At 33.4% G+C, this 72089-nt stretch overlaps 2 pseudogenes; both read left to right on the forward strand.

The window, feature by feature from the left end:
* Positions 1 to 2317: 2317 nt before the first annotated feature.
* LOC149573544 (autophagy-related protein 2-like) lies at positions 2318 to 12214 on the forward strand (annotated as a pseudogene).
* A 220-nt stretch (positions 12215 to 12434) lies between these two features.
* Positions 12435 to 18785, forward strand: LOC149573545 (autophagy-related protein 2-like; annotated as a pseudogene).
* The last annotated feature ends 53304 nt before the right edge of the window (positions 18786 to 72089 follow it).

A 72089-nucleotide genomic window follows, 5' to 3' on the forward strand; every position in this document is an offset into this window, starting at 1 on the left:
AGACAATTGATAAAGGAGTTATCTAAAAAAATTCTTTATTCCTCCTATAGGTAGTAGTGTGTATCACATATATTAGATATTATTGTACTTACCATAGGCTAGAGCTATTGTATTCACTTTACACAACTAATGAATTAGTTCTGCACATATGAACCAATTATAGTGAAGCATTCGTATTTCATTTTAATATTTCTAAAGTTTCCATTTTTTTTATCAATTAAATATATTTAAAAAATAATTTATCTCAAATATAATTGGGTCAAATTATTTTGTCATATAGGACCCCTTTTTTTCAAACTTTGTCATGGTGCATTTTTAATGGTGACATTTTAGGAGATTATTTATAAATATAAATATGTGACATTGTAATTAAACATAATTGCATTCATTTATAAATATACATATATAGGTCCACTGTAATCAAACATAATTTCAATCATCTATAAATGTAAATATGTAAACATTGTAATTAAAATTAATTGCATCCATCTCTAAATATAAATATGTATCAAATATAATTTTATTCACATAAAAAAATTTAAAAGCATGATGTATTTGGTTTTTCCATAGATGTATTGAAAATTTGTGCTTCAAACATTTAAATTTATTAAAGAAAATATAAGTTAAAACTTTAAATTTAGGGCAACAAAAATTTCAAATTATTTATTTTAATAGTTATGATTCTAATTAATTATAAATTTGTCTTAAAATGTGCTCAATTCATTAAATCAATATAATTAACTTCTAAAACATATATTTTGATAGCTACAAAACCTATTTTAACATTTCTATACAACAACTACATAATTTCCAATAAAATATTCTATTTACACAAATTAATTGACATAATTTTTTTTTCTCAAAACACACACACTAATAAAGATGGTTGGGCGATCAAAAGGGTGACTGAAGAAATTAGGCATTTTTTAACTATCTTGAAAATATATAGCTTGCACCATATTTATGGGGAGGGCAACACAGTAGTAGATTTGATGGAAGCATTGGGTCTGAGCGTGTAAGGCTTATGTTGTTGGAGAGAAATTGGAGAGTTACCAAATTTGGTAAAAATTTTAGTGAATAAAGACAATACACATGATTGGGTCCACTTAGATAGATTTTATGGCTTTAAGTGACAACTCAATGCTGAGTCAATTGATGGGGCCGACTCACTATGGACAAGGCAAGGAATGAGGAAAAGGGTACTTCCAATAATAAATTTGTGTGGTTCGAAAGGGAAAGTAAATCAAAGTATGATTTGAGGGGTCTTTTAATGATTTTCTTTATTATAAATTTGTACTAGATGCCTAGTAATAATTCAAATTTCAAAAGGCTTCGACTTATTGGAGATGATGAAAAAGAGTGGTATTGGAGAAATGATAGATGTCACATGATAAAAAGTCAAAGAAGTGACATGGTATTCATTATAGTAAAGGATTGTATGAGTACTTTGTGCAACTTACATTTTCACATAAGTGTGACTATGTTTTTTAAATTTGCCTATAGTCTAGAGCTTGGAAAGGAGTGAGATTTTTGGTGAAAGTTTCTACAATGGGGGAAGATATTTTGTGTATTGAGTCTTCAATGATTGAGGATAGTTCTTGTAAACCCCTAACCTGTTACATTCTTGGGGAGGGGGACTAATCCCGTTTATGGAGGCATTGAATGGTTTTGATGAGAGTTGTTCTCAACTATTTGTGAATTCTTGAGATGATAGAAAGGTGACGGTTAATGGAATTACATTTCAGGTTTCTAAGGAAATTATTTCATTGGTGACGAGGCTTGTAATGAAAGGAAGAAAATAGTAGAAGGTGAATACGTATATGGATGAAGCTAGCCTGAACCACTTCTTCTAGGAGGGTGAAGAACCCATTCGCCATCATGGAGGGTTTTTTCATGAAAAGCTTCTAGAGCCATGTAATGAAGTTTTCTTGGTGTTGATGAAATATCTAACCCTAGAATGGAGGTATGGTGTTTGATATTACTACCATTCCCCCTCCTAAATAATTTCTTCCATCATGATAATACTTCTATTCCTTTCTTCCTATTGCATCAATTAGTTGATATTGAATATCATGTTAAGGAAAATATGAAAAAGGGGGTTAATTATACAATCCTCTACTAGGGGTTGATGTTCCATCTTTAGCAATTCAATTTGGCCTTATTACCCCCTAGAATTGTGGAGGTTGATATACCAACACTTCATAACCCCCACCCCCAAATATACCTCTAAGAATTACCAAGCCTAAAGGCACTACCCCTCAACCTTCACCTCATCCCTTGAGGAGAGGAAGATTTTCCCCCTAGTAAAAAGGTGAAAATGGAGAAAGGGAAAGAAAAGGAGTTGGAGGACTTGAAAGAAGAGGCTAAAGGTGGAAGGTGAAGGTCTAGAAGAATAGAAAAAACTAATGCCAAAAGGAAGATGAGGTTTTTTGCTTCATAGCAGGAGGATTCTGATTTTGAAGAGATGAACCACCCCAAACAAAGAGTGAAATAGATGAACTATGGCTTGGGGAATGAGAAGTAGAAGGATGTGAAAATTTTAGACTCTTCTATGTCAAGCTCAGATGGTGAGGCTAATGGGAGCAAAGAGATGACCCATGTCTCTACTTATATTACCATGGGTAGAGTGAACCATATGCAGGACCAGCTCCTAAAAATGATGGAAAGAGCCGCTTCCCCTATGACGATGTCCTCTCCAGATAGGGTGATACCTAAAGAAAAGATTATTTCTAACACCCTAGTTTTGTAGAATAATGACAAGGACATGGTGAAGGGTAGTTTGGGTGGTAAGCTGGAGGTTTCTAAGGAGACCCACAAGTTGGAGGCTAAAGAATTGAGAGAGAGGATGCAGGCTTTGGAGGAAAGGGTTAGAATTTTGTCTAAATTCACCATCAAGGTGACACATGTGATGGACACTACCCTACACCTGGTGAAGGACAACCAATAGGAGTACTTGACTCATGAGGATTCTAGAATGTTGTTTGATTTCCTGGTAGCATATTGGACCAACATCCTCCTTAAAGGGAAGGATGAGAAGAATCCAAATTACGACCTTCTCCTCTTTGTATTTGGTGTTTAATGGTTTGCTAGTTTAGGGACATAGTCACTTTAAAGGTTGTTCTGCCTTTGTTTAAAAATTATTTCCTTTGAAGTAGTACTATTTTAGGAAATCTTAGTAGGATGGCTAGTTGATTTATTATTATGCTCCTTTGAATGATGTTTTTGTTTTGATAAGTAGTAGTAGGGGGTAATTTTGTTTGGTTGGTAATATATTGGTTGGAGGCCAACTTGTCTTTGTAACACTAGTACATTTTGGCAAATATGTGACTATGTGACTAAAAATTTTAGTCACACTACTAAAACTCTTAGTCATGTTACTAAAATTGATCATTTTTCAGTATTTCTTTACAATTTACAAGTATAGGTGAATATTTTGGTCACCTTGTAATATCACAAGATCAACCAAATAGAAATGACAAATTAGACTACCAAATAAATGACTAAATAAGAGATTAGATAATTAGTCACTTACACTTAGTCACCTTAACACAAGTGATTAAATAAACTACCAAATAAATGATTAAATAAGTGATTGACAATTAGTCACCTAAACACAAGTGATTAAATAAACTAGCAAATAAATGACAAAATAAGTGATTGGGTAATTAGTCCCTAATAATTAGTCATGTGTACTTTATCTCTTCACTTTCTTTAGGGCTTATTTATTAATGAAGCTTGAGAGAACACATAATTTCATCATATGAAAGTTGTCAAGGGACAAAAAAAACATGAAAGAACCTAATTCAAACTATTAAAACTAAAGGCTAATTAATATTTCAAAGTGAGATTACTAAGCTTTAAGTATAGTTTTTCTTTCACTACACCTACAAATTTTGCCACTTATTTTTCTTATCTTGTTGGAGACTTTGGATGATTTCAAATTAAGATTATTTCTTGAATTATTGACAAAATAATAGTAATTTCTCTATTATTCTAAATTTTTTATTTAGATTTTAGGACTATGTAAGTATAAATTTAGTTCTATAATATTTTTATTTTATTATATGTATAGATAGATATATAAAATAAATAAAAATTTATAAATGATTTATCCTAAATTTTAAATCACTTGACTTCAAAAAACATAAATTACCAAAGATTCTTTTGCTATGGTTCTTGCCCACCAAAGTATTTACTTCCAGATTATTTTGGTGCACAAAATCTCTCCCGCCAAATGAATTAGAACACAAAATCTCACCTGCCAAACACATCAGGGCACATATTTGGTTATCAAATCCTGTAAGGACTCTCTAAAAGAGATAATACATGGAGAAGATGGGTATTGGAAAGGGTTTTCACAATCTACGAAGGAAGGTAATCATCTGAACCTAAATTGTTGTGCCTCCTCACCTCAGCATACATACAGTTATACATGACTCTCTTTTATAATGCTCCATTTATTTCCAGAATATCAAAGGCTTGCATAGACTTCAAATCTTGTATATGATCATCTTAGAGGGTTTCTCTCGATTATTTACAGGTGAATGTCTAATTCGACTTCAAAAGAGAGTACTAGGTTCTAAAGTTTTCCATGGAGATTGATTTTGTTGCTATGTCTGTTCCAGGTGAGTAACTTTTTGTACTTGAAATTCTCTCTTCTAATGTCTTTGTGATTCTTAGGTTTTACGAGATGAAGATTTTATTTTACAAAATTGAATCCCCATTTCTAACCATGTGTTCTTTTTTGGTTTACATCATTGAGAAGGATATAGTTTGGATGATTATGGAAAATTAGCTTTAAATAATGTTATTTTGTCTAGTTTAATGACTTCACCTCTTTTGAGGTAGCATCTTCTCTGGTAGAAAGCTTCATTTCATTTCCACTAAAATCCCTATGATAATTCAATTTGGACAACTTCATGGGTCTATGCTTTCTATCCTACATGGGCTTAATTTTTCTGATAAAACACCATGGCCTTTTTGAGGGCTTTGACTTGACTTTGTTACAAATTGAGGGGTTCATATCTCATGCAAGAATGATTTCTTTACTTGCCAAAAAAGGGTATTCTACAAATCTTCTCACCATGAGCATCAACATTATAAATTGATCTCATTCGTAGGGGATCTAGCCCAAAAAAATGACCAACCTGGCTTTGGTAATAAATGAATGAATATAAAAAAGAGTAGAGCTCTCACACTACTAAATGAATGTCAAAATTTTTTAAAGATAAATAAAACATGAATAGACAATATTCAATACTATGCATATAGTAGAGAATAATATTTGTATTGTTTCTTATCTGTATTGACTTCTTATAGTAGCATGCATATATAGAAAGTTAGATCTGGTCTTCACCAATTAAAATTAATTCAAACTAAAGAAGACTACAAAAAATATCTATCTAAGCAAACTAGACTCTAATACATAAAAAATGATGATAAAATTAGAAATGCACAGAATTACACCCGATAGCCAAAAGAGCATATACACAAGATGCATGTTATATCTCCGCATAATACATTTTGGATCCACTACTCTATGAATATTCCCACTCCATAACATACTCAACTTATAACATCATTCTTGACTCAAAACATGCTAACTTTAAATATCATGGCCTGAATCTCATGCTTATTCAACTTTGCAATCAAAACCAACCAAAAAAAAATGCTTGCCAAGAATAGCTAATTATTTCGAAAAGCACCATATTTTCATTAAAGGAGACAATAAAATTTCTCTTTTCAATGGCTTTGATTAATATCCTAAACATTGAATTTTCACATGACATTTTATCCTCTGATTATTCATAGGGATGTAAAGTCAGAAAACATTCTTTTGGATGACAGATTTGAAGCATAGGTATGTATTCTTTACGAATTCTAATCATAACATGTTTTATGTCTATATTTGGGAGGGTCACTTGCTATTTTATCTCTAATTTTTAAGTGATGATGGCATTTTCATGTTCTAGGTGTCCCATTTTGGAATCAAAAAATTAGCATTAGATGCTTATACTCATGTCAAAACACATGTCATAAGATGCAGATGTTGTCATTTTCATTATTTTCCTTGTATTGGTCTTTGCATTTCAATGGAAAACTAAGAATGCTTAGTTGCTGTCTTATGAAGTTTTAGTTTATGTGACATTTATTTGAATACTTTAGGTATATGGCCCCAAAATATGCAAGAAGGGGAAATCTTACTCAAAGATCAGATTTATTTTCATTTGGTGTCATGTTGATACATTATTACTAGAAGGAAACCTGTTGATGCATCACAACCTCTTAGGGATGAGAGCTTGGTTGACTGGGTACATTATTGATTTGATTTATATATTTCATTGTTGATAGTTGAATGTAGGATCACCAAAAAGCATTAATTTGTCTATGAAAGAGGCTACCATTACATATTTAGTTGCTCCCTCCTCTCATAAGATAAGGAGCTTGTAAGGAAGATCTCCTATTGTGGACAACTCACCACAAGCATGTTTGGTGGTGTCTAGTGGAAAGACCACAATGAGTGGAGGGTGGAGAAACTATGTTGTGGTTTGAAATCAGCAGAGCTAACATAGAAATTTTGGGAAAAACTCATGATTGTTTTGATATACTTAAAAATTCCTTGTTGTGTAGCCCATCTTAGAAAATGTAGGATGCAATTAACATCATAAATGAATGATAATTATTCTACTTCTGCCTTCTTTGGAACCTTTCTATGTTTCTTTTAGAAATTTCAAATCCATGTTTTTGGTATTTCAGGGAACACACAGTTGTGTTTTCACAATTCATATGGTTATAATATGAAGAAATTAGATAATGCTAGACCAATTAGAGATCTTTTAGAATGTTTACTTCTAAGGCATTCAAAGAGGCAAGAACTCTTTTGAAGAACCTTTTTGTGAAGGGTATTGTAATGGAAGAGTGATTCCTATAGTCTTATCTATTTCACTTATCAATTACATTTCACAGTTTTAAATGTTCTACCTATAGATTGCTCTTTCCTTGTTCAAGAAAAGGATAAAAAAGTCACATTATAATTGAGCACATTACTCGAAAAAAGGGGATTGTTTCTTTGTAGACTCTCCATACTCAACCACTAGGTATGCAAGGTCTACATTTACTTTGGAAGAGATAAATTTAAAGCCAACTATACAAATTCTAGTCATTGTGTTCTTGTCAGCACAAGGAAGATCTATCCTGCCAACCACTACTTTTAAGCTAGTCCTTCCCGAGTTCTTTTGTTAATGGCTCTGATTTTTCCAAGAACATGGATCTTCTTAGTATGTATTCTCAATCAAATTTTCCTTGTGTTTCACAAATTTATTTATTTCTTACATTGTTTTTAATAAATAGCTAATTTTTAATTTGAAACAATTAATTAAAAGTTAATTTCCATGTATTCATAACTACTCTATTCTAGTATCAGATACATCCTTGCTTATAGAACCATTTTCCATTTCACCTTATTAGATATTTTTTTGCATGAGGCAGAAAAGATAATGGCTTTAGCTTGACAAAGAATTTTGACTTTTACAAATAAGCTTAATGAAGCAGATAATGTTGTCATTCTATTCAACCACTATAAAGAAATGGTCACGACCAACTCTTTTGCCACCTACTTCTGTTCAACAAGAGTAGAGATAATAAGTATTCTAGACATAATATTGATAATTATAGCCATTGGTAGCTTGGAAAATTCATATTATTACATGCTATCTAAGTTAAAATGCAAAGCAATTGGTAGCTAAAAAAAAGCAATTTTAGCATTCTCACAAAGTTAAAAGCAATGGAAAACTGTCATGCATGCACTCTGACATTATGGTGCAACAAAGCACTAATTCACTTAAGTATTTGGAGTTATAGACTAAATCAAAACATGATATCAAGTGCAAAAGGAAGATAGTTCATAGCGAAATCCAAAATGGTGACCCTCTTTAAGAGATTTGTTCGGACACGTTAGGAAGAACACACAATGTAGGAAAATAGATAGATTTTATCGATTTGAGAAAAAATCTTACATCTTCTACCTTCCACCTACCTAATAGGTCTATTTGAAGGCCTTCCATAATGGTTACAATTGGTGATAGAATACTAACAAGGTGACTGGATAAGACTTTTCCCAAGCATAATTTAGTGGAAAGTGTTTGAAGTCTAAAGAAGGATGAGTGAAAGTGAATACATGTTGAGTGAGTTTTTTGGTGCTAACATAAGGTCTAATTTGATATTTTTGGTAGTAATGCACTAGACTATCATAACATATGGTAAGGTCTATATGGAATATTACCAAATTGGTAGAGCCAAGGCTAGCTGAATGTTAAGAGTTGGTTGTATGGGTAAAGTCTAGAGTACTTGGGTGTTATAAATGGAAGTGGTTAAAGGATTGATTGAGAGGAAGAGTCCTATTGTTGAAGTCATAGTGAAATATGATAGGGATTATATAGGTAGTAAGTGCTATAATCAGAGAATGAACATGCAATCAACATATTAAATTTGTGATCTGAGATTGAAAGGGTATTGACATGTGAAGAGTATTGTGGATCTTAGGTGAAGGATTTACCTTGAATAGATTTTTTTATTCTGAGAAGTAGTTGGTTAGATATAGGGTCTAACCTATAGAGGAATTTTGTGGTATAGTTACAAAAAAAAATATTGAAAACTAGAGTTCCCTACAAGTTTGTATCATGTTGACGATGTCTCTACATCATGCAAGATGAGAAGAAAATAAATGAACAATATAATACCTCATTATATTCAAGAAGATGTAATAATTGCAAAACATGATCCAACTTAAAGTTCAATAGTGAATTAAATAAATAGGAAGTTAGTGCATGCAGCCAACTATTAATAAAACAACAATCGGACCCATATCTAGTTCATCGATCTTTTAAGTTACTATTGAGATTTTTCTACTTGTAATTGGGAAGCATTTGATGATCCAAGAGTCCTTGATCAACTTTGAATGATATTGCATTAGTCACTATTTGTAGTGACATTTCTTGAAGACTGTAATACGATTGTTGTTACAGTAGTATTGGAATCTTATTTACTTGATAAGAAGAGTCATATGGTTACTAGATTCCTATATATTGAATGGGGTATTTGATTAGGGTATTTATTATTGAAATGTGACAATCAACTAAGTGTATTGACATATATAAGCTAAGATTTATATGCCTTACATAGAGCTAATACAAAGGCTTTAAAATGACATCCATGCTTCTTTGACTTGGAACAATAAAATTGATGCTGAGAAGGATGATAAAATTAATCATAAATTTAATGTAAAAATAATGATGGATCTCTAGAAAGAATTCCATTTGTAGACATATATGATAGAAAATGGAAGTAATTTCTAATATTTAACCATTGAAACTGAATCTTAATTACTGGTATCATTATTAATTGAAAATGAATCTAGTGCTTGGTCTGCATGTATATGTGTGTGGGCCACATTCTCCACAGAAGTGGAAAAATACACTACTCAGGACAAAAGTCATCAAATAGTTTGAAAGAATGGAACCAATAAGAATCATTCAACTAATACCATTATTTTGAGCATGTAATCAATTCCGCCATCAGTTTTCTTGAAGAAAACAATGTTGGTAATGCAACAATAGCTCTGATGGCAGGTCTTGCACCAAAGACTAAGGTATTCCTAATTTATTACATCACTTAATTACTCTGCAAAAGGTGTCAGCAAGGAAACATTATTTTTACTTGGAGCTAGAGCTTCAAGAGTCAAAAATCAAGATGTAATTGATGCTACTATTGTTGGAAATTTGGCAGATCCAAAATAGATATCACCCAAAAACTTGCCCTGTTTTAATTTTTAATTTTGTGTTGATTGTTAGTTGAGATTTTATTATATTTTGTAGATTATTTTTCTTGTGATGGGGAATGATCTAGGAATTGGAATTTATAACTTTGATGCAAAGTTCCACATTTTGCACAAATGTCTGCAAAATATTTCCAACTACACTATCCAAATAAACAATCCCCTCCATCATAAGATGGATTTCCATACCCTATTATGAAGCTCCCATTTTGGCATAGATTTGAAGGATTCTTGCAAAGGTTGTCCAATTTGGTTTAACACATGCTGATTGCAACAAGTAATTATTTTGAATATCCCGCAATCCTTGAAACCACAGTTCTTTGAGGCATTTTGTTAGCACACTGGCCTTGTTTATGCTTTTGACATTTTGGATAAGTGTCTAGTGAGGCAACTCAATTTTCTAAATTTTTTGTAAGTGTGGCATTCATTGAAACTGAATTCATTTGAGCCACTTTGTCACATAGTTCACTAGTCTTGTCTATGCCATTTTGGATAATTTTCTAATAATGCAGTTGTTATATATAATAGTATTCAGATTTTGCTCTCACAAAGCACCAAATCATCCTAATCATGCCCAAATAGTGTTTCCATTCACCATGGATTGTGGACTTGATTTTGCTAACTTAGCAATGAATATAATTTCTTTAGTTTATGATTTTCAAAAAGTTTATTATATATATGCTTCAGATTGCATTCTACCTGTTCTCCTGGAGAAAAAAAATGGTATTATTAAGATCAAGGAAGAAATAAATTTTTCAAATCTAGAACATTTCTAACTTAATTTTGCATTCTTACACATCAGTCTCTGTTTTATTTCACCTAATAATGAGGGTGATTGGATGCATGGTACTGCCAAAGAACTTTCTCTTCAGGCTTGGAAAGTTTTTAGTGTTTACAATGAAAAAGAAAAAAACTATTCAATTATTGCCATTCAGTAGCAGGAGGTTCCTGGATCAAGGAGTAGGATTGCAGAAAAGGCATGGGAATCAGCCAATAATTGGACAAGAGAAACTGAAAGTACTAAAGCCCTTCGAAACAACCAAGAATTTATTTGTGCAACTACTGTAGCTGCATTAGAAGATAATGATTCTCACATTCAAGAGAAGATGATCTAGAGTTTTAGCTTATTTATTTTCTTCTCTCTACCACATGCAAAGGTTGATCTCTATGGCTCTAAGCACATCATGATAGTCAATCTTCTTGGTGATCTCATTGATTTTGTTAGTTTTGATGATCACACAAGAATATCTTCAAACTTAGAAAATCATCATAGTGAAAGCTAGTCTTGCATGAGTGAAGTCCTTTGGTCAAAGTTATCACAGATATCATTTCTCTTGGAGTGTAAGGTTGTTGATATTGCAATGCATTTGAAAGAGTTGGTGGACATAAGGGTATCAATGAAGAGGGAACTTCCTAGTTTATGGGTTGACTTTATATTAACAGTTCAGGAATTTGCTACTTTGTCAGTGTCAAACCTAGAAGGTGTCTCTAGTGCCTCTTACTTTTGGTTGAGTCATGCTAAGGGATTTCTGCAAGGATCACTGAGGGATGGAATGGAAAAAAAAATGAAGAAGATAGACATTTTTGTCTATTACAATGCAAAAGGAATGTTTTAAGGTGTGGTGATGGAGGAGGGGTGAATATATTGTCCAGTGGTAATGCAAGAACAACAATTATACATGTTGGCCAACCATGACAATTGTAGAGTATTACAACTTTGCTCCTGGTGGTCGGCTTGACTAGTTGACTTCAAATATTTCATTCTTTAATTAATCTGCTAATAATAAGCATCAAAGTCCCAATATGGGTGCAAGAGAGAGCACTGATAATAATTCACAAGATAGTTCCTATGCCACTTCCTTTAGACTAGAATTAGTAGATGTTGCTGTGAGTTATGAACCTTATTTTAGAGTTCCAACCATAAGCAGTTCCAGGACAAGTGTGCACCCAAGTTCTAGCACCCACATTAATTGTATTGAAGAGGAATGTTTACCAGTGGCTTGTGTTCTAGCTCTATCTTTAGTTTTTATTTCAATTTAGACTAATTCAAACAATATTAACAAAGAGTGCACTGTCTTTCTCCAAGATGTAGGACTTTTGGTTATAGATATATCAAAATGAAGAAGTATCAAATGAGGTTATGATGCAAATGCATTACTTTCTCAAGGTTATGCGAAGATTGGTGAAGAGGTTTTAGTCAAAGTGGTGATGAGAATGTATAGCGAGGATGGCCTTCTTTGGGGAGTTACATGTAAAGAATTTTAGATTTTGTTGAAAACTTGTCATGACACAACTGCAGCTCTTATGCACTTGGGTGCACAGCTTCAGCAACTATTTGCACCTAATTTTGAAGATTCATTTGTGCATCTACAGACAAGGTGAAGCAATGACCTTGTATGTTTCAAATAAGGCCTTGGTGTTGTGTTTTCTTTCTATTTTCCAGCCTTCCTCAAAAAATTTAATAAAGGAAAGGACATACATGTGTTGTGTGAATTTTCCTAATATCCTATGAAAAGTTTTAAGTAAACATTTTGAAACTTACAGATATGATTTTTTTTATTAAACATGGAAAAATAGCTTTTTTGTTTTTTGGTTTTTAAGCATGTATTCTTATTGTTTGAAGTCATTGCTTGCCAGGTTATTTGTGAAGCTACACCCTTTACAGTCACATCTTGATCAAAGTTAGCTTGACTTCTTAATCAATTTTTTCCCCAATTAGTAGCTTCTGCTGCTGTACAAGGAGATTCATGTAGTCAAATATCAAGCAATATAAGTATTCCAATTCATGCTGACACTGCAATCATAGATAAGAATCTTCTCCCCTTCTTTCAGGTACTAGCAACACACCATCTAAAAACTTATTTGTCATCAATAGTACTTTTTCCCCTTGTAATCCACCTTCTTTGTTAATAAGATGACATAGGGTTGTGCTGTAATCTGATCCAGTGAAGAGGTAAGTTGAAGAGTTGTATAAAATTGTTACAGTTAAATATTGTCCAATATGTAATGATTGGCTAATCAATGAGGACATTTACAGACTTCCTTATTTAAATGTTTAGTATTTTTTATGTGTTCTTTGCATCAATGTAATTTTTTGCATACATGTAATAAATGCATGTCATAACAAGTAACTTGATAATCTATATTGAAAAGAAAATTCTATAAATACATCATTCCATAGTAAAAAATTTGATTCATTTCTCGCCAATTTCACATCACACCTAATCCTTAGTTGTAGCTATATCTTGTAAAGTAGTCATATAAATATAGACCCAAAAACTAGAGAATTGCAAATATTCCCATGATTATTTCAAATGTGTATTTAGTGGATATTCTTGTTGTTTGTTGTGCTTTAATTATCTAATTTTTTGCTGGATTATCGTATTTTGAAATTGTTCTTTATTCTTTGGACAGAAATGTGAAATACGACCATTGAGCATTCATGTTAACTACTTTCCTCATCGAGTTAATGTTTTTGCCTTACAAGGTGGCAATAATGTTGAGCTTCTTAATCTAATTTCATGGAAGGTATTCTATCATGCAAATTCAAATTTATTGTATCATTGTTATTATTTTTGTTCACTATCAGATTAATTAAACTTTTCACGATGGTTAATCAATCCATGTTAATTATTATTATATCTCTGCTTCAGATTGGTGTACAGGTGACTTTTAGATTATTTTACTCTATATGCTTTGTGATTAATATTTAAATTGAATAAATTTTCATTTATGAATTATTATAGTTTGAAATGGTATGTGCTTTTTTCTGTTGAATTTGCTCATATACATATATGGCTAGCCACGCTATAATAGAGTACCATATTATTTCATTCATGCATTTGAGTGATTTCTATTTTTGTAAAACTAGTAATTCTTTTAGTTTCATCTCAAATTTCATTTGTTAATCTTTCATTCCTTAAGCTTATTTGAGTTGAGCATATAATTAGGAATATGGAGACATTTGTATCCATACACAATGGTGAACATATAGTTTGCATCTCCATTCCATTTTGTAGCATTGGAGGCTCCTGAAAAAGAACCATTTTCTCTATTCATTTTGTTGTGGTTCCTTATTATCCAATGTCCCAGCTACATTATTCATGGTCATTCTCTATTTGGATCTTGATTGAGGATGTTCAATAGCTTCATTCAATATCATCAGCAAATGTGACATTTAGTAGCACCACTCATATAATCAGAAAATGTGCTACTCAAAGGTCATAATGCCTTTTACACAACTTCCTAACAATTCACATGCTGTAGTTTTAAGTGGAAATGAGCTACAAGTCTTTGTAAATTGGTTGGGTTTCTTACTAACTAAGCTTAGTTATTCTTTTTCCTGCAAAGTGCAATCCTATTTTATAGGTTCACTTGTAAATAATTGAATTATTATTTTCATCAACTTATTGTTTGGAGTTTGCAAGAAATATTTAGTATTTTAGAGATATTTGTATGTGATTGTGAAAATGTGAAATATGGCAGTGCATGTTATTGTTAAGCTAAGAATTTTCTCTGTAAATTTGTGAGGCCTCGCCTCGACCCATCGTAGCATAGTGATACATTACCCTTATTTTGTTATTCACGACTCGAGATGTCGAGACATTATCTGATGCTTATAACATATTTTATTATTTCATGTTGTGTGATGTTATTTCAGATATATTTGATTATTGTCATATAATGTTTCATGTATATGTATGTTGATGAAATCAGTAAAGGTAGGATTGAGGCTTTGATTTAAGATATTTTAAATGGTTAAGAATTAAGTAGGATAAAGAAACCCTTATTGATGTATGTTTTAATTTATGAGAATTTTTGAATACATATACATTTATGTACATATGATTTTACAGGACTATTGATGTGTGCAATGAGTGTGCAGATATTTAGCCAAGAAACCCTACAGAGGAACAGAACTGATCTTCATGTGCTAAATTTGAAAACCTTGTTGATTCGTAATTCACGTATTTTTTTTTTGTTGTGAGATGTATGTATGCATTTTCCTTGCTCGGTGAATGTTAAATGTTCATAACTATGTTCTCTCTATGTCACTTGACACTCGTAAAATGGTTATGTGCTTCAATGGCTATTTAGGGTTAATTGTTTAACCTTTGGACCAAGTTGGTTTAGTTTAGAATAGTAAGTTGGACCTATTTTATTCCTAGATTTTATTTGACTCTAAACCTCTTCTTAAGGCTTTAAAACTTGTTTTTTTTCTAACCATAGGGTATGGGTATGGGTTAGGGGTCTTTTCCAACCCCTAAGCCCCTTGCTTTGACTTTTGAGGTCACTCAAAAAGTCCCTTTTTGCCTTTGTGCGAAAATTGATCATGGGTGTCTTGAGTTACCTCACCTCATCTCCACTTGGGGTTTAACCATAGTGTAGGTTGAGTTGGGAGTTTCTAGGGTGACTAGTGGGTGAAAATAGTTATTGATCCCCTTTGGTGGTTGAGTTTGAGGCTTATTTAGAGGCCTTTGTTGGACTAGTTGAGGTTGTTACCCAGTCTCTACATTTAGAGAGGAATGCTTGAAGGTTGAAGGAAGAAAAGGGATAATCTACTCAAACTTGTTCATTGCCATTACCTCTTTGTGAAGGTAGGAAATTCTCATCTCCCCTATTCAGTTTTTATGTATTGTTTCATGTTCATGTTACCTTGTTGTTGTTTCACTGTTTGTATGGATGTGGGTATGTTGGAAAGATTTGATAACCATGTTACTTTGATTGTTTTTCCTTTCTTGTTTTATGTTTGAAATTTTTGAGTTTTCCTTGCATGGGAGTTTTTGTATTACCCACCCTTAGAGAGGGAAGAAGTGACCAATTTTGGGAAAGGTCTATTTAGTTGGACTCCAACTAGTGTAGAGTCTCTTCTCAGGATGAGAAGAGGGATAAAGGGTAGGGTGTTATGGGCTCCTACCCATCAGCACAAACCTGGTATGAGTATGGCATGTTTAAATGGAAGAACGGAAGTTCTTGGTTATTAGCCCTGATTGGGTATCTGAATTGGTGTTGTGCTTGACTTCTCCTATTGGAAGAATCCACCTTTCCCTAGTTTTGATTCATTGTGAATCCTATTGTGTAAACCATGTATGATTATGCATGTTTGATTTCTTCTGGGTTATGCTTGGTTGTCACCCGATCAGATAATTGCTTCCTCCATGGTTCTTGAAATGAGATTCAGAAAACATTACATACTCCTTGATTTTGATCATGAAGAAAATTTTATTTAATTTTTGAAATTTGGGATTGAGATCCTATTGTAAATTGTATTTTAAACCTTATTGTAAATGGCAACGAAGCTGGGTTTTCTTCCTGATTCTTTCTCGGCTGAGCCTTTGAATCAGGTTTGCCAATAAAATTGGTGTTGAGCATATTTGGTTATCATGTGATTTAATTGTGTATTAAATTTAATATGGATGCACACAAAAAAAAAAAAAAAAGAAATAAGAATAACGGATAATGTTATGAATTGTGATAGTTCAGTTTTTTTTAAAAATTCGTTAAGGAAGAACCATTTGATAGAATGAAATTCCAAGTTTTCATATATGTTGCAAATGGAAAACTATGATCATGCATGCAGATTTACTTGTTATGATTGTTAGATTCAAATGATAAAGTATTGCATTATTGAATGAAACAAATAGTTCAAATTCTTGATAGGTTATGTTTGTATCAAGTCATTATAGATTTGCCAAAAAAAAGAAAGAAATTAATGATGAATTTAGTCCCTGAATCAACGTATTTTAGATGTGATAGAAATTGTATTGAAACTTACCTTAATCATCTAATAGATTAAGAGATGCTCTATCAATTTTGTAAGCCATAAGAAATTTTAAGAATTAACTTAAGATTATATTAGCAATATTTTAGCTTTTCAATTTTTGATCCAATTTAAAGTGGATTAATTTAACTTTTCATACCACCCTAAGAGGTTATTCATATGCAAAAAATAAATATAGAGGGAACAAGAAAATTTCCAAACACCCACCTACAGGATGCTAGAAATTGTATGAGGAAATAGTCTATTCTCTTGTTGAATAGAGAATATTCCTTTGATTCTTTAAAAAATATATATATATATTTCTAAATTTAAATGATATCTAAATTAGTTTTGAGCAATTAAAAAGATATCCTAAAGACTATCTTCATAATTTAAAACATAACTTATACTCTTACCTAGAAAAATTTATGCACTAACTCCTATTCTACCTCCTTCACCCTAGGCGATTTGACAAGCCCTCTTGAGTTGACTTGGAGTGTAGCACTTACCCATGCAGACTGCCATGTCAATAAAGTGGGCAGATATATTTTTTTGGGTTCTTTGATTTGTTGGAAGGGATACATTAAAGTTTCCCCCTTCATATCTTATTTCACCTAGTTGTTTATTCCTTGTACCCCACCCCTTGTCTTGCTAGGTGTGCACCTTCTTGAAAGGAAGACAAGACAAGTACAGGCCTTGGATCACGTGCTCAGCTCCTTGGGGGTACGTGGGTCCTTGTGCAATTTAAAGGTTTGTATGCATGATGATGTTTTAAGATCTCAAACCTTTTTCTCCCCCTTGCCTTGTTTGTGTTGAGCGCATCTTACAAGGAGGAGCTACCTTGGGCAGTGTAGACTTTCCTTGGGACAGTGCACCAACCTATGGGAGGCTACCCATGATTGTGGATGTAGGGTCTATGTGGAGCTAGGTTAGTGGGTAGGGTTTTATAGAGTTAGGTTATTATTAGCATAGGTTGGTTAGATTTTTTTTATATGTTTGTTAGTTTATTAATAAATTTGATAAGTATGATGTAGTGTAGTATATGTTAGGATAGGTTATTATTCTTTTTCTTTAGTGTTTTAGTATTAGTATATTTTTAATCTATTTTAGTTTTAGTTTAAATTTAGCCTTTAGAGTGAAGTGTAAATATAGTTTAAATAATTATTTGACAAGTTATAATAATTGTTCTTTGCTTTTATACTATGAAATAGTTAGACTTATAATTCTTTTAGATCGTTATTCGAATAATCTAAATATATTTTTCATTAAAATATTTTGCTTTAATGACGCTATAATGGTTAATGTTAATAAGATTATACATTAGATGTAGATTGTGTTATTCTCATAGATCTAATAGATTTTTGGATTACATATGAGTTATTGAAAGCCAAATTAAAATTAATATAATGTTTAATATTGATGTAAAATGAAAAAAATGTCGAAATCAATTTAATAATGAATGTGCAAATTTAATGACCTATTTATACTCATTGACTTTAAACTTAAAAGGGATGTCAGGACATTGTTAGGAGACCTCATATTTGTTTTTCATTTGACCTATACTTTAACGGGTGCAAATTAACTTATCAACTTAGTGGTATTATTTGTCTTTTAAAAAAAAAAAAATTGTGTGTTTTTGCCCTCGTGGGTTTGGGCATGACAAAATTAAGGACTCCATAAAACATGGATTTTCCACAGGGTATCAATTTTAATTTGAAACATGTCGAGATTGCTGGGGTTTATTGCTGGGCATCAATTTTCCATAGGGTATCAATTTGGATTTGAAACATGTCGAGATTGCTAGGGTTTATGGCTAGGCTCACATTTCAAAAATTGTCATCATATTTCAAAAATTGTCATTAATGAATGGCTGGAAGATATTACCCAAAATTAGGTATCCTTGAATTTTTTGTATATATCATACCTCAAAATGTATTGATGCCTATTTAGAATGCTATTAATAAAATTGTTATAAACAATACATTATGCTAACTATATTTTCATAAATCTTACACTTTGTAGGTGCACAAGCTAGTTAAAGGGGTCAGTCTTATTTGATCCCTTGTCACAATTGGCACTACTGCTGCAAAATTGGCTTCTATTCCACTTTAGCATTATAGAAAAGATCGACATTTACTCAAAGGCATGCAAAAAGGTTTGACACAATGTATTGCAAGCATTATTTTCATTTGATTTTAACTGGCACAAATGCATGATTTTGTTTATTTTAAGCTTCCATACTTATAATTTCATCTCTGTAATGTGCTTTCTTGTGTCATTTTAGAAGTCTGGAAACTGATGTTAAACTATAGGGAAAATTGGAACCATGGTTATGGCCTCTGTGATATGTTAATGCTTTTACAAAATTATATATTATATGACTTGGCCCTTGATGTTGTTTAGCGACTATTCAATTGTATGCAGTTGGTCATATGTTGCACCCTTTTAAACCATATGCAAATGTTTGTGTCTAGTTAGGAGCAACACTCTTAAACTTGGTTGCATTCTCACCCTTGAAAAGATCCAAGTTTGCAAAAAGATTCTTATAGACTTTCTGATTGCTTTGCTATGAAGGCTTAAGTCATTCATGTGTTTGGATGGGCTTATTTTTGTAAAACATGGCTCTACTTTGGCATTTGAGGAAGTTTAAGACTACATATATCCTTTGTCCTTTGAATTGAATTTATTGATATCAAAATTTTAAAAGAAGATGATGAAGTCTGCAAACTCAAACAAAATTGGTTAGGCCCATACTCAGGAAAGGAGGATTATGGTATTGGTGCTTCTATCAATGTGCATTAAAGGTGAAATTTTTGAATGATTCTATAAACTCTTTGAAATTAAGAGTTGCTTCATATAGCTTGCTCAGCCTTGATTGAGGAAGAAAGTGTTTCTTATGAATGATTTATCAATATTCTTCTTCTAATTGATATGATAAAAATAAACATTGGTACATAAATCAAGTTTGATTGTGTTCTCACCTCTGAAGAGAATCTATTCAAGGACATTTTTATTGAATTTGTGACTACTTTTTGTGGGAAAACAATTTTTCACATCAATGTTGATTTAGGCCACCCTTTAATTGTGCTATTACTAGTAAAATTTATATGATCATCTAGTACTTATCTTTGTACAAGCTTAACAAGCATAGACTTGTCCAACTCATTGTTGACCAGTGAAACCTGAGGACTTGCACCCAACCCAAAACCTAATTGTACTTGGAACGGGGGCTACTTAGGATGGGTACTTGGAGCACCCAAGTACCCCCACCACCACTCTAGCTCCACTTATTCTTAGCTGCACCCCTGCTACATTGATTGGGTTAATGGGGCCCTTCTTTTCCCTTCCTGTAAACTTGTCCCGATGTCCCACTATGTTGTTGTTACATTGTTGTTCACTAGGTTAAAGGAATCATGATCAAGGAGAAACTAAGTAGGGTGCAACAAAAAGCTTAGGGGTAGAGCTAGGAAACTCAGATTTATTGAAAAATAGATTAGAGATTAGTGGTACCTTATTTAGGCACTTCAAAAAATTGCTAGAAAGCTTTTGGACTATCAATTAGAAATTTGGCCATGTTGAAGTTGATTAATGCTATTAACATTTTTATGTTATTTAGATTCAAATGATAATTTGTGTTGGGTCAAATGTGTAACTTGTGGATTAAGGGTTTACCCTACCGATAATGTTACTCGATAAGAAAGATTTTGAAATATTGTACCCGGTTTAACTAGCATTCATAAGGTATCCTAGAGAGTTATCCTAGTCTATTGTAGCATAATGTGACCCTACCTTCAAGGTGTATCAGTACTCTCCATTTTTATTATATGCATTTTTATCACTCGATTCTAGAAATATTCCATTACTAGATGTTTGTGAGTGATTTTGATCAATTGCAGACAAATGCCACCAGTCACAACTATCCAACCTTCCAAATAAGATATTGACAAGTGCTAATTCTCTGACAATGTGATGCTCTTAAGTTATGCTTCTTTTGTTATATTGTTGAAACTTATTTGATGTTGTGCACAGGTAATGCCAGTGCATCTTTAATTTTAGATATTAAGTATACTTGTAGCTATTGTTTCTTTGATTCTTCACACTATTCTTTTTATGGTTGTTGTCCCCATAGGAAGTTGACCCATACATGCACAATAGTCTAAATTTTGTAGATTCTTCAAACCCATCTTTCTAATTTTCTCAATTGAAGGAAGGGTTTGACCTTTGTATGCATCCTAATTAAGTCTTCATGCACTTCTTTGGATTCTTGTTCATGATCTTTTTAAGGTCCATTTTCTTTGTTTATCTTGGGATTGTGACTTGTGATTCTCTAGTTCTTCTTTATGGCCTTCTTTCAATTCTTGTTTGTTTGGGGCTTGTGTCACACTTACAACTATATTCTCATTGACACTATTTAGTTTCTCATGTTATATAGAGTAATTGTTATTAAGACTCTGGAAATCATTGCTAGAGTTGAGCAAAGAATTAAAGATCAAGGTTGAGTTATTGTTCTTGCACTTGAAATTATCTATTTGGAGTAGTTTATTCTAGCAATTTATATTTAGTACTATACGTATCATTCTTTTTTATCAATTTTCATAAAGCTCCATCATGTATGATGTTGCTATTCCCTACTTTTAATATTTTGAGAATTCTTAAGCATCTAAGCTTGCTTAGAAGTTGTTGCACAAAATTTTTCTAATTGTATCTCTTTGTCTGTGTGCTATTCATCTACTCAATAAAAATAGTACCAAGCTTCATATTTTTGCTAGAATAAGAATAAAATGAGCCCATTTGTCCATGCACCAAATTCATAACAACCATCTAAAGATGGGCAGTTTCATGTTTCTTAGTCTCTAATCTAGCCAAATGTTGCTTCCTCTCTTTAGAAAATTCCTTCCCAAGATAAGCAACCATCACAATAGTAGTCGATGCAACAACTATCACAACAAAAACCCTCTACTCATCTATTACAATAGCATGTGCCTATTGTGTAAAGCAATGTTCATCCCCAACAACACCTTTCATTTCAAATGTAGATCCAGTCACCTCTGGTACCAACACCTTTAGCATAGGCCTCAACTCAATCCCAACAACAACCACTCTTGATGCGCCCTCAAAAAAAGAAAGTGTAGGATAAATATTGCTAATAAATGTAATGACTCAAACTAGTTCAGTGAATGTGAAATATCTTAAGAACACTTATTCATGATTTTCATTTTTCAGAGTTATTATCAAGTGGCTCCAACACAATAATCTAGACTGCAACAAGTCAGTAATGCATTGATGACTTAGTTGTTGATTTATTTAGGACTGTTAATGTGGTATACTATTAACATTGTTATATGTTGTTGATAAAGCCATGGACATTCTCAACATAGTTGCAAAGAATTGTGACAACTAGCTCTGCTAGTGCACTTTTTATCTGCTAAAACCAAGACTACTGTAGTTGTTGCACCAGTTAGTGCCCTTAGTTCTGCATCACTAACTTGTGTCTAGATAGGGCATACTTCTCTAGAGGGATACAAGTATTATTATAATAGTGTGACAGATGAAAGCAAGGTTTTAAGCAACATTCTTTTATTCAATCTTGTTAGCTTCACTTGAAACTTCATGATTAATGTTAGACATTTAGATTATGCAACTTTCTTAGTAGAGGCCACTTTTTGCAGTTAAAATGCTGTCATTTGAAAAAAAAATGATATAGTTTCTTATGGTTTCCAATTTATGTTATCTTGCAACTAGTAGTCATGCTGAAAAATTTGAGCAACAAAAGTAACTACCGCATCCTCGGCCAGAACTATAGCAACCTCATCAACAACAAAAGCCTCAAATGTTGCAATCCTAACAACAAAAATAGCCTCAAATTCAATAGTCCAATGCACAACAACCACTATAACTTCAACAGACATAGCAACAACATCAGCCTCAACTACAACAACCTCAGTAACTTGTTCAACCCTAATTATCAATTGAGTTTCCTTTTATATAATGTTCCATGTGGACACGTAGGAGTAAAATATAATAGTAATTTGGTAATTAAAATTTTGATATGAATTTTTACTCAGACATTTGTGTTAACCAAAAAAATAGAGCAACTAAGTTTTCAATAATGTATAAAACCCCTTTAGCCTCTCTAACATGGAATCTTACAAGTTGTCACCTCCAAAGTATATGGGTGGAATTAGTTGTCCATTTTTTAAAGATAATTTATTTTAACAATGAAAATATAATTCATGCCTATGAAACACTTTTCATGCTTATTTGTGCTTGTTGATGTGGCTTCAAGGAAAATTTTGACTTTTGAATTTGATTTCTTGATACATTTTCACTTACTTCCTTTTGGCTACTATTACTACTAAAAATAATTATTTTTTTCCTTATCTATGCATAATGTTATGTGGCCTTAGTAGTCACCATTTTATTTTGAAATGAAAAATACATTACAATCAATTTTTTTCATCTATTCTTGCCTTAAAAAATAAGCATTATTTTGCGTAACTGCATGGTCAAAAGGTGGATGCAGAATTTGCAGTTGCAACTGCATGTTTGATGCATGACCTCAGTGATGTTACATAAAAATTTAAGGCCATACTTAAAATATAAGTGGAAGAGCAATGCTTGTACCTGAATGCAAGCACTTTACTATGCAGATATTGCAAGCTAAACGATCTGAGAAAGGCATAGAGTCTAATTTACTCCTTGCAATACTTGATATAATGAAAGATAGGATTGAAAATAACTTCAACTCATCTAGCTCCAGAACTCCTAATGCTTTGCATAACCTATTATAGCTAAATATACTACTAAGTATGCTTCGAAATGTACTCATACAATGCTATACACATTGTATGATTATTCTTCAAAGGGTATTAGCTCAATGGAAGAGCACTTACTTTTAAAGTAGGAGGATGGTGGTTCAATTCCATCATGCCCTATTATAACTAAATATACTACTAAATATACTAATTATGTGACCAAATAGATCACTACATTTAAAACTAAATATATGACTAAATCAAATTTCAAATTTATGACTAAATATGTAACTAAATATACTATTAATTATATGACTAAATGTGTGACTAAATCAATGATTGAAAATAGTGACTTAAATCAGTCAAGTGACTATTAGTAGTTAATATCCAGTCATTTATAACACTACTAAATATATTATTAAGCAATTTTAGTCACTGATCTTGATCTATGACTAAAATATACTACTAAATATACTACTTATTTAATAGTATATTTTAGTCACAGATCAAAATTAGTGACTAAAATCACTTAATAGTATATTTGGTAGTGTTATAAATGACTGGATATTAACTACTATTAGTCACTTGACTGATTTTAGTCACATATATACAATTTTTAGTGGTTTTTTTAGTCACATATTGTTGTTTTTGTACTAGTGATAGTACGTAATAACAATAAGAATTTGACCAGTGGGTGATACAAAACCAACAAATTCACTTGTAACTACATCTTCCAATTTCAATATTAAGAAAGAATTTAGAAATAACTTTCTTGAACCATTTTCCTACTTTTGTATTTGTGATATGGTGGCACCCTTGTTGGCAAAGCAAGAATCTCTCCACTATAATATTAGGGACTCAATGCAAAGGAGAAAAATCGAGTGGGGTGGTCATTTTGTTCCATCACCCAATACATATTGATTGCACCTCTTTAAAGAAGGTTTCTTCAGGGTCTTGCTCTTTTGCATTTACAATGGATCTCATATTTTCAATCATTGAGTCCATTCCATCATAAACGTCCCCCAAGCATGGCTTATCCATGATAGTAAAGCATATTATATCTAGGATGGGATCTGAGAAACTAAGAAGGTATTTTGCATGATCCCACCAAGCATCATCCAAAATCCTTTTCCTAATATTAGTTGCCCTATCAATACTGGACAACCTTCATATGGTCCATTATTGGCTGATCACCATGGCAGAAAGTGCCTCTTGAACATTCACCATCTAACTCAATACAAATAGTATTCAATGAAAATCTAGTCTTAGAAACCTATTTGAAAAAAAAAAAAAGTAAAAAAAAAAAAAAAAAAAAGTGTAAATATATACTTTTTCTTAAATAAATCATTGAAGTAAACCATAAAGATAAAATATTTGAATTTTGAATTACCATCAATTGCTCTAGCCACAAGAATGATCTAAAAGTATCTTGCAAGAAGTGGTCATCTATTAGAACATTTGGACATCTTGAGCTTCATCATAAACTTGTTTAATCCAAGTTATTTTAGTACCCAACTTGTGTAGCATGAAGTTGAGAAAATGTTGCAACTAACACTCTAGCTACTCTACAATTATTTGCATTGTTCATTACAACTTGGACAACATTTTGAGGACCTACTTCATTAATGCATTGTATGAGAATGTTAGCAATGAATTGTGCATCCTTCGCTTGGCCCTTAAAATCAACAACTTTTAGAAACATTTCCCCTTTAAGAGACATTGCAATCACATTAATTAACGGTTTGATTTTGGCATCCTTCCACCCATCAGAAATAATGGACACATATGTTTCTTTCCATGAGACCTTAATAGGAGCTAATGAAGTTTCTATATGTTTGACCTCCTTTGTCAATAAATTGGTCCAAACCTTCTCAAAACCTAGGCTTATGTACCCCTTTGGAGCTTCATTTATTTTTCTTACCATGTCTTGCCAATAGAGTGATAAACCATTTACATAGAGGCACCTAGAAAGAACTTCATTAACAATATCCCTAGCATCATTATTAAATGACATCTCCAATGGTACTCTTTCTCTCTTCAGATTACCAACCTCATTTTCATTTCTCCTCATAAATGGATGGCTTTCTACTAGAATATCAGGAGCAACACTAGATTTATGACTATGAGATAATGAAGTATGTGACTTCCATGAGCCCCTTATGCTTTGAGTAACGAATGCATATACCCACTTTTAACTCTTACATCTGCTTCCTCTTTGTTCCTTAATATATGTTGCTACTTTAGAAACTGGTATAGGTACATTATCTTTTCCTAGACCAGCTTTGATTCCTCTTCCAAGAATTGCTCATAAATGCCCTTTCACTCACCTGTAGGAACTTGTGTATTACATGTCACACTTAGGATATATCCAGATACACGTCCCTCCACCAAGAACATGCTCTAATATGTTTGCATGCCTCCATAATGGTGAAACTAGGTCAATAGTAATTGGAGTAGTGCCTATCATAATAAATTTGTATAACTGCTAGAACACAAGCACCCTGTAATTATATAGAAAAGCTTTTAAAACAAATAATTTCAATTAAATTTAAATAATTATACTTAATAAATTTTCGTATTAATTTTTTTATTCAAATATTTTATTTTTTACTCTTAAATTGACACAAAAAAAAACATTGACTAGGTTTACCATATCATTAAAACTCACTGTTTCATCAACCTGCTAGGGTTGAATGTCAGCTCTGACTTTTGAACAGGGACTAGTAGTTTTTCCACCTCCACCTCCGCCTCCATCACCAAAAGTATAATCTTGGGGTACCCATCCAAACAATGTGACATTCAAACCCCATGCAATGTGTTGGTCATGTCAAGTCCACCACAAGCCCATTGCTGCCCAAAGTTTCAGTTCCCTCAAGACATCCAAGAATCAAGATCCTGATCCATCTCATCCACAAGAAGATCAGAATGATTAGAATCATCCATTATTGATGCATGATAATGTTTGGATGTCCTTGGGCCACTTTGTCTCTCACTATGTGCATTTTTTATTCCCATTCCTTTACAAGTTGGGAAGCACAATTGCTTTCTTTCTTTTCCAAGAGAAAACCTCCTCACCTGAGTGCGATTTCAGAGAGAATATCGTCTCCCTCCTTGTGCTTCTTCAACCTCTTTGGCCTTTCCCTCTCCTTCTCCCTCTTCTTGCTCTTCCTCTCCTCCAACCTGATCCTTAGCCTCTACCTCATCTTCCTCCTCTGACAATTCTTGCTCTTCAAAATCCTGGATGGCCGATGTTGACATTCGAGGCCTAAGTCCCCCTTGTCATGGCAAAGATGCACTATCACATCCCTTGTTGGACCACTCTACTGCTCATCCAGACTAGGGTCCACAACATTACTAATTGATGGCTGTTATATTTCTCTCTGCACCCATTTAGACCCAAACTTATTATGTATTGCATATATTACTAGGGTTATCTTTACAAATAAGCAGAAAGCAATACAAACAATAGAAACAAAGGAGATTGGAGAAATCCATACCATTAAATTTTCATCATGTAAGGCTATTTTATTTGTTTCATAATCCTCTAAATTGACATAAACTTCCCTCTTTATGGTAGAACAACACAGAGTAGATATATGTGCCTATCACTATAGACAATTTCAGATAGTCTCAAATATTCCCAACTCAAAAAACACAGATAAATGAGAAACGAACTTGTACCAATTTAAAATATTTATTTTTAAGACACAAACATAAATATTTTCCAAAACAAAGGAAAGCACAATACACAATTATCTATGCCAAATGGAATCCCAAAGAACAAGAGCATATTGAATCTACTAATGAAATAGGCTTAGTCAAAAGTTTACATATGCAAACCATAGAGCTTTAGCACTAAACTTGACTAAGCTACATAGTATAGAACCTAATACTTGTAATAGAAAAATATAAAGATGCCATAGTTATAGTGGAATTAGCTGCACTGCATAGATTGACACTGGATTGCAGCAGCATTTTATAGCATCCTCCTTTCTAGCCCTTGCAACTACGTTGACTATTTCCCTTCATGGGAAAATTTGGTTGCATTAAATCTCAACAATGGGCGGTATAATTTCCTTCATTTGATATTTTCCTTGTACTTGTTGTAGCTCACAAAGAAGCGATATATCTGAATGTAATTTCTTGCAGCAGTGGTTTGGCTTTCGCTACCTTCTCATTTTCTGCATTTAGGCCATACTTATGTTAGATTTAGGTACTTGTAAAGTAGGACTATTCTTTGAATCAATCCTCTTGGACAATAATTTGATAGTTCTGAATTTGAAATACCAAGATTTCTACATCACCCACGTGAGAAATACCAAGATATAGAATGGAACAACTCATAACTTGCAAGAAGCAAATATACAGACAATGGTACAGCCACAGTTTATTTTTATTTTTTGAGAAACCGTATTATGATATACAGAAGAGAACAAATATGGAACCCTTTCAATATTTTAGAGGAAAATACATATTCATGGAGGTTGTATCCAACTCCACAATGCAAAAATTGAAGTTTATGTAGAAAGGGTATCATTCTCCCTTTCAACTAATAAGCCAAAAAAGAATTGAAGTAGAACCTCTTGATATCATTCTCCCTTTGGACCCATGACATCATCAATTCAAAAATCTTATTCTACTTTTTTAGATGCATTAATATCATAAAAGGTCTTTATTGAACAATTGTTTTTTAATAATAAAGCAATCAAAACAAGGGCTAGCCCTTACAAAAGGCAAGTTGGCCTACAACCAACATATTATCATCCAAACAAAAATTACCTTCTACTATTGTGTATGAAAATAAAAACATCATTCGAAGGAGCATAATAATAAAGTCTATTAGACATCCTACTAAGATTGTGTATAAAAATACTACTTAAAATGAAAGTATTATTAAACAAAGGTTGAACAACTTTTAAAAAGACTAAGTTTTTAAACCAACCAACCTTCAAACATAAAAAATAGAGAGGAGCAGGCCATAATTGGGCTTCATTTCACCCTTCCCTTTAAGGAGGATGTTGGACCAATTTTCAAGCATTATGGAATCCTCGTGAGTCAAGTCCTACTCCTAGTTATCCTTTTCTCTAGTGCCTGTATCCTCTCTCTCAACCCTTTAACCTCCAACTTATGGGTCTCCTCAGAAACCTCTAGCTTACCACCCGAATTGTCTCATCTAAACAATTTTTATTACACAAGTTTTCTTACAATGACGAGTAGGAAGATACATTTTTATGGATTTGGTTCTTCAAATTGAGATTGAAATTTTATTTTTACTTAATTTTTTAATTTTAAAATTATAAATTTATTTAATTTTTACTTTTAAATTTTTTTTTAAAATAATTATTAATTTTTTTTTAATGAAATGTTTTTTAATTTTAATTTTAAAAAATTGTTAATTTTTTAAAGTTACTGAATATTAATTAATTTATTCATTTTAAAATAAGTTTGTTTTTTAAATAAAAAACTAGTTTAAAATAAAAAATTAGTAATGATATTACTATAAATTTGGTCGTCATATTATTTATTTATTTTTTCACTTATGACCTACTTAAGCTTAAAAAGATTTATTAAATCATATACAAAAACTAAACAAAAATCAATATGTACGATACCAAAATACATTACAAATTTCAAAATAGTCATGTCATTACAAAAATGTTTGTCCAATGTATGTACGAATCCATAACAAAAATAGTTGAAGAAGTCAAATCTTAACATTTTTCCACATATAATACAATTATGCTCCATTTTAATACAAATTCATTTTTCTATGCACTTTTTCGCATATGGTCCCAACAAAATAGTTCAATTATAATACAAAGAAGGCATCTTAGAAAGGTAATTTATGCATTATTTTTTCCCTATCTACCTCTTGAGCCTTGTAGAACTCAATCCTATCCACCTCTCGATTCTTACAAAACTTGCACTTAGTTCCTTCATCACATACTACACTCGTAGATGGAACATCATTGACCTAGGTAAAGTGTTTGCATTCATTATTCCCCTACAATACCAAACCTTTGATAGTTCATATTATAATTTTCAGCCCATGTAGTAATTTATAACAAAAATATATTTGCATTCTTTTACAACCTTCTTCCTATTAGGGCAATGCCAAAATACATGCCCAAGTTTAGTTTTCGTGTGTGATGTCTTTAACAAACACAAAATGCCACATTAACACATTGGCACATTGAGCGAATCCATCAATCTATTATAAATAATGCATCATCAAATATTAAATTAATTAGATGAATATTATAATAAACTGTATACTTAAAAAATTAGAAACTCAGTACATAATTTTTCATGTTCACATTTTTTTATTATACTGCCCTGTATTTTTCAAGCTAAAAAGACATGAAATTAATATGTAGAAAAAAATTAATGTATTTATAGAGAAACATTTTTTTTTTAATAGTGAAAAGTACAACTGTATAAAAGAGAACGTAACATATGTCCCCTATTTTATCTTTTATTAGAGCATGCAAAAAATACATGAGAATGAAGGGAAATCATATAAAAAATATTGCTGATGAAGAGGATGGGAAACCATGAAGCATTTCATCCCAAAAAAAAGAATTGAAGTGATTACAGATTTGCACATATTACAATCTTTAAACCTTTAAATAGTGTATGTGCATTCATCATAGCCTACAACTCTATTAAATTTTCTATCTTAATTTCGCATGTGAAATGAAGTGATTACAAATTCCAACATATTACAATCCTTGAACAACATATGCACATTCTTCAAAGGATACAACTCTATTTTTTGTCTCTTGAGCTTGTGAAATGAACTGATTACAGATACCAACATATTACAATCTTTGAACAGTGTATGCATATTCATCATAGCATACAACTCTATTTTTTCTATGTTATTTTAACATGTGATGATAATGTGATATGCGCAAAATAGATTTATTGAAAAGTCTCTAGAAACTTTCAAGTTGTTCCACGTGCATTAAATTGTGAAAAGTAAAGACAAGGCAACCAAACTATTTGATAGGTTACTTGAAAGAGATGTCACTGATGAAATGAAATGGAATGGTTGCAAGATTCATAAAAGGAAAATTATTTTTTTGGGAATGTTTCTTAAAGCTTTCTAGCAAATACAATCCACAACAACAACCATTTACCAACATTCTTGCAATTGCATAATGGGAGTGGAGATGCATCAAAATATATAACTAGGGAGATTTTGTTATATTTGCAAAGTTTGTAGCAACAAAATTTTTAGATCATAGACGTACATGTAACCCTGGAGATGTAGGCATGGACCGTAAACAACAAGAAAATAAGTCCTAAATAAATGTGGCCTCTTAGAATACACAGACTATGAGACATGCACAAACTATTTTGTTGAAAATGCTTTAACAACTTTGAAGAAAAAGAAAGTGACAAGTATGCAACACATTCAAAAACTTTACCTATCATTCTCAATGCTTCCCTCAAATACATGCATGGAAATTGTGGAATAAAATAATACCCTTGAACTATTTAAGTGAAATCCTTGATTTAACCCAACCAAGGTAGATATCTAAGCTTAAAAGTGTTAAGCATTCTCAGCTATATGTTGGTTTATACTTACTCGACTATCCAAATAACTGTTGGTTTACTAGTTTCAAAAAAGCTTTCCAAGTGATTCCACATCATAAATTTACAAGGCTTCTTGCTACTCAAATACAAATTACCAGTCACAAACAATATTGAAAATATAAAAATAAAAATTACAAAATTCTTATCAATTTTGAATTGATTACGAAGAATGCAATGTAAAATAAGTCAACTTAGAGCTTAAATTTAGGGTGAATAACAAGGAGAGTGCAAGGATAGAACAAATGTGTGAAATTATGAGGCAACTATACTAGAAATTGCACCCAAAGAAGGTTGAAGGGGTACGTCAATAGGGAAAAAAGTGCAAGTTTGCATAAGATGGTTATATTTTTTATTGTATGTTTAAAGTTGCACGCCTAACATTCTAAGATATTGAGAGGATTGAAATCATGTAGGCTATAATTTCTCTTGCTCAGAAACCATGTCATAAATGCATACAAAGGAAGGATTACAGCTTATTAAGTAAATTATTCAAATAAAAGTGAGAAAAGATAGTCATTTTGATTGCATGTTATTGTTAGTTTCCTTCTTCTAGGTTTCATATAAATTGGTGTTTGTATCCTCAAGCACCATCAACTTGTGTAAGAAAAAAGTCATCCATTTGAAGTAAGATTCATTTTCTAGCTATAGAATCAAGAGGAGTTCAATAATATTAAATGAAAGATGTATTCTAGGAGTATTCCTTCAACATTCTACACGTAAAACCCTATTTTGAAAACTTGTGGATGAAAGCCAAAATACAACATAATTCAAAATCGTAAGAAATAACATTTGATTTATTATTGTTTTCCATGGTTTTTGTAGTCAAGACAAGTTATATTTAATATGTTATTATAGCTACAAACATGGTAAGGTTTATGTTATGCATTATTGCCTAATCAAATAACAAACATAGGTATTATGTGTTATTTAAAGTATATTCTGTTATAACTTGTTTCCATTGTTAGATATATGCAATGTAGACCAAGAAGAAGAGTTAATTTATCGCTCGAATCAATATAGTTTCAACATGTAAACCCCCATAAGAAAGAAAACAAGTCATGTTTTAGTTCTACAAATTTTGTTTGCATGGACTCTTAATGAACTACTTGTTTGATTGTCCTTACGCTATTACTTTAGTGATATGGAAGCTTTTGTTGAGCCAATTACTAAATAGTTTGGTTTGAAGGATTAAGAATTTTAGAATTTGATCCTTACCTTCCTCTTATTTATTTTACATTATTATTAATATTAAATAAAAAATTCATACAAATGATAATATGATTAGAACATTAAATTTCTAAATATTTACTTTTGTACATGTATGGCAATCTAGGTTTTGTTAGCTATGAATATCTAATATTATCTACATAAATATATAAATATAATCATACTAAGTTGACAATGTTATGGGATTAAGCTATGGAAGATGAAACATTTTTTTCTTTTGAATGAGAAAATTCTAGATTCTTCTTATAGTTATATTGATCCATGTCAAGTTATGAAACTACTATTAATATTCAATTGTGAATTTTTCAAGTCAAATTCATTGGCCCTTCTATCATGATTAATGGTTGGGATGAACCAATCTCTCAAAAGAATGAATGAACACTTAGCACTTATAGACAGCATTCACAAAGGTGAAGAATTGGTTCTTCCCATAAGATCACCCATCCCAACAAAATATTAAAACATTAGACTTTTACAATAACCAAAACTTGTACTTGAGAATAAAATTTCATCTCCAAATAAAAGAAGTCTTCCAAAATAAATCAATCCAAAAGAAAAGAAAAGAATGACTACCTTAACCCTTATTTCATCTAAATTACCTTGTATTACATGATCGAAATCTAATTTCTAATCTTAGTAAATAGAAAATAAATATAAAAGTTAAACTACTATTTAATGTTTTATCAAAAATTATAAAATAAAAAGTTCAAGTCATAGACATAAAAAGATTATGCATTCCTTGTTGTTTGGAATTTTGATGAAGTAACATACTGTTGAAACTGTGTAGTCTTTGTAAAATTTTATACTAGATGTAAAAGATGGAATTTTCATGGATTGTAAGGTTCATATGTAAATTTATTTAGTTCTTTAAGATATGCAAGGAAGCCACAAGAGGAGCTTTGTGAAATCTTCTTTAGAAATACTTGTCATTATCAAGACCAACACAACTACACTTAGAATGATATCTTGACTTTTATCATTGAGGTGTATGGTAAGCTAGCACTTGGGATAGACCATATTTCCATAATAGGAGATATTTTCCACATCAAGCCAAATTATGATATTTCCATCATGATTAATCTACCTAGTTTTTGAGTTAAACTTATTGACCCATTTTTCATGAGTATCGATTCACATGAACCCATCTCTCATGAAAATGAATGGAACACTTAGCACTCATTGGATCTAGGTGATGCTCACATAGGTGAAGCACCAAGAATTCCTAAGAGGTCACTCATTCTAGATCTACCCCAACTCGAGAACACTTAACTATGGAGTTCCTTCCATGGTTAAACCCACTCTACTTGCAACCCCATTTTCAAAACCTTCACCAAGTGGTGTTCCTTGTGAACCATTGTTTATAAAGAGCTTAAGCTCATCAATTGATATGTAGGAGATATTTTCCACAAGAAAAACTTTGATATTCCTATCAGGATTCATTTTTGTAGTCTTTTAGTCAAGCTCATTGACCTATGTTCCATGGGTACTTGTTAAGACAAACCCATCTTTGATGAAAATGAATGGAACACTTGGCACTCATTGGATCTAGGTAATAAGGAAGGCTTCCCTATTGCCCCTTCTTTTTTCCCGAATTGTAGATGATTACAAAATAAATAAATAAAATAAAATTTTTTGAATATTCAAATTAGTGCATGATTTTTTGACTTAATTCTCTAAACTTGGCTTGCAATTTTTTGCATCCTAGGTTGAGAAGGTATATGTGTGATGTGATTTCACTAAATAAGTGTGTGTGATGTGATTTCACTAAATAAGTGTACTAAGATTTCTAGACAAATTTTTACTGATTCATTGGCAGGTTTAAGCCTCTTTTGAGTGAAAGAAGATTGGGATGGCAACCCTGACCATCTACAATTTAATTCTATTGTAAACATTGTGAAACTATTCATTTTGAAAGTTTTTTGTAGGGTTGTAGGATAGAGATTTATCATCGATTTGTTAGACTTGACATATTAGTGTTGACATTAATTGTCATTTATGTCAAAACATGCATATTGTCACATTGTTGTACCATCTCATACTAGAAATGAGAATTGGATTATGGCCATTACCAAGAAACATGATATTGGCATTGTGTTGAATGATGAATCAAAGAACATATAAGGTGATTGAACTATTTAAAAGAATACCTTTTCAATATCTTCAATTCATTTATTTTTTTGTTCTGATATGACAAGAGAATTGAATCCAAAAACACCCCATTGAGCTTCCCAATTTTTTTCACCTATGATCACTCAAAGATAATGTAACTATATTCCCCATTTTGTGCTAAAGTTTTACAAATTAAGCTATCAAGATTTATAATGATGTAGATCTATAGGTTTGAGACTATGGGTCTTAAAGTAAGTTGTTGCAATAAAATGGAAGGCTCTTAAATTTAGTACTTGTAAGTTTGGTTGGGTGTGTTATATGAAATGGTGTTAGCTTATTCATGGGAAGGTTCATGGATCTCACTCCCACAATGGTTTCACATGCTCATTTCTATTTTTTCAAATTCATAAAGAGGCGAGGATGGCTTTATTGTCTGAGAATGAAAATTTGTTATTGTCTTTGGCTATTTAACTTTTACATCTTTCATCTTGGATCTTTTGAGCATTCAAGGACTAGTTATTAAAGTAATTTGATTTGGTGTGCTAAAATAAATTAGAATCTACGTAATCATCATCTAAGACATTTACAAAGTTGCTTGATTATTTAATGACCCTTTACATGAAAAATAAGCTAATATTTTTGAGAGGTTGACCTAGAGATGACATCTACCTCAACATTAACAACTCTTCATGTATATTCTTAAATGGTGGAAGTCTTAAGGGTATAAAAGATATTATTGAATTTGAAAAAGAAAAAATCAATGTGCATAAGTAATATAATCAAATATATGCAATAAGTGATAAATTCATAGAAATCAATAGGTAAGAAGAAACTTGACCTAAAACACACCCAAAAAAATACCATATCCACAACATGATGCACAGACTACATGCAAACCATGGATAATGCAAATTAACAATGGTAGTTATGCGAAATGGTTACAAATGAATATTACATTATCATCATTCAATCAAAACTCTCTAATAGCTCAAATATTAAGTACAATGCTCCATTGTGGAAAAGAAAACTCACTTGCATCCAGTCCATTATCACAAGTCTCCTATTCTCAAACATAGCAACTAAAATTGGGAATTTATATTAATGGGCTCAAAATTCAAATATAACTATCTCTATTGTGTTTCATGCCCCTTGATTGTAAATAAACATTATTAAATATAATTAATCTCTCTAATTACATCTTGAGTATCCATTTACACCTTCAAGAGCTTGTTGTAGATGCAAAAACACACATAAAATTTTAAAGACTAATGAAATACTTATTCTAATATTCTTCTTCCTAATATTTTAAATCATAAATAAATCTAGGAATCATAAATGAATATTTATGAAAATTAAATCTCATGATCATAATGCACCACAATACCAACTCTATTCTTATTGGTTTCATCCAAAATTTTGAGTGCCAACCTTTGATAAAAATACCTCACCACTTTCTACCATATCATACATAGCTTACTACTACACATCAATATGACCATTTATTCATTTCACAAGGGTGTGTTCTTGTAGTATTGGGTTGCACTTTTTGGTCAACTTTGATATTGAAATCAACATCTATGCTAGATCTTCACATTTAGTATCCATAGTAGAAAAATGATTAAGAATTTGAAGATAAAATAAATTAATCATTTTTGAGATTTTTTCTATAGATTGTTTATTTGTTATGATTTACAATTTTAATATTACATAAGTTTGTTCTAACATTTTTGTTTAGAATTTTGAATTGGGATCTAATTTTTATATCAAAGTTTTCACTTTAAAAATTATAATTAATTTAGGTTTAAAGTGTTAAATAGTCAAAGTAACTTTTTGCAAATATAATTTTTCCTTTTGTGTGTGGTGTTTAAATTGCACCATTTAAACCATTACATTATATCAATATGAAATATATTGATTGCTTTCATTCTTTAGACAATAATGTTACATTTCTCTATCAGATTTGGTGTCCCATTTTCTTGATGATGGACTATTGAGCCATCCTTAAACATCACAAACAAAGAAATAAATTAAGCTTGAAATATTATGTCAATTTTGACTATTTAACACTTTTACTATAATATACGATGTCTAACCTTGATAAATTGTTGCTATACATAAAGCCTATCTAAAAGTACATGGCTATTCCAAAAATTGAAGAACACATCCCATTTTTAATATAATTAATTGTGTGTTCTTAACCAATTTGATTTATTTGTATGATTATTTTTCTTTCTTGGACAAGTCAATTTAATAATAATAATAAGAAAGAATTTTAAAATCATTAAATTGGTACATTTTTTATATAGGTTGAAATTAAGAGAATTTCACATCAACATACTGTAATTTTCTTAAAGCAAGATTGTGTCAGATGCTTCCAGACAGACCTAGGAAATGACCCTAATATCACTTGGCCATCATCCTATCGATTTCCTCATAAGATATCTTACCTTGAGAGTCAACCATAATCTAACAACATTTTATTTGGTTAAAAAAGTGGAAAATAAATATATTTTTGTCGTCACAAATCTGCACTTCAATATTGAGTCAACCAATTAAAAATGTGACACGAACAAAAGACTTATAATAAGGTCTGATATAATTGCAATCGTTCTCACCATCTTTAAAAAAACATTAAGGGCCTATTTGGTGAGCAAAATAGGAATATGTATTCCAAAAATTTTGAATTCCTTGTTTGGATGCACCAAAACAAGATTGGAATACGAGGTAAAATAGGAATACGCATTCCAATTTTGGCACAAAAATGGGGTTTTGCAATTCCATCCAAATAGGTGGTATTGGAATACGTATTCTTATTTCATTTTTTTAAATTTTAGAAAACATAAATTTTTGGGTACGCAAATTCCCATCAAATATTTGCTGAACCAATCGGAGAATAGAAATATGTTCTATTCCAGAATATGTATTCTGGAATACGTATTCTTATTCCGCTCACCAAACAGGCCCCAATGTCTATTAATCTCTGAGATACGATAAAAGATCTCTTGCCTTGCCTTTATTGTAAAAGATTGCAAGCAGATCAAACATTCAACTTTTTTCCATACTGCATTTAATCAATACTGTGAATCACCTCAAAAACTACTTTAAGAGACAGACAGGTTTTGAGTGAAATGTATATCTATAATAGCCTATCAACTAATTAGAATGGCAAGTGGCAAGTTTTGAGTGAAATATCCATCTATAATGGCCTATCAACTAATTAGAATGGCAAGTGGCAGATAGGTTTTGGTGCTTGGTTGGAATATAAGGCAACAAATATTCATGTGAAAAAGTTGAAAAAGAAAAATTTGTCCTAAGAATTGGGAACTATAGATGCACAACTACTTTCCACCAATGTTTAAAAAAACAGATTACGCTGTTCCTTATTTACCCATTTACAAACAAAATTAACAAAATTTCCTTCCATAAAGGCTATTAATGTAATGTGACGTGTAGTTACTCATGAGCCATGGTCCAGCCGAGTTCCCTAAGCCAATGTGATTGATTAAAGCGAACAGGTGGGGCAAATCTTTACCCAATATCACACAGGTACCCTTGGGCGCCTACTTCATCAAACAATGTGTCGCATTGTATAAGTGACCTTGATCATGGACAGAAATAGAATAAAAGCACATTTGTGATGAACTGACTAAATTTAGCGATCCACAAGGGTGAAGCTAGATTTTTTTATGTTTTCTAGTGGTATTTTATCGTTGAGCTTCTTATGAGAATTTATTGAATGGCACCTATCACCTATCACAGTTGTTTGTTGCAATCAATATCATACGAGCAAAGTGTTTGGTTTGTTTGAGTAGTTGCAATGCCAGATTCTCCTTCCTAGAGGGTCTCTGAGCTCCATTCATCACTTATATAAGGTAGAGGACTCACTACTTGAGTGTGTTTCAATAGTTGTGACAGTAATTGTTAACTTAATACCCATACTTGTTGATTTAATATCCAACATTTTTTACAAGATTGTACCAATGGATATGACTTTAAAGTTTTTTTTGTTAATGATGATTACCCATAAGTGAATGAAAAGTGTCCATTTTTTCAAAAAAAAAAACAAATAGTGTGATGCAACGTCAGCTGCACAAGAATGGGGGTCTCCAATGCACTATGATTGGTCTCACTTTTTTTTTGGGGCTGTTTTGGACACTTTGACAAAAAGCATGCTGATGTGGCATCATATTTGATGATGTGGCTCTGAAACTTTAGTTATAAGCAGGGGACTTGCCAAGTAAGCTACTATAAAAAAATGAGAGTGATTTGAAATTTCCACATATGATTTTGAGAACCGCGAAGTTAGGGTGCACAACTATTAGGTCCTCTCCCCTATATACTGTTATAATTCATTATTTTTAATTAGAAATTATTTGGTGACATGAATATAATAAGATATCCCCAATTAAGTTTTATTTTTATATTTAGATATTTATTTCATCTGATCATACTTAACTAAAATTCATTACTTTTGAAAAGAAAATAATAAGTTTTATTAAATCATATCTACAATTTAATTTTTTATTTAATTTTAATCATTGAAAAAGGCTATTATTAAATAGAAATATATACAAAATATAAATTTAAACATTAAATAAATAAATAATAACAACTAAGTCTAACATTACATTATTTATTAATGGAGTAATTGGTAATTTTTTTAATATATAATATAATTTATTTTAAAAAAATTAATACAAGATTATTATCACATAAATTGTTTTTAAAAAATCTGAATTTTTATATATTTATAATTTTTGTACATTTATAATTTTTAATGTAAATACATGTAATATCAGTTGAATTCATACAAACATATTTTATTATATATTTTATTAAATTATTATCACATTTAAATTATTTAATAAAAAATTATTACAAGATCATTATCACAAAAATTATTTTAAAATTATCTAATTTGGTATTTTTATAATTTTTTATATTAGAAATAAGAGTTTGAGAACCAGAAAAAAAAGAAAAAAACACCAGAGTATCAATACGAATATACACAAGGAGGCCAAACCTCACCCAGAAGAGAAAGTATCAGTTGAACATACAAAGCAACAAAAGGAGGAAAAGAAAAACTATCTAGCTGAGAAGATCATAGTGATTGTCAACCTACGTAGTCCAGCCTAAGGGACCTTCCATCCAAACTATACTTTTATGGCCTTGAATCTGCACCATCATAAATAACTCTTCTTTTCTGGCATTCCCTTTTTCTCTAATATCTTTTTTCAATCTATTGCAAGCTTGATCAAAAACATGCAGATCATCCAAAGTACTATGCCACGGGTACCCACGCTTAAGCTCAAGGTAGTAAAGAGTAGCATGCCCATCACGAAGGAACCTCCTCATATTGTCCCGTTCAATCATCATAGTAGTCTACACTTGCAAGAAGATTTTAAAGTAAGTGAGTTTTCAAAAAAACTCAGTAAGATCCCTATGCTTACCTTGATACCTTTCCTCGTTCCTGCACTTCCAGATCTGCCAGAGAATGTTAGATGACAATCTATTCCAAAATAAATTGGTATCTTTAGGAAGACCATTAATATGGCCAAAAATAATATCAAAAATATTAACATTAATAGGATAAACAATGCCAAACATTTTTCAAATTTCTTTAGCAAAAATACAATCAAGAAGGATATGTCTACCAGTTTCAGGAACTCTACACAAGTTACAAATATCAGAATTAACAAAATCTCTCTTTATAGGTAGCTTGTCCAACAAAACTAGCCATTTGAAACATCTAATCTTAGGTTCCACAGGATTTTTCCACAAGATATCAAAATAATTTTTCAAAGCATCAGCATCATAAGAAGAGTACCAAACAGCATTAATATGATTGATAATATCAATATTACAATCAATGATTTTATAAATATTCTTAGCTTTGAGCAGAGTAGTAACGATACCACCAGGCCATTTGCACTTCAGGAACATGAGAGAATCAGTGTGGCAAACAGTGGGAAGACCAACAGAAGCTTGCACAATCATGTTATAAGTTCTTCTATGGGAATCCGGGATAGCATATTTATCCTTAAGAACATCCCAAGGCATAATTTGATCATACTCAAAGAGATACATAAATTGTTTAATACCTTTATTAGCCCACTGCTTGGCAGAACACCCTTGGGTAAGGCCAAAGGTTTACCATTTAGGTGGAGATTCCACCAAATGGATCTTTCACCATGGAGTTGAATATTGGAATGAAACTCCTTGTTAGTGATGAATTTCCTAACATGATCCCAAGCCTTCCAAATAGACCTGAAAACCACAGAGCCTTGAACCATGACAGTAAAATTACCAAGAATGAGGTTACAAAAGGGGAGGCTAGTCCAAGACTTAGCTTTTCTAGGAACACCCCTCTCAATATTGCTCCTAAGTAGCACTTTCCAAGGAGAATCACCCTCATGGACTGAAAAATCTATTTGGCAGACAAGGCTATACCTTGAGTTCTTAAATCCTTCAGCCCAAGTCCCCCAAGGGTCTTGTTAGTGTGGCACCAAGCCCACTTAACAGAGTGGATCTTTTTATTCCCTTTGCCATCAAACTAAAGGAATTGTCTAATGGACTTCTGGATTTCAGAAATCTGATAGTTATTAAAACACCAAGTTGAAGAATAATATATGGTGTATGAGGACAGTATCTTCTGGCAAACCTAAATCCTGCCTGCCAAAGATAACGCCCTGTTATGCCATTTGTTTAGCTTTTTATCAATCTTCTCTTTCACCCAAGATCACATGTCTTTGAGGTCAGGCTCCACTAAGAAAGGGATGCCAAGATATCTAATTATCCTATTAGGACCACCCCATTTAAAATTGTATTGGAGAAACCAGTCCGGGGGCCGCTCATCCCAACCTAAACAAATTGATTTAGCTTGAGATATCTTAGCCCCAGAAATAGAACAAAAAAGATTGAGTTAAACTTGCATGTTCCTGAAATTATTTTTTGAAAGTTCAAGGAATAAAGTAGTATCATCCGCAAATTGACAATTGATGAGCTCTTCATTATTAGGCAGATAAATACATTTGACCTCCAGAGATCAGGAATTATCTCTAAGGATATAATAAAGAGCTTCCAAAGCTATGACAAAGAGAGTAGGTGCCAGAGGAAACCATTGCCTAATGGATCTCCCAAGAGAAAAAGGAGCAGAAAGAATACCATTGACCTCAACCTGAGCAGAAGCATCATTAAGAAGCATAGCCATAGTGTTACAAAAGAAAGGAGGAAAACCAAAAGCATCCAACATCATAAGGATAAATCTCCATTCAATCCTGTCATAAGCCTTCTCAAAATCCAAAAGGAGCATGGCAAAGTTTTGATGAGAGTATCTAGACCAATCCATGGCTTCCCAGCTAGTTATGAGATTCTCAAGAATATATCTACCCTTGATAAAACTAGTTTGGGTAGAATTAACAAATTTAGGAAGAATATTAACTAGCCTAAGAGCCATAATTTTTGCCAAAATCTTGTAGGAAACATTAAGAAGGGTAATAGACCTCCAATTCTTAATAAAGGTTTTATCCCCTTCTTTTGGGAGAAGTTTAATAATCCCTCTATTGATATCCTGACCCAGGGTACCTTTATTCAAGGCTTCAAAATAAAGATCAAAGAGATCCTTACATATCCATTCGATGTTGGGCTTATAGAATTCAACTGGGAGACCATCAGGGCCCGACGCTCTATCATTATTCAGGGCCTTAATATCACCTTCAATCTCCTCAACAGAAATATTATTAACAAGAATAGCAATATCATCAGGATCAAGCTTTTTAGGAATAAGCTTCCTATAATGAACTCTAATCGACTCAGCCTCAAGAGAGTCTTCTGAAGCAAAAAGAGTCTCATAATAATTAGCAAAGGCCTAAATAATAGACTCAGGGTTAGAGATGTCTTGGTTATCAATCGAAAGTCTATCAATAGACTCTTTAATACATTTATGCTTAAGAAGCTTGAAAAAGAATTTTGATCCCCTATCCCCAAATTGGAGCCAGTGGGATCTAGACCTGATCTTGGCTCCCCAAATTCTAACATGTTGATGCTTCCTAAGAGAATATTTGGTAGCCATAACCTTGGAAAGAAGATCCATATTGGAAGAGTCATTTTGAATGTTCTCCTTGGCAACTTGCAGATCAGAAGATAATTGTTTTTCAACGAACCTATAGTCCTTAGCTTTTTTCTGCCCAATGGTTTGCAAAAATATCCTCCAGGAGGAGAGGTTAGTTCCATCTATCAATATGGGATAGGTTCTGAAGATTAATTTTATTTAATCCTCTAATAATCTGCATAGCAGCAAGGACATCCTCATCCATGAGGAGGCTAGTGTTTAAGATGAATTTACTGCTTCTAGACTTGTGTTGAAGGGGACTATTGTTAAAATTAACCTTAGTCAAAATAGGGTGATGGTCAGATAGCGTGGTGGCAATAACTTGAACAATAAATCCAGAGATGTCAGGAGGAAAAGAGATAAAATACTTATTGGCATAAAATCTGTCAAGCCTGGAATCAATCCTAGCATTGCCCTCCTGAAAGTTGCACCAGGTGTGCCATAGTCCAGGGTTGGTTTCCTTGTTACTAGCAATAGGATCAAAGAGATAGTTAGAGTTTAAAAATCTTTTCCAATAAATTTTTTCATTATCCTTCCAATGAAAGGTAATGCCCCCTGACTTATCATCCTGGGATTCAATCATGTTGAAATCACCACTAAAGAGCCGAGGCAAATCTGGGAGATCTATAAGCCATTTCCATAGCTCAATTCTTTCCTTAGGTTCATTTGAAGCATAAATAGCACAGACCCCGAAGGTCTTGTCATCAAACTATAAAGTTACCCATACTGCTATCTGACAGGGAGAACACCCATTATTAGTAATATGCTTTTCCCATTTATTACTAATAAGGGCGATTCCTCCTTTACCTCTTTCATGGTTAGTGCAAAACTTAATATAAGGAAACTTGGCAATAAAGAATATAACCGTTTCCACATAACCCATAATAGATCTAAAATAAACATAGAATTAAAATCCACATGCAAGAGAATAGACAACATACCCACAAAATGTGACACAAGATATACCCTGGCAAACCCTCATTGAGGGAAAAACCTAGCCTCCAAAAGCATCCATCACCATGTATTATTTAGCAAAAATACCATTTCCATACAACCATGGAAGCCTTCATAGCCATAGCCACAACTAAGAAAACTATGTGAACAAGCATGAATTCACACATCCCATGACATGCTTTCAACCTTCACAAATGCTCCCTTGGCTAAACTGTCAAGCCTTGTCCTGCTCGACTCTTGCCTTTCTTTCTCTTTGTCACTCTCTATATACAACAACTACCCTTGTGGTTGCTTATATAGTAGCAAGTCCCACAAAACCACCAAGTGGTATTACATAAACCATGTGCTAAAACCATGTGCTACCTAACCCACTGACCCCACATTTAATATTGGGCATTTAATTCTTTTCCCCAATATTAAATAATTACATAAAATATTTTCACAATGTTACAATACAACTCATCAAGAATATTCTATGGGAATATTTACATGTTGCATGTCCATCTAGGCACAACATTACATAATAAAAAATAAAATAATAAAATAACAATATTATGCAATGTGTACAACACTCATTATCTCAACAATCTCCCACTTGTTGTATAATTTGCATAGGGTCAATCCGTAGCCACATAAAATGAACAAGGGAACAATCCCTCCTAGCACATCCACCATCATGGATCAAAATACACCAAGTTCTTCATCCTAGTACCCGCAACAAAATCAAAGTATCCAGCATCTCAAACATGAATGATCTCACCTCCTATTATGCCACTCCCACTGGACATACATAGAAGCCATCCAAAGAGAAAACCATCCAACCTGTCACATTAAAAGATCATAAAATCCTGTACTAACTGAGATTCCAAGCACAAAAAAAAACCTGATCCAAAGGTAATCACATGTATCCATAGTTGTCAAAATATCCATAGCTGAAATAGCACCCACAGCAAGTGCCAAACCCATCCAACTATCCATACCTCAAAGGTATAACAAGTTAATCTCATATCACTGACATATCCAATCTGCAACTTGCAATCACAAGCCTCAAGAGCAATACCTGTCACATATATACCAAGAAGCTCCCACTGCAAATATAATGTCAAATCTATAACCAATCCACTCAAAACATCTCAAAGAAGTGAACCCATGTAGTATCAAGGACATCCACAATACATAATCCAATATCCTGCAAGAAAAACTCTCATAAAAAGTCTCCAATAGTCTCCCAAATTCTCCACAACCAACAAAGGAAAGAGATAAAGAAATAACCATGACATCTCTCACATGACATGCATGAGCACAAACCAGTGATCACAATCTCTAACCAATCTCAAATCCAATGTAGTCAAAACTGAACATCCAAGAAGATAACCAAGACCGGAGAAACCATGCAAATCATAACCTGTATCATGTCCTTCTACACACACCTCTAGATGTAAACTGTGCAAGTATGATCTCCTCCATTAAAACCTCAACAAGAAGCCTCAACAACACCCAAAGCATACCATATAACTCATCATGGATGTAAGCCTCTCACAAGAAGATCAAACTCAATAAAATCATTCCTAAATTAAGAAATAACCATTCCTAATCCAAGACAAATGCCCAATATAAACCATCTCCCAAACTCAACCAGCATAACAACATATGCACATGGAGATAACAAATGCTAAACCATCTCTCAAATGAAGCCTCCAGAACTAACTCATGTACCATAGCTCAAGATCCATATCGATGAAAGACAAGCATAAATATAATGCAACTGAGAGAAACAATGGGCTATACCTCTCAAATAGCAAACCGCCGAGTAGACCAAGAGTGGGGAATGAGAATGCTCATCAAGATACTCAAGTCTCCAACCAAGACTCATCTAAGAACAATCTCCTCTCAAGTCCATATCAGGTGACTACCCCTCGGACTTCCTGCTGAAGCCATCAACCGTCCCAACAAATACTTCTCTAATCCAAGAGAAATCAATGTCACCACCATCTCTAAGTATCCATGAGCACCTGTAACCAATCAATCCATGCCAACTCCAAATGAAACATAGCAATATCATGAAGTATCCAGCTTATGATCAGTGTACTCAATACCAAGAAACTAAACCAAGATCAATGTCAAAGTTCCAACCATGGCTTCAGGAACATAAACATGACAACATGATCTTACCATCTCAACTAAAGAGATAACATGCTCCATATGAACATACTATAACATGTCACAACTCTAAACGCGTATGAAGAGTATACCATGACATAATAATGAAACCATCCTCACACCAAGGATAACATGCCAAATAAAAAATATAAACCACACCTTTGCCAAGAACCCTGTGAGTCCTCAAGATGCAACCATCTCCATACACCATGAAGAAAACTATCTCCACACACCATGAAGATAACCAAGAACTCCATGAGTCCTCAAGATCTAACCATCTTCAAACACCATGAAGATAACAAGTGGACCACACAAATGTCAAAGATGCTTCTGCAGCAACAGGATCTAAGACAAACCTCCAAAATCTGCAAACACTCAATAAATATATCAATGCCAACAACTCCCACTCAATCGTGGTACCAAGCCACCTATGGCATCATAAAATCCATCTCCTACTTGAAGATCCAAACCAAACCAGGAACTAATCTTGCATTGTCACCCCATCACTGTCACAAGCTCTCACTAAACTGTGTATCCAAGCTATCCATGACATCATGATGAAAAATAACCATCCTCTAACCTTGACAACCAACCAAGGCATCAAACCATCAAAGAACTCAAAGTACACATCATGAGCTCCTCAAAAGAAACTAAATAACTATGATCCTCAACCAAGAAGATATACCACCATAAATGAATCAGAAATCCAAGCTAATGAACATCAAGGATGTACCTGTATAACCAATCATGTCATGCCAAAATCCATGACACCATGATCACATCTATGAACCGAGCATTTGGCTCTCAATATGTCCAACTTGTCAGCATAAAATAGTCAACCACAATCCTCCACCATGACTGTACCTGGTAACAACATCTCATCCCTTCTACATGAAGATAAAATCATGTGACTTGGGGCATAGACAACCCAAATCCAAGCCACCAATCTAAATATGCATCAATAATGAAAGATCAATGGGCAAAGACAACCCATAACCAAGCTATAAATGCAACTTGTAAGTATAGACCGCTTACAACACTGCACAACTTGTAGATCCAACAAGTCATCATGCATATCCAAATCCAAATACTGATAACCATATCATCATGAGACCAATCTGAAATATGAACTGAGTATACAATGACATCAAATCTTAAATCTCAAATGCCATAAACTCACAATGTTACCATAGTCAATATATATCTATAAACTGTTTAGATCAATATATCAATAAATAAATCATGCCAAACTTGCACCAAATCTAAACCAATGTGTAGAGCTCTCCAAGAGCTTTCCGTTGACTACTCGAAGTCCAAAATCCAACTCCGTATGCCCAAGTTATGCCCTAATCCATGCTCAAAATAAACAACATCTAACTTTAGGGCTCTAAAAACCTAACAAAATCTCAAAATCATAGAACCAAACCTATGCCATGTTGTAGTGCTCTAAATTAGCTTTCCAACGCCTATAAGAACTTTGAAATCTAATATTTTGAGAGAAAGTTATGGCCATTTTACTAGGACAGTCTTTTTACCATTTTCAGTACGATTTTTCATTTTTAATTTTTTTTAGTGACGAAAATTCCGACGGAATTAAATTTGATGGCCACCATGGGCTGAAACTAAAAAACTCTTTCATTTCCTCTGAACATGGCCAAACTAGGGCATAGTATATATCAAAATTTATGGAAATGTCGACCCGGATCCAATGGTGAGGTCTGTTTTTACCCAAGAGGTCATTTATGCATGCTACCCCCTAAAACCCTCATTTAAAATGAGACATCCGAAAAAAATCCTTTTGTCCAACAATTTCACATGCCCAAATATTTTTAACATCCCATCATAATAGCAAACCCAAAACCCTCAGATTTGCAATAAATCATTCATATATCTTGCCCTTTCTTTTATCCTCTCATGCATTCCCATGAATTCAATCTAGGGTTACAATAATAAAACCATAGCTCTGATACCACTTGTAAGGAAACTTGGCAATAAAGAATATAACTATTTCCACATAACCCATAATAGATCTAAAATAAACACAGAATTAAAATCCACATGCAAGAGAATAGACAACATACCCACAAAATGTGACACAAGATATACCCTAGTAAACCCTCATTGAGGGAAAAACCCAGCCTCCAAAAGCATCCATCACCATGTATTATTTAGCAAATATACCATTGCCATACAACCATGGAAGCCTTCATGGCCATAGCCACAACTGAGCAAACTATGTGAACAAGCATGAATCCACACATCCCATGCCATGCTTTCAACCTTCACAAATGCTCCCTTGGCTAACCTGTCAAGCCTTGTCCTGCTCGACTCTTGCCTTTCTTTCTCTTTGTCACTCTCTATATACAACAACTACCCTTGTGGCTTCTTATATAGTAGCAAGTCCCACAAAACCACCAAGTGGTATTACATAAACCATGTGCTAAAACCATGTGCTACCTAACCCACTAACCCCACATTTAATATTGGGCATTTAATTCTTTTCCCCAATATTAAATAATTACATAAAATATTTTCACAATGTTACAATAAAACTCATCAAGAATATTCTATGGGAATCTTTACATGTTGCACATCCATCTAGGCACAACATTACATAATAAAAAATAAAATAATAAAATAACAATATTATGCAATGTCTGCATCACCCATTATCTCAACACTTAATAGCATCTTTCAAAATAAAATTGATATTGGAGTCCAAAGTGAATCCCACAGACTTAACTTCCTACATCATAAAGAAATCTATAGAATGCAGAGAATTTAACAATCACTTGATAATAAATTTTCTATCTGGGGACTCAAGACCCCTCACATTCCAAGATAGGCAATTCATTGAGACAAAATGTTAGAGGTGGAGCACGCAATACCCTCTTGATCAGCAAGGGCCAAAAAATTATTTGAAGACTCCCTTGGTTGACGCACAAATGGCAAGGGACATTTTTTACAAGATTGTACCAATAGATGTGACTTTAAAGTTGTTTTTGTTAATGATGATTACCCATAAGTGAATGAAAAGTGTCCATTTTTTCAAAAAAAAAAACCAATAATGTGATGCAACGTCAGCTGCAAAAGTATGGGGGTCTCCAATGCACTATGATTGGTCTCACTTTTTTTTTTGGGCTGTTTTGGACACTTTGACAAAAAGCATGTTGATGTGGCATCATATTTGATGATGTGGCTCTGAAACTTTAGTTATAAGCAAGGGACTTGCCAAGTAAGCTACTACCAAAAAATGAGAGTGATTTGAAATTTCCACATATGATTTTGAGAAGTGCGAAGTTAGGGTGCACAACTATTAGGTCCTCTCCCCTATATACTATTATAATTCATTATTTTTAATTAGAAATTATTTGGTGACATGAAAATAATAAGATATCCACAATTAAGTTTTATTTTTATATTTAGATATTCATTTCATCTGATCATACTTAACTAAAATTCATTACTTTTGAAAAGAAAATAATAAGTTTTATTAAATCATATCTACAATTTAATTTTTTATTTAATTTTAATCATTGAAAAAAACTATTATTAAATAGAAATATATACAAAATATAAATTTAAACATTAAATAAATAAATAATAACAACTAATTCTAACATTACATTGTTTATTAATGGAGTAATCGATAATTTTTTTATATATAATATAAGTTATTTAAAAAAAATTAATACAAGATTATTATCACAAAAATTGTTTTTAAAAAATCTAAATTTTTATATATTTATAATTTTGGTACATTTATAATTTTTAATATAAATACATGTAATATCAATTGAATTCATACAAAAATATTTTATTAAATTATTATCACATTTAAATAATTTAATAAAAAATTAATACAAGATCATTATCACAAAAATTATTTTAAAATTATCTAATTTGGTATTTTTATAATTTTTAATGTAATACGTGTAATATCAATTAAAATCATTAAAATAAATTTTTCAAATTGTGATTGGTTATTAATTTGTATATCTAATACATACAAATAAACCAAATTAAGGCCTACGCTAAACTAATTCTACACTAATGTTCACCCTTTATCTAAATCTCAAAAAATATATCTTTCTTACTAATAATTAATATAAAATTACATTTCAATATTTTAATTGAATGGTAGATACCATGTAAACTATTGGAAATACAAGTTATGTAAGGTTACTGAGAAATGGGGGGAATCAGGAACCAATAAAACTTAGTCTTATTTCACCAATTAATTCTTCATGCAATAGTCTGATCTAATTGCATGCATGAAAGAATGAAAGCAAATAAACATTCATACCAATTTGACACAAGATATGGTGACTTAGAAACCTTCCAAATAGAAAGTAAAATTGGGGTGAGGATGATACCCAGAAGTTTTAGTACTGCAATATAAAGTTGGCTTGTTAAGGCTTACGATTGATCACTTCTAATGATCGGCCCTATTAGGAGCAATAAGGATTGTGACGTCCACCTTGTCAAAGGATTTACAAAGCATACAATGAAGTATGCACTTGGTAAGGAGATTTATCAAAGACTATTAAGTCTGCCCTATTAAAGGATTTGATTGATGCACCTATTAGGATGAACTAGTGGCTAATCTCTGATCTGCAACTTTGATTTTTTGGATGAGATTCCTTGAATTGTAATGATCACTTTGTTGTGATAGATAATACTTTGTTGCCCCTTATACTGCTTGTAGCCTTCCTTAATTCAAATTTTTCTCATCATATACTTACACATCTTCTCATTTGGATATGATGCAATGCATTACATATATACCAATCCAAATCACAACTTACTATAGTCGATAACAATACAAGTTTCACCAAAATCCACAAAGTCGGCCCAACTATTGTAACTCAAGTTCTAAAGACAAACTTGATGATGTTTTGATACTCAGCAGCCACTGTCAACACTTGGCATCGTCTGGCACTTAGTTGACGAAGAGGCTTGGTTCATACTAATCACTTCCAAGTAACTTGTACTTGGTCAACACTATGCGACTCGGTGAACACTACAAAACTTGACATATACTAAATCACTTGGTTGACACTCCATGGCTTGGTCAACACTAGATTCATATCACTAACACTGCTGGCTCGGTAGGCACTGGAGAACATGGTTAACTTGGTTGACACTATGGAACTCGAATAATACTGCAGTTTCCATCACTCGCACTAAACAACTCGGTAAACACTACTACACTCAACATAAATTGTACATAGGTTTTGAAGCTTGGCAGCAACTGAGAAACTTGGTGGCAACTGCATATTTACCAAGTGTGAGTCACTAATAGACATATGACCATAATATCAACAATCTCTTCCTTTGTCATTACTAACAAAAACACTTATCATCCAAAAAGTGAATACTCAAAATTATAAGTCAAAACATTCTTTTATCTCCATTCCGTGTCTACAACTCGGTAACATACTCTATTTTCAAATTTTTCAAAATTGCATTTGTAAAGGATGTTTTATGCTTATTTGTTCAATACAATACATATACTTGGAGTACTGCTCACCATACATGTATCCTTTATATATCTTTACATATACTTCTCCCTCTTTGTACATATATACATTCATCTATACTTCTCCCCCTTTTTGACATAAATGCCAAAGGTGTTTATTATATGTTAATACAAAAATGTGACAAGAATGCAGAGTGTACCTTCAAGATTAATCCCATTGTCTTGTCCCAATTTTCTTGTAACATCTTGCTTGTATGCAATTCAATCTAAACTTCTGCTGATAGCTCCATCATGTGATCAACTATGGAGAAGTTATTGTCATGGATGATTGTCTTAGCATGTGCAATGTGTTTTTGCAATGCATCCATGTTTGGAAGAATCATGCCTTGGATTTTTGCAAGTGTGGCCTTGATCCTGGCTTCTTTCTTTAGTAATTTTGCTTGTGAATTTGTCAAAAGTCTGATCTTTGAATAATGAGCAGAGTTGTAGCTTGGGTCAAGTGACAGATGGTGTGCACTTGCCTTCATCTCTTCATCTATCTTTGATATTTTAGCTTTAATTCCTTGTGTGAAGATAGATGTGTGACACAGCATAACAAATAATAAAGTGACATTATTTATAGATGTCTCCAATGAAACAAGAATAGTAGACAATTCTACTTGGTTTATTGCAATTTTCTGCACCACTTCTTCCAATACTTGTTCTCAAATTTTCCTTTTTCTCTTTGTAGCAACTTATCTTGTCTATTCAAATCTTCATTAAATTTTTGGACAATTTCTTCTAACTGATCCAAAATAGGTTGTTTACTATCAACCTCATTACTTAGTGCATTTACAAATATGTCATTTACATTTTCAAGTACTTGGGTTTTCTTTCTTTTCTCTTCTCTAAGCTTTTGTTGCTTAGCTCTTTTTTGCAATAATTCACCCATGGTGTTCATTTAATCAAGATTTAGAGTAGAGATATCCCAATTAGGAATAACTATATCCTCATCTAGAGCAATATCTTCTTCTTTGCCCTTTTCCTTATTTGAAGCTTCAATACTCGGCTGAGACTTGTTCTCAACTGTCATTGTACTAGCTATATGTGGAATAGAAGCAATAATAGAAACAAAGTGGCTAGAAACAAATGTAGATACGGCACTAATAGTAGAAATACCTTGTTTCTACGTGATAAAACTTGATGAAGGAGGTACTTGTTGCTTGGTAAATGAAGTATTGGCCACTTCAGTTGATGGAATACCCAGTTGAACATTTCCAAAGCTTGGTTGGGTGCTTGGTGTTGCAGTGGTAATCACAATTAACTCAGTAGAAGCTTCCTCAGAGCCAAATTATACTGAGGCTTTTCTTGGAGAATTAGGAAATGAAGCCATTATTGTTGCTGCAATCTTTTCTGCATCAGTTTCTTGAATACTTTGAACTCTAGAAGACTTCCTTCAGTATCTTCTTGTTCTTCCTCCTCATCATCCACATTTACATAATCTATTTCATCATATTTTATTTCCACATCTTCTTCCTCATCATCATCATCATCATCATCATTTTTTTCATTAACATGAACAATAAAATCACTAGGTTGAAGCAGTTTGTAAATATTCTTCCATGTTGATATAGCAAGCTTAACAACATATTCAATGTTTTTGAGAAGTATCATGAAAGTGTTCATCTTGAGAGTGAACTTCTGTTCATTCTTCTTGAAATATTCTTTCACCTCTTTTTCACTGAGACTCAACATGAGTTTCCTCAAAATCTATTCAAAGATGTCTTTTGTAGTCTTCTTTCCATGCTCCCATCTAGGCTTGATTATAGTTTGATCATAATGGTGTCTTCAATCTATCTTTTCTCATATGTATTCCTTTATTCATATTTGAAGAATTTGAAGCATGGCATCCTAGTTCCTTCTTCAATTTCCTTTAACTATTGTTCAAGAGTAGGTGGAGGCTTTTTTAAGATAATATGCTCAGCATCTTCCTCACATAACTTCAATTTCTTCCTGGATTTTGGTGTCCTTCTTGTGAATATAGCAGTAGATGACTTAGGAGGTTTGGTTATGATAACAGGTTACCTTTCTTTCTTATAGGTTCTTCTTCCTCAAATTTGGATTCCTCACCTTCATCCTCTACATTTTCTTTGTCCATGTCATCACCTTTTCCTTCTATTAGTAGGAGAGTTGAACTTGCTTGTTTCAGTTTTTCTATCCTCTTTCTTCCCTTGACAACTTCTTGAGGAAGCTTGATTTTAAGTTATATTCTTGCATTGGATTCTTCATAAGTCCCAAAATATGGTGCCTTAGGATCCATAGGCTCATTTAGAAGATCCTCAATGATATCTCTGGTCTTATCTATGTTAACCTCATACTCAAGAGGTTTAATTCATGTTATTCTAGGCTTGACTGCCTAAATATATGCCTTATCACAATCTACCATATGTTGATCTCAAATTGGTTTTATAAAATTTCCATTTTCTGATTTTTCATGATATTTCAAGCCTCAAATTAGATCTTTAAAATCAAACAACTAATATCCCAAGGATCCACCAAATTTCTCCAGAAACCCCAAATCGGGTATGCTAAAAATAGTGCCAAAAGCTTCACAACTTCACAAATTATTAATAAATCTGAAAATGGACATTTTTACAGAAATTTCAGCAGCATAAAAGCCTACAAAATGAAATTTCTAGATCCATATAGCCTGTACACAAAAGTTCACAAATGCAGGACAAAAACTATGCTCATCGGGCTCCCGAAATTAACACAAAAATACCCGGAAACACCACAAAAACACTAATAATCTATCTCAGAAGTTTAATCATGTCCCAATACATATATTCAGCTCTATTTTAACACTTTAAAGTCTGAAATACAGCAGCAACCCAAACTGATATGAAATACTCAATTGGAAACACCAAACTCATACAAAAAACACACCCGAAAACCCACAAATCTGCACTGTTGAACACAAAGGCAAACTCTGTATGAGCATGCACATGGAATGGCTTCAAAATTCCATCCTTAGCCTTCCTAGAAACCTGAAAAATACCATTCTTGGGTTTCCTTGGAAACCTGCAAACTCCCGTTCTTGGGTCTCCTTCTCCACAGGTTTGGCAGCCTCTGAAGAATAACAAAGAATGAGCAAAAATCAAGTTTTGGCATCAGCCCAAAATGCCTCCAAAACCCCTAAAAGAGGGCATAACCGTAACTCAAATCCAAGAGAGGTTAATGAAACATATTTTAATAATAATTTTCATTTATTAGTCCAACAGTTTCCAAAGATTAACCCCCTTTTTTCAAAACTTCACTTTCTTGGGCCTGCCTGCCTTAGCAAAGATTATTATTTTTTAATTATTTGAAAAGGGGACATGACAAGTCCTCCCCTCCCAAACATTGCTTTTCCTCAAGAAATGGCTGAACAATAAACCAATCAATCCACCTGGATCCCAAATGTAGTCATGAACTATACTACTACCAATTAACACAGTCTCCTGCAATATCCTCTGCAATATGACCAAGAGGAATCCATAATCAAACGGACAACTATAGCTCCACCAAACTCCAAAATCACAACTTCCATAGTCAAAAACTCATGAGACACAAACTCTTAGAACATCAAAACCCAAGTAAAGTGGACTACCAACACAGTAAATACCATCAATGCATTCCACTGGCCTATACGAAATGTACAATCCAACTCTGCAACAATGGTGAATGCTCCTGAATGAAACTATACCAAGTATGGAGAATCCACACACTATAGAATACCTGCAGTCAACACAACTCTGTAGATCACCGACCACTATCTCATAACCATAACTACCATGCACCCCTGATGGTGAAAAGCCATTACATGATAAATAGCAAGAATTGGAACCCAAACCAAATTTTCCTGCCATCCACTCCTCAACACAAGGATCAAATGCTAACTGATGCACATACCTTGCAATATAATGTTGATAAAAAAAACCAACCTTACTCAAAAACTCACCATGAACAAGTGATACAACCCACTGTGACTGATCACTAGCTAAGTCAGGAGATGTCATAGCCAAAGGAGTAGAATCAATAACAACACCCGTTGAAGCATCACTCTGAAACTCTTTCTCTAAGTCATGTATTATCAAGCTGTCAACTGTAGAACCTATCGCCATGTCATGCCCATCATAACCCTCATATTGAGGTGTCAAACTATCCCATAACTGATGACAAGCACTAGGAACCAAAGTACATCTTTGTATCATCATCTCATCAACATGGTCATCAAAGGTAAATTGATGAGTGTACCTCATAGTGTAATGCCGATAGAATGTGCCAATCCCAGTTAGTGGCTCAGACTATAATCCAGATGAAACTAACTGCAATTGATCATTAACCATGTTGGAACTAACTACTAGCTTCGAAGATATCACCAAGGGAGTAGTATTACTAGCAGGAACCATGCCAACTGCCGACTCACCAACATCACACATGATCTTTGATACATCTCTAGTCTCTGTGCCTTCAGTACTAGAGGCTACCACCCTATCAGGCATACAACAATCTACTACACCAGCCAACTCAACTAAACCTGACTCTAGTGGGAATGAACCTAATATGCCAATGTTAGTATCAAGGATGGATGCATCCCCATCTCCATTGTCTCTGACAATCTCAGCCATGGACATCCTCGAATCACCAAACACCATAGATTATGACTGTATAGAATCAGGTAAAGACTGTAGTCTCTCTAACTCCATGGTCACCTTAGCCAAATGAAACTGTGACTCCTTGAAAGCCAACTGTGTACTCTCAAGAATATCAGAAGTCACCTCAAGTTGCTCAGTAAGATCACTCACCTCATCTTCCTTGGCCAACAATGCATCATATGCTGTACTACCCCACTCCATAAGATAATCTCTGTCGGCTAGCAACTGCATATAATTCTATCTCAAAATCTGAATAGCCTCCCATAAAGAGTGGATCTCTGTCAAGGAAAGATAACTTCCTTCAGGCTCATCACTAGTAGAAGAACCCCATCCATAAACTACTAATAACTGACGAGCAGCATCAAAATGTTGGCAAGTGATAGCAATGTCTTGGTCACTAACTCTCAACTGATTAGACACATGATGGCACTGGGTTGACTATCTCCTACAAACCTCCTCTGATGCACTGTTTAAAGGAGTATAATCAATTGTAGATTCATACCTAACCCTAAGCCACCTTATTATTCTTAAGGAGGACGAAGCCCTAAATTTTCAAGAGAGTTAAGAGCATTGTGAAAGGGTGAATGATTAAATTAAAGTAGCGAACAAGATAGTTTGCAGAGCATTCAAGGTGACTTAGCAGTAAGACTGAATTGCAAAATTAGTTAAGTGAATCACAGAGGATAGAGGATACAATATTGTTACATCATATCTTGAAGGATTAATCAGAGACTAGATAGAGGTTATCTAGTATGAGGCAAGCAAGTGCCAACCACAAGTTCTATGCTAAGACATTTTGACAGGTGATTTCAGTTAAATCTCCTAGGTGGAGTAGTCCTAACATTCTTTACCAAATCCTTTAATAGGGTGGCATTCCAAGTGAGTGACCTAAAGTCCTTTAACCAGGCACACTTCTAACAGGGTGTTGATATCCTCTAACAAGGTGGAACTTAACAGTCTTTATGAGCCTTTTACAGGCCAAGCCTTTCACAAGGTAGATCATTTTTCATGGTCAAACAATTGTAACCTTGATTGGCTACACTTTATTGCTGCAGTAGTGAAGATTTGTGGGTGTCATCTCCACCCTAGTTTTGCCTTCTCATCTGGAGGGTTTTTGGATTATCATATTTGGTATCAAGTGTGTGTATTTGATTACTTATATGTTTTAGATGTATTTACTTTACATGTTATTTCAGTATGTTAATGCATATGATGTAAAGGTGAAAGTTTTATGGGTTGAAGTTCAAACTTCTAATTTGCCACCACCCCCCTCCCCCCGTCTCAAAATTTTATCTATTTCACTTGTAATTCCAACATTTGGTATCAGATCCAAGTTCTTAGAAGGAGAAGCTTTGCAGGTTAGAGGAGAGATCTTGAAATGGAAGTCTACAAATTGGACAAGACCATTGAGAACTAAGAGATTGAGATACATCTTATACTACATCAACTGAATAAAGTAAGAGAAGCTTTGAAGAGTTCCTTAAAGAGAAGGAAAGAAATTTCCATTGCAAAGAATGACAAACAATACAAAGAGATCGACACCACAAAGCTATTTACAGATGGTAACTCCAATAAATTTGATGCAATAATTGTAGATCTAATGGAAAAGAATAGAGCACAAGTTGAAGAAATCATAAGTCTCAAGTTGGACCAAGAATCACAAAATATATTGCTATGTGAGGTGACTAAATAGAAGAAGAAAACCATGGAAGACAAAGCCATGATTGAAGAAGACAAAAGAATTCTGGCAAACAGACTGGAAGAGAAAGCAATAAAGCTAACAAGGATCTCAAACATGCAATTGGATACCTTGAGCCAAATGATGAATGCTCACCATGAGTTGAATGTCGAGGACATTGAGATAAAAACATTAAAGTTACTAAAAGAACAACTATAAAATGACCTAAAAAGAGAAAAGGAATTTGATGAAAGTTTCAACAAGCCAAATGAAGCCATCAAATACTACGAGCAATTACTAAGATCCCTTAGATCCAATAGAGATACATCAGGATTGGGCTACACAAGTACTGAAGAATTAGAATCATCCAAAGTTGTTGAATAAAGGAACAACAAAGGTAAGAATTCCAAACCTACTTTTTATAATTGTGGAGAGAAAGGACATACTACTAATATGTGCAGGAGCAACAATACAAATCATAATGTCAAGCCTAAGGACATGGCTCATTGTCATAAGTGCAATAAACAAGTTCATTAGGCACATGAATGCAAAACTAGAACCATGCATGCACCAAAACTTGAAGGATATTGTTACAACTGTTAGAAGTATGGACATTGAGGCTTTGAATGCAGATCCAAGTCCATGTGGTCATCAAACAAGCTAACAAAGTAAGAAGCTATGGAAACTCTTATAATTGGGATTACAATACAAGATATAACTGCCACTACTATCAAGAAAATGGACATATACCTAAGAATTGTATTAGGACTCACATTAGTGGTAACTACAAAGGGTGGTTGAGTCAAACCACATGCTTTAGTTGTTTGAAGACTGGTCATATTAGCAAGCAGTGTCCAACTAGGTCAAAAAAAGCACCAAGTTGTGAGTTTGATAAAGGCAAAGACGAGGTTGTTGAACACATTAGGAATGAGATGAATAAGACATGGAAGAAGAAATATGGTTGCAATACATCAAATGGAGAAGGGATCACTTCACCCAATGGGTCAAGTGATCACACCTCATCAAACTAAGCAAACAAGTGTTATGTGGAACTGATATTCAAAGTATTATATCATACATTAGTTCTAAAAGAAGTTAGCACTAAAAGGACTACATTAGCATGAATGAAGATGCAAGATGTTGTTGAAAATTCAAGATTAAATTTTTAAGTTTTCATGTTGTTGTCGAGCATGAAAAAGTTTTCAATAGATGGCAAGTGGAATGCTAGTTAGTGCCAAGCTGCCAGGCTAGCTACTTGATGTCGAGTTTGTAATAGCTGCCAAGTGATGGTAATATCAATGAATGCTGAATGAATCTGAAATCAAGTTAATGCCAAGTTTACAGTTTTACAAGTACGAAGCATTCATTGCAAGGTTTTTTGAAGGGTATATGGTCATTTTTCACTCATTTCTTGTCATTTCAAATTTGAGCAAGAGCAAAAAGGAGTAGCAGGTGATTCAAAAGTTTGTTTGAAGTGACTACAAAGATCTCAGTGATGATTTCAATCCAGTTCTTCAAAATTTTAAAGGTATTTATCATAAGTTGATCTACATAGTTTGCATTTATAAAAACCCTAGTTTGTCACAATGGCATCTAGCTCAAGAAATGTGGAAGGGAAAGAAGTCTTGAATGTGCAATTAGTTAGTAACGAGGTAAAATAACTAGATCTAAAAGCAATTCCATATGTTGCTTACAAACAAGATCCCTTACACACATTGTCCATGATTCCCTCAAATGTCATTATGGTCCAAGATGTTAGAAAATGTTATAACTGAAAGATAGGAGGAATAGGTTACATGGATATAAGAGAAGCCTATGACATATTGTGCGAAAACAATGTCTTGAAATAAGAATTCAAAATTGTTGAAAGGAAGTGTTTGACACATGCCCTTGAATTTCCTAGCATATTCAAAACAGAATGGATAAGAATAGTGTTGAGTCAAATTCACAATGGATCCCTATGGATGGAAGGTGGACCAATAAAGATATGAAAGATAATAATTCATAGGGTTACTAATTTCCCAACCCTAGATTGGCCAAAGACTTTGCAGAGTGATTCAAAAGAGGTAATAGAGAAGAATACAAGAGCAATGTGAAACAAACAAGAAATGACAATTAACTCTATAATAGATCCACTACTAAACTTTTTAGTAAGCATTATTTCTCACAAGTTTTATCAATCCAATAGATTAAACAATGCACCCTATATTACAGTAGATGTGGGATACAAAATTGTGAAGAAAGATCAATACTTATGATATAGTTGAGCTTCAATTGCAACAAAAAAAGGAAAACCTCGAAGTAGTAAGGAAGACTAAGAGTGCACAGTGCAAATTTGGATCAATTCTAATTTTCATATTTTTCTATGTACATAATACATTCCCATCTTTTGGCAAAATAAGATAGAAGACAAATAGACCAGTTGATGCTAAGATAAATGAGTACATTAAGCATATGAGTGAGAATTTTGAAACTATTATGAAAAGTTATTTTGAAGACTTTAAGAAGTCTATGAAGCAAAGATGGAGGATACATGTTTCTTTAGCTAACCAATACTACAATGATATATGGTTTCTTGTAGACATTGATTACACATATGTACAGGCTGCTACAACTAGGGTCAGATGGCTAAGACCCTTAGGTTATGAGATCAATGTTGATGAAGCCTCAACAACAATTACTGCACTTCTAGCTAAGGAAGTTGATAAAATAGCAAAAACCTTTTGAAAAAATTATGATGTAATGTGTTGGAAATATTCAAGACTATACTAAGTTACTGAGAGGGGAGGGGTGAATCAGTAACTTCTTAAACTTTAACAATTCTTAATCCAATAAATCAATTAGCATGTAATTCATCACATCTGATCTAATTGCATGCATGGGAAACTGAAAACATGAAAGCATCCCTCACACTTTGACACAACAATTTGGTGACCCAAAAACCTTCCAAATAGAAAGTAAAACTAGGGTGGGGATGATACCCACAAACTTTAGTATTGCAGCATAAAGTTGGCCTGTTAAGGCTCACATTGATCACTTCTAATGATCTACCCTATTAGGAGCAATTAGGACTGCTAGGTCCACCTTGTGAGAGGATTTACAAACATACAATGAAGTATGCATTCGGTAAAGAGATTTATGAAAGATTGTTAGGTTTACCTTGTTAAATGATTTTGACTGGTTCACATATTAGGATGAAGCAGTTGTAGATCTTTGATTTGCAACTAGGTTTGCTGAAAGAGATTCCTTTGTGTACTGATCACCTTTCTATTATAGATATGTCTATATTTCTCCTTATGTTGTTATGGCTTTTACAATTCACTATTAACACAAATATTACAATGTCAGCCCACATGAAGACACTCAGATTTTGAAGACTAACTTGGTGAGGTTTTGATACTTAACATCCACTATCAATGCTTGGCATCATCATGCACTCGATAGATGTAGAAGCTCGATCCATACTGATCACTTTCAAGTAGTCTTGAACTCGGTCTACACTAGTGACTCGATAGATATTGTGCAACTTGAAAAACATTGAATCACTTGTTTACCATGTCAAAACTCAGTAAACACTATCACCTTGAGCTCAGCTAACACTGGCTTCGCATCACATGAACTGTGAACTCGATAGACATTGCAATGCTCGATAACCATTGATAAACTTAGGACACACTAAAATGCATGGTTTATACTGTTGGACTTTATACTGACTGAATCTGCTCAGTAAGCATTGGGATTTGTTCAAAGGACTTGGTAGCAATTGTAGAACTCAATGACAACTAAAATACTTGGCAAACACTATAAAATATACAATAAGCTTTATAGCTATACACAATAAACTATACAATAATCTCAATAGCTATACACAATCTGAATAAGTGTGTTTCACTAATAAAAAACTTGACTGATATGTCAACAATCTCCCCTTTTGGCATTAGTGGTAAAAACACTTATTAGCCAAAACTAAATACCTTGTATTCATCACCACATGATACTAGCTTGGTAGAGTATACTCCTTTTTTTTGAGAAATCATGATACTAGCTCGATAGAGTATACTCTCTTTTTTTTGAGATTTTTCAAATTTTATTTTGTAAGGTATACATAGTATACATCTTTTTTTATATACAACATGTCTTATTGATAATTTCACACTTGTTACAAGTTCTCCCCCATAGCATATTTCTCCCCATACTGTATTCTATCTTTCTCCTCATACTATGTGTCTCTCCCCCTTTTTGACAATAATGCCAAAGACTTATTCTAACTTATTTACATAGAAACACCAAAATGGGTTAAGAATTTAGAATGTATCTCAAGAATTATTTCCAAGGTTTCATTCCAACTTTCTTGGAGGACCATGCATGTATGGAGTGCAATTTGTACCTCTACTGATAGTTCAATCATATGATCCGCAATAGAGAAGTTATTATCATGGATTAAAATTTTTGAATATACAATATGTTTTTGCATTGCATCCATGTTTGGAAGGATCATATTTTGTATGTCAATTAATGTATATTTGATCCTTGCTTCTTCTCTTAACAATTCAGCTTGCATGTTTAACAAAAATTTGATTTTCTTGAAATTTGCAGAGCTTGAACTAGGGTCAAGTTGTAGTTGCTAAGCACTAGCCTTTAGACCTATATCTATTTTGGACAATTTGTCCTGTATTTCCTTTGTAAACTCAGAGACATCACATAGTTTCCCAAAAAGTCATGACACATTTGAATAGGACGATTCAAGATTGACCAAAATTGTAGAAAGCTCTATTTCATGAATGGCTATTTGCTGAGAAATGTGCTCTAGTACTTTATTATTAAATTTCTTTTCAACCTTTTCCACTAGCTTATCTTGTCCATTAATGTCCTCATTGAATTTTTGGACTACTTCTGTTAGCTGATACAAAATAGGTTGAGAAGAATCAATCTCAATTCTTATTGCCTCTGTCAAAATGTTCTGGGCATATTCAATTATCCTATACTCTTTATCTCTCTCCTCTCTTAGTCTTTGCTATTTAGCCTTTTTTTGGAGGAGTTCACCAAATGTCTGCATTTGGTCTAGAGCAAGCTTGTAAATATCCCAATTGGGGATTACTATTTCCTCATCTAAATCAATGTCTTCCTCCATCTCCTTTCCTTTTCCCAAAAAAATTGTGCTCATTTGAACCTTAAGCTCAACTATCCTTGCGCTTATTGCTTTAGCATTCAAAATGGAAACAATGGTAGACATACTTGGGCTTGTAGTAAAAAATGATACTATACTAACTGAGGGAATACTTACAAAAATACTTGAAGAATCCAAAATTGATGAAGCCAAAATTGTACTACCCAAAATTGAAGTAGTCAAAGTTGGTGTGCTTACCACTGATGTACTCAAAATTGAAGTAGCCAATGTATTCATAGTTGATGATGCCAACTCAGTTGATGAATGAGGAGTTTTTAGCTTGGCAGATGAAGTAGAAGTTACTTCTATCAATGATGTGTTGAGCTAAGTAGGGGCAAAGAATGATTAGACATTTGATATAACACTAGTGGTCATAATCAAACTTGTTGAAGTTGTCTCCATACTTGATATAGTCAATGGTTTGCTCGGGGAGTGAGGAAGAGAGGCAATGACTGCTACAACTATTTTGACTAGGTCAATCTCCTCATCATCTTGCTTTTCTTCCTTAGTAGCCTCTTGCTCCTTGTATTCTTCATAGTCAACTGTAACAAAATGAGTTGATCCTTAATCATCCTCTTCATCCTTCTCTTTGTCATCATCATCATCATCATCATCCTTTACTCCAATTGGAAATTCACTTGGTTAGTGAAGATGATAGACATTTTTCCAAGTATTTATTGCATTCTTCACAACATACTCAATATCTTTCATTAAAATTAAACAGGTATTAAATTTGAGAGACATCCTATCTTCATTTTTCTTCAGTGAGTCTTTTACCTCTACATCTAATATGCTTGGTAATAGTTGTCTCAAGGTTTGTGCATATATGTCTTTGACTATTTGTTTGCAAGTTCCCTTCTTGGCCTGATTTTGTCCAATAAGACACTGCGAATCTGAGAAGGTAGCTGGTCAGGGGAGTACTTCCATTGTCCCATTTTATCCATGATCAAATCTTCTATTTGTTTCTACTTAGCCATGGTCCTAGTCTCATATTTTAAATGCCTTGAAGTTTGTTATACTGGCTCCATCTTTCAATTCCTTTAGCCTATCCAAGAAGGTGGGTGGACGTCTACTAAATATAATGTCAACTCCTTCCTTTTTAGCTTTTTTTCATGACCTCCTTATGAAGACTATAGTGGATGACTTTGTTGGCTTGGTGATGATCACCTTGCCCTTTTTTTTCAAAGGTTCTTCTTTCTAAAATTCTTCCTCATCCTCTGCTTCCTCCACATCCTCACCTTTTCCTTTGGTTAACAAGAGAGGTGCACTTGATTTCAGCTTTTCTATCCTTCTCTTTCCCTTGTTGATCGCCTCTGGGAGCTTTATTTCAAGTTCAATCCTGGCCTTTACTTCATCATACATTCCAAAATAAGAGGCCTTGAGATCAACTGGTTCACTATCAAGAGCTTCAATGATGTCTTTTGCTTCATAATATTCACCTCATAGCCAAGAGGTTTCACCCACACAATTTTAGGCTTAACTGCTTGGATATTTACCTTTTCATTGTCCACCATAAAGCATACATCATCCTTATAGTCTTCAACTAACTTCTTTGGAATCCTAAACCTATTGTTCATTTTCTCCTTGAATGCATCGAAGTAGTTTTCCATGATACTACATTAGTTCTCACCAATCTCGGCAATATACTCATTTATTCAGTAGAGCATAGGCACATCTTTTCTCCAAACTACAGTCCCTTTAGAAGGGAAGGACTTATGTACATAAAAGAATAGGTAGGTCAAAAATGAACCAAACTTGCACAAGTTGTTCTTTGATGTTCTTATGCTTTCCATGTTTTTGTTGAACTGTCTCAACAATAGGTTGGCAAGGTCATATGAAACTTTGTTCTTAACCACCTTGTATGCCAAATCCACGGCTTCACATGACACATTGTTTAGTCAGCTTGAACTATATATCTTGTGTGCAATAACATGAATTCCAAATTTTAATTCTACATCAGTGATACTACTAATTTTCATTCCTCAATCTTTCATTGATTTGTCTTTCAGATTTCAGATCACTTTTCATTCTTTCATTGACTTGCCTTTTAGAATTTAGAGTATTCCTTATTCTTTCATTTTCAAATCTTAGGCTCATGATTTCCTCATTTGCATTGGAGAGCTGATCAATAAGGTCTACTTACTAAAGGGATTGGTTTTGGATTTCATTGTTCCTTCCATCTATCTCTTCTTTTATCTTGTTTCTCTATTCCAAGACTTCACATAACCTTACTGACTGAATCTCTTATTCTCTTCTTAGATTTCTTACTTCTTCTTGTAGGGAACCATTCTTTTCTAGGAGTTCTTTGATTTCTTCATTAGCTTTATCTGAGTTGTGAATGTCTTCAATTCTTTCTTCAGTGTAGAGATGATCATTCATTTGATTTGCAAGTTCCTTTCTTCTTGTCAGAGATTGGGAAAGTTTCTCCTTAGCTTTCTCGAGTTGGGAAATGGCCATTTCCAAATCCAACTTTTCATTGTCAATGGCTTTGTCAAGTCTGAATATCTCTATATCCTTGATCTTTTCTCAAGCTATTAAACTTTCTACTAAGAACCACAAAGCTCTGATACCAATTGTTGGAAATATTCAAGACTATGCTAAGCTACTAAGAGGGGAGGGGTGAATCAGTAACTTCTAAAACTTTAACAATTTCAATTCTTAATCCAATAATTCAATTAGCACTTAATTCATCACATCTGATCTAACTGCATGCATGAGAAACTAAAAAAATGAAAGCATCCATAACTCTTTGACACAACAATTTGGTGACCCATAAACCTTCCAAATAGAAAGTAAAACTGGGGTGGGCATGATACCCACAAACTTTAGTACTGCAACATAAAGTTGGCCTATTAAGGCTTACATTGATCACTTTTGATGATCTACCCTCTTAGGAGCAATTAGGACTACTAGGTCCACCTTGTGAGAGGATTTACAAACATACAATGAAGTATGCACTTAGTAAAGAGATTTATGAAAGACTGTTAGGTCTACTTTGTTAATGGATTTTGACTAGTTCACCTGTTAGGATGAAGCAATAGTAGATCTATGATTTTCAATTGGGTTTTCTGAAAGAGATTCCTTTGTATACTAATGACCTTTCTATGATAGATATGTCTATATTTCTCCTTATGTTGTTATGGCCTTTACAATGCACTCTTTTTCTACTGCATTCATAATTTGAACTTTCATATACATATTCACATTACATTGAATAGTCCAATGCATTACATATATATACCAATCCAAATTACATAATCACAAAGTCAACCATGATACAAGTTAACACAAATATTACAAAGTCAACCCATATGAAGACACTTAGGTTTTGAAGACTAACTCAGTGAGGTTCTAATACTCGACATCCACTATTAATGCTCTACATTATCATGCACTTGATATATATAGAAGCTTAGTCCATACTAATCACTTTCAAGTAGTCTTGAACTTAGTCTGCACTAGTGACTTGGTAGATATTGTGCAACTCGACAAACACTGAATCCCTTGTTTACCATGTCAAAAATAAATAAACACTATCACCTTAAGATTGATTAACACTAGCTTTGCATCACATGAATATTGATCTCGATAGGCATTGCAATGCTCGGTAATCACTGATAAACTCGGCACACACTAAAATGCATGGTTTATACTACTGGACTTTATACTGGCTGAATTTGCTTGGTAACCACTAGGATTTGTTCAAAGGACTCATTAGCAACTATAGAACTCTATGACAACTAAAATGCTTGGCAAACACTATAAACTATACAATAAGCTCAGTAGCTATAAAAAATATGAATAAATGTGTGTCACTAATAATAAACTTGACTGGTATGTTAGCAATAATGAAGTCAAAGGTGGAAATGGAATTAAAGACAACCTCTACACTGAAGAAGAAAGACAAGCTGGTGAATAAACTTAAGGCAAAATTTGGTGAGGGTGTTGAAGAAGAAGAAGAGGAAGGAGATGAAGAGGATGAAGAGGAAGAACAAGAACAAACTAAAGAACCTCTTGCATTAACCCAAGGCATGGGTGGGGACAAAGAAGAAGACGGTCTTGAGGAAGAAGAAGCCAAGGAAGCACCAACACATGCCAAGCCAAAGAAGAGAAAGGCCAAGGCACAACCTATGGCTAAAGCAAAGGAAGTTGCTAAACCAAGCCAAACAAAGCCAACAACACCTACCACCAAGGCAAGCACACAAGCTACCACACAAAGGCCAAGGAAAAAACCAAGTAGACGGAACAAGGAGGCCAAGTGGAAAAGAAAATGAGAAGGAAATATATTGCTCAACCTAACTCAGATGTAGAGAGAATTGAATCAGATGATCAAAGCGAATTCAAAGTGGTAAGTCATACACCACTTTTTGATCGTGAAAATCTATGTGAAAATGTTAGGAACAGTGCAAATCTATCTGGCCTTAAAATTATAAATTTTGATAATCTGGGAAAAGAGGAGAAAAAGTTAGTAGAAGAAGCCCTATACAAAATGATGTCAAAATTTAAGCCATTAGAATTTGCTAACTTAGTACCCAAGCCATTGTATGATTTAGTTGAGCAAAAATGGCATTAATTTTTAAATTTGGAAAAGAAAATAAGGGAAACTACTCTAGCCCGAGTTATGCTAGGACTAATAAAAGGTCAGATTTCTAAGGAAAATAAGAAATATGGAGGAAGGTTCACACAAAAATATAGAGCCTTCTTCATTATCCAAAATTACATTGAAGATGTTCTCAAGAAATCCACTCAAATGTGGAAATTAATCTATGGATTAACTATAGTAAAACAAGGAGAGAGAAGGACCCCTTTGAGGGTAAAAATGATGATAAAGAAGAAGATGATAGAGAGGAAAACAAGGAACAAAAAATATAGAGGAGGAGACTGAGAAGATGGATATTGACATGACAACAACTGACAACATCATGCAGAACAAAGTGTGTAAGACACACAAATGCCGAGTGCTAGTCCTCCTCATGATACCCTATAAAAACCATAATTGTCAAGGATGTCTCTTATGCATCAGCTTAGAACATCAACCCATTGACTGCATAAGATTTGAAAAAGATTTTAGACAAATCTACACTGGAAACACAATTATGTAAAGGAGCAAGAGGCCACCTGAGCATTGGTAATTTTACCAACATCTAGCTCTTCATCTACAAAACTTCTCTAGAAGCCAAGCACAAAAGTTATACACCTGCAAATCTCAGTGCTAGGCTCATGCTCTTCTAAAGTTGAAAAGGTAATTCATTATGGTGATATCACTTTAGATGAAGAGACAATTATTCCTAAATTTGACTATGACACTATGACAATAGATCAAATAAGCATTCTAAAACAAGCTTTAGAAAAGAAGAAACATCAAGAAATGCTTAGGAAGAAGTACATGCAAAAGAAAGTACTACAAGAAATTAAAGACATCTTTTTAGATGCATTTGGCTTGCCTACTACTAAAGAAACCAAGCCACTACTGGAACAATTGTCAAGATATTGTGGAAAAGGTTAATAATGAAGACCTGGATACAAATGCCAAACTTTTAGAATGGTCTAAAAGAAAGTTTCAAGGGAAATTAAATGAAAAGATATCTAGTGATATAACACTTAGTCAAGTTGCATTGGCAACCAAGGTTGAGGATGTGAAAAAGGTACTTGAGAATATCTTCTCATTGTACACCAAATTGTATGATCCCACACTCTTCACCTAAGATAATAGACATAGAATTTTGAGCCTGGAGAGGAATCTAAGCATATCAGGTACACAACTACCTAAGAACCTAGCTCAGAGTGAGAAGCATTTCCATACATTTCTTCAATCACAGAGTCAATTAGTTGTGTTAATAGTTGAAGAGGCTAAAATAAGAGCCAAATTGACACAAATTCAAGCCCACTCACCCCACACATAGAAATTCTCCATAAATAATCAAGCTATGTAGAAACTTTGTTAAAGAAAGATCCCAATCTTTCTACACTACATGACATAGTACACCTTGTAGTCGAGTTCACTATCCAAGTTAAGTCATTGGATGTTGCATGTGACAATTGCGATGTAGCTCTCAAAATAATAATGGAAGTCCATAAATCCTTTTTGGACAAATACACTATAAGTGTATAGCCTCTTTGACATAAATGTCAAAAAGGGCGAGATAGAAGCAAGGGGGAGTAAATATGCAAGGAGTTAAGGGGGAGTAAGTGAGTAAGTAAGAAAGGGGGAGATATCAATTTTGAGAAATGCAATGCAGAGATGGTGTCATGTCCCCTTTTCAAATAATTAAAAAAATAATAAACTTTGCTAAGGCAGGCAGGCTCCAAAAAGGTGAAGTTTGGGAAAACGGGGCTAATCTTTGGAAAAAAATGGACTAATAAATAAAAATTATTATTAAATTATATTTTATTAACCCCTCTTGGACGTGAGTTAGGGTTATGCCCTCTTTTAAGGGGGTTTGGAGGCATTTTGGGCTCATTCCAGAACTTGATTTTTGCTAATTTTCTTGTTGTTCTTCAGAGGCTGCCAAACCTGTGGAGAAGGAGACCCAAGAACAGGAGTTTGTAGGTTTCTAGGAAGGCTAAGGATGGGATTTTGAATTCATTCCATGTGCATGCTCATACAGAGTTTGGCTTTGTGCTGAATAGTGCCGATTTGTGGGTTTCGGGGTTATTTTTGGTTTGAGTTTGGTGTTTACAATTGAGTGTTTCATATCAGTATGGGTTGCTGCTGTATTTCAAACTTTAAGATGTTAAAATAGAGCTGAATATATGTATTGGGTCATGATTAAACATCTGAGATAGTTTATGAGTGTTTTTGTGGTGTTTTCGGGCATTGTGTGTTAATTCCGAGAGCCCGATTGAGCATAGTTTGTCCTACATTTGTGAGCTGTTGTGTAAAGGCTATACAAATCTGGAAATGTCATTTTGTAGGCTTTTATGCTGCTGAAATTTCTGTAAAAAAATTCCATTCTTAGATTTATTAATAATTTGTGAAGGTGTGAAGTTTTTTGGCACTAATTTGGACATATCCGATTTGGGTTTTATTGGGAAATTGGCAGATCTTTGTAATATTGGTTGTTTGATTTTAAAGTTCTGATTTGAGGCTAGAAATACCATGCAAAATTAGTAAAGGGATATTTCAGTGGTATCAGAGCCATGATCTTGCCAGCCTGAGGGTTTGTAGAAGTTGCATGTCAGTTTTAACAACTACCCAGATCTTGCATGTCATTTTTGACAACTACCCAGATCTTGCATGTCATATTTTATGGTTGCATGTTGCTTCTAATTAGTTGCATGTCAAAATTTATGATTGCATGCAACTAAGTGAAAGAGAAAAAAGATATTTGCAGCGAGAAAAGAATAAAAAAAATTTGATCAAACCCCCAGTTGAAAGAAAAAGTACAAAATCCAAGGAAGAAAAAAGTATGGCTGATACAGATGAGATGACAAAGAAATTCTTCCAAGACATCCAAGATATTCAGAAGCAAACAGTGGATGGTTTGGCGGAAACTAGAGAGGCTTTGCGAATATTGACAGAAAAATTACAAGGAGTTGCATCTATTAATGAGAAAGGGAGCACTTTAGAGGAGCCACGAAATGGGAGATCCACACCATCTAAATCAACCAAAACTATTTTCTTTCCTGTAGATGAGCCACCAGTACCAAATCCAGCCATTAATCTAGTGGAAGAGGTTACAGGTAACTTGATTACATTAAGAGCTACTTACAATGGCTTAGATGATGACTTTCGTAGTTTAGTTCCTTTTAGAGAATATGTGGATATGATGAACACTTTGATGCCCAAGAAAGAGAACAAGAGGGAGCATGACACAAGTGGAAGAGATCTCAAAAATAAAATAAGAAAGTTTACAGCACCTACGTTTGATGGAACAAATAAAATTTCAGCTAGAGCATGGCGACCAAAATTACAAACTTTCTTCACACTTAACCCCATGAAAGAGAGTGATGCTATTCAATTTGCAAGTCTACACTTGGAAGATGTAGCCTATGATTGGTGGTATCATGGAATGACTACTCAAGGTCATGATCAGGTAGCTACATTTGATGATTTCAGTCAAAGAGTGATAGATAGATTTGACCTCAAGGATGATGAAGAGTACTTTAAAGAATTGTCAAAGTTGAAGCAAACCAAATTAGTTAGTGAGTATATAGAAGAGTTTCAAAAAGTGGCTATTATGGTACCTGATATGAGTGAAAAGAGGATTGTTTATCTTTTTCTTGATGGTTTAGAAGATTTTGTTAAGGGTTTGGTTAAGGCTTTCTCACCCTCAACCTTACAGGAAGCTATCAAAAGAAGCTTGCAACTTGAAACTATATTGAAGTTGCCTCAGAATCTGATTTAGATGAGCATGAGAAATTTCATGATACTAAGGAGGAGGTAGAAGAAGAGAAAGTAAAAGAAATCAGCAAGGATGGCACTTTAGCAGCATTATCAGGAGTCCCAAGATACCATCCCTTCCGAATTCGAGAGGTACTAGCAGGGCAAAGGTTGACCGTTCTTCTTGATAGTGGGGCAACTCACAATTTTATTGATGAGGGATTTGTCATGAAAAGAGGGCTTAAAGAAGAAGATTTTGAGGGATTCAATGTTACTGTAGCTGATGGATTCACTATGCCTTGCAAACGGGTGGTGAAACAACTCAAGATGACCTTAGGAGATTATGAGTTATGTGATGACTTCTATGTGATTGGTATTGCGGAGACAGATCTTGTATTGGGTGTTCAATGGTTGCACTCTATCGGAGGCTATTACATGAACCATCAAACTATGGAGTTTAAATTTCATTCCAATGGGAAAGAAGTCATATTGAGAGGGTTATCGAATGGAGCACCTAAGGCAGTCTCTGCAAAGAGGATGGAGAGGAATTTTCGAAGAGGACAAGTAACATGGGTAGCAAGAGTCATAATCCAACCAAAAAGCTCTCCAAAGAATCAAGGTAATTTCCATTTTGAAATTCAAAATATTCTTGATAAGCATAGTATAATTTTCAATGATTTGCCTCCAGGATTACCACTAGATAGAGGTTTTGAGCATGTTATAGAGTTAGAACAGGGTGCCAAACCAGTTATAACAACCCCATACCACCATCCAAGAGGTTATAAGGAAGAAATTGAAAAAACTATTAAAGAAATCCTGGACATGGGATTCATAAGGCCTAGCTCTAGTCCATTTGCATCATCTGTGGTACTTGTCAAGAAAAAAGATGGTACAATGAGAATGTGTATAGACTACAAGGCTCTAAACAAGAAGACCATAAAAAATAGGTATCCCATACTACACATAGATGAACTCATTGATGAGTTACATGGTGCTGTATACTTCTCAAAAATTGACTTAAGATCAGGGTACCATCAAATCGGAATGAGGAGTGAAGATGTGGAAAAGACTGCTTTCAGATGTCACTATGGGCACTTTGAATTTCTTGTTATGCCATTTGGACTCACTAATGCACCTACAACATTCCAATCTTGTATGAATAAGGTATTCAGTCAGCATCTTTGAAATTTTTTTTTGGTATTTTTCGATGATATCTTGATATACAGTAAAACATGGGAAGAGCATCTAAAGCAC

Source organism: Cupressus sempervirens, chromosome 2 (genome assembly GCF_028749045.1).
Source record: "Cupressus sempervirens isolate cs-2001-9-10 chromosome 2, ASM2874904v1, whole genome shotgun sequence".
NCBI classification, from domain to species: domain Eukaryota; kingdom Viridiplantae; phylum Streptophyta; class Pinopsida; order Cupressales; family Cupressaceae; genus Cupressus; species Cupressus sempervirens.